This window comes from Lycium ferocissimum, chromosome 6, assembly GCF_029784015.1.
Source record: "Lycium ferocissimum isolate CSIRO_LF1 chromosome 6, AGI_CSIRO_Lferr_CH_V1, whole genome shotgun sequence".
NCBI lineage: Eukaryota > Viridiplantae > Streptophyta > Magnoliopsida > Solanales > Solanaceae > Lycium > Lycium ferocissimum.
In genome coordinates, this window is record NC_081347.1 from 59611997 (window position 1) to 59671903 (window position 59907).

The window sequence follows — 59907 nt, forward strand, 5'->3', positions numbered from 1 at the left end:
GAGTCTTGACCGGGCACAAAAGTCTGTAGAACAGTAAACATGAGCTAAGAAGGAGGAGCAGCGTCTTCATCATCCGAAGAACTAGAGGAAGCATCAAAGGAGGAAGGGGTCCAGTCACGGAGGTAGTCCATAGCAATATCGGCGGCCTCCACATCTATCTCTGTATCCGTCAGAGCAGAATCAATGTCTCGAATGCGGCCCTCTCTAATATCCAGAAGAACATCGCGTCGGGTCTTCAGCATGGCATAGTCCCTTAAAAGATTAGAAAAGTGCTGATAGGCAGACCGGCGTTGCTGCAGTCGGATATTACGGGCTCTGAGTCATGTCTGGGAAGGGTCCAGCAAATGCACTCGCCCTTGGGTAGCCAACCTCTCTGCCTCCACCCGAGCTGCCCTCTCCTGAAGCTCCTGATGGGTAGTTATCAGGTCCCTAAGGGCTTTTTCTCGGGCAGATAAAGCCTCTTTAGCTTCTCTCCACTCGGAGTCCAGAGAAGATCTATGGGTCATCAGCTTGGACAGATTAGCCTTCAGGCGGGAGTTCTTGGATTGCAGCCTTCTTACTTCTCCGAACGAAGAAAGCGAGCTCTTGACCATCTTGAGAACAGAAGTGATGAAAGCATGACCCTACGAAGAAAATCAGGCAGAAGAATGAGACATTTTGAAGGAACTAAGTGACAAACTTTATTAAATGACATACCTGGAAGAGCAGTCTCGCTATGTAAGAAAAAGAAGCCTCTAGATCAGACTCGTCTTTCTCCCTCTGAGGAGGCAGGGTGGAGGGACCGGTGCCTGCATTGCCCGCGGCCCCTCCGAGATCAGTAACAGGCTCGGAAGGCCCTTCTTCTCCTCTATCGTTCTCTTCTCCACCTTCCCCGCCTTCTTCCAAACACCACTCCCGACATAGCTTCGTTCCAGTGCTGCAACAGTCGGCGACGAGATTGCACCCGAGAACCAATTTCGCCGGAAGAAGACGCGTCTGCATCCCTAGGAAGCCTTCATTTTCGGCTAGCAGCAGCTAGTGCAAGATTGGTTCAGGCTTCTTCTCAAGAAGGGGCCCTTCGGGACGATGATCCTCGGACAAGCAAGCCTGCAAAAAATACACATGAGGAGCGGTCCCGAATATCGGTATAAGCAGAGAATGATAACGGGAAGGGAAAGTCTTTGTAAAAAACTCACCGTGACTTTTTCCCCTCCGGCCGATCGGCAGTAGATATACTACTTCAGGTCCTCCCAATCCCAATAGAGGAGCGCAGGAGGTTCATCACCCAACTGAAGAGACCGGGCATGTGGTCTAGCTCCACGAAGACGGCTATAAATAAAACAAAACATAAGTAGAGGAGGGGAGTCTTCGAAGGAAAAGAAAGAAAATTTCAAAATACCCACGGGCATGGTTCCATAACTCTGGGAATGGTTCCGGAGAATCGTTGTGCAGAAGATCTGTAGGTATCATGACAAACATATCATGCCACCACGGTCATAGCCGTCCTCGGCATTAGTGATGAAGCCCCTAATGCCTCGGGCAGATAGATGCACCATTCCTCCCTCCCCCAGAATACGCTAGAGGAATACAGTTGGATCATATGATCAAAGGTAAAAGGCAGATTGGCTCTCACAAGCAAGTACTGCATGCACTACAAGATCCTCTAGACTTGAGGGGCTGATTGCCCCTATGCAGAGTTAGTAGCGGTGGCAGAATTCTTCAATTACGTAGTGGATTGGGAGAGTGAAGCCAATAGTGAAAGGGCACATGTTGATAGTGGCAAAATGGTAGGAGATGTTAGCGTTCCGAGGAACGAGGCATATCTCTATTCTGGACCCTCAACTGCAGTCCAGACGTATCTAATCGGGCAAGAACTGGTAACCAAGGAGCGAATCGTCATGACGGATTCCAGTCGGTAGCTAACACGAAAATCCCCTGAGCAATTGAGAAGTGGGGCGATAATCTCAGCAGTGGTGGAACCCAAGTCGATCTCTTGGGCGTCGGTAGAAAGAAAGCTGTGGTTTTCACGGTCAGGAGAATCATTCTGGGTCCCTATGGGTAGCCCCGCTGCCTGAGTGGCAGCCAAGTGTTGTGATAAGGAAGATAAAGTAGACATGTTAAAGAAAGGACTTTTTCAAAAAAATGTCGGAAGTTAAAAGATATTGTCCTTGAAACCCAAAGTGGTAGTTTAATAAGGGAAAAGGGGATCAATTCCCTCGATTAATGAAACGGCGTGCCTTCACGTAACTTCAGATACCTACCGCTGAAGCGACGCCGCCGAATGAGCGAAGGGGCGCATTAAATACAACCCTGACAAGATGTCCAATCGCGTGGGGGAGTCATAATGTTTCGTTAATTTCTCGCGTGAAATTCGGTCAGGCCGAGCTCTTCCCCTTCCCGGTCTCATATTCATGAAAGGACCGGAAGGGGGGGGGGGACTATCTGTGTTGGGTAAAATCCGTGTCTGGGCTAGTTTTCGCAACCAGGAGCTCAGAGAGGCCGGGAGGGCCTCCACAGCTAGCACCCACTTCCACCTACTCGAGTCATATCAACAAATCTCGATCAGAGTACTGTGACAGAGAAGCATGTGGGGGTACAGTCGGGTCACATAAGTTGACTGTTAGGGTTGAAAAGTCTTGTTTTGATGTAACACCTCGTACTTTCATACTAAACCATATCGGTAACATCCCGTAAGTTCGAGTTAGGTCCTAATGGGTAATATTGGTATTATAATGACATATTAGTTATATGAATCCCTTCGGGATGATTTCGGGCGATAGATAGTTGTTTTGAAGTCAAACCAAAAAGTGAAATCCTTAAGGCCTTCTAAATCTGTCTAAATCTGAGACAATCTTCATTCATTGCCGGTTTTCGAGAATGTGCATTAGTAATTTGAGAAAACTTACTTCTTAAAAGTTGTAGATAATTGAAATACCTTTCCAACGGTATATTGCGGAGATCAAACAAACATCCATACAAAGAGTTATGGCCATTTTACTTAAGGGTGGCAGAGCTGAATCTTCACTGGAAATTTCACCCAATGTACGCCCAAGGAGTATTGGACGTACTTTCAAGTACGGGCCGTACGTCCTAGGACGTACATTGCCCGTTTTTGGCAGAAAACTCATTTAGAAGGGGTATGGTCTTATTTTGTTCCCATTTTTCATTCTCCCAAACCCTAAGGACGAAATTTTTCTCTCCCAAACTCAAGATACTCTAAGGTAAGCCATTCTAAGTCATTCCAAGTTAATTCTAACATGTACTCATGATTACTAATCAAGAATTCATCATTCCTAACCTAGGGTTTTCAAGAAAACCCACATAAAGATCAAGATTCTAGCTTTTGGAGTTCTTCTTCAAAATTCAAGTTTTGGAGTGATTAAGGTATGTACAACTTCTATCCACATGTGGGAATCTCTACGTTCTTCTCCACGCTCCGTTTCTTGATATCCATGAAATTCAAATCCTAGGGCATTAAACCCAACATATTGGTAGCCCGTATTTATGTATTTATGAACATAAATTTTGTATCTATATTCGTTATTGTATTCCTAATCTTCCATTACGGTTATTAGGAACCCTAGCTTAATCCATGAATCATGGATTCTTCCTCGTGTGTTCTCATTATGTTTATATGAAGCTTTATGATTTTATGTAGCAAGTTACAAGCATATTTTCAAGTTAATTATATAAGTATTTATGATTATTATTATTATTATTATTATTATTATTCATGAATCAAGAACATGTTTGCAAGACTATGACAAGTATCTCATGAAACCATGATCTCACAAGCTATCATGATAATTCACATGTTTTGGGATTTGCTTAGTTAACCGAGAAGGCTCAGTAAAGCCTGAAACTACGTAGCCACCGTAGGATAAAGGTTGTCAGCAAGGAGGCAACACCTTTATTATGCAATTTGGATCCTTACATGCTTATTATTATTTAAATCTCTATCTCACGCAAGGTGTGAGTGTTCTACAATGGTAGGACGCAAGTACCGCATCATGTTGTTGATTATACTATAGCATTCCCCACGTTACAAGCAGCTATATATACATGTATTTCCATTGATTCGTTTTCAAACTTTACTCATGCTCATGTTCAAAGTTATATTCGGTTTCGTTCATGTCCTATACCTATATTGTGCCATGTTCTTCATTTCGGCAGGTTTTACATACTAGTACTATTCACTATATACTAACGTCCCTTTTTGCTGGGGCCCGCACTTGCGGATAGCGATTTTCGTGAGCATACACCGCGCGATGGGGATTACCTCGATTATCGCCTTATTGGTAAGCCCCACTTCTCTCGGGGTTCAACATGGAGTCGCACTAGTATTCGCTTTATGGTAATCCGGGGCTGTGTCCCGTAGTTAGTATTCGGACATGCTTTAGAGGTTTCATGAACATGATGTTAGTACACGGAGTCAATTGTGCTTTTATGTTTGCAGACTATTACGTTTTCATGATATGTCATGCTATGAGATTACTTCAAGACTTTATTCCGCAATTATGTTTTCATGATTCATTTAAATTGCATCATATAGATTATGTTATTTTGATGCCCATGTTGACAAGCAAGCCATGAGGTTCGCTCGGACACATGCAAGCAAGGCCCGAGTGTCGTGTTGAGCCTAGGCCATGGTTCGGGGCATGACATTTGATTTCTATATAAATAGCTTATCATGTAAGCTAAGAGGGATCCATCTGATCTCTTGTAACCCATCTTTTATTTTTTTTCTTCTAAAGCAATACACATCCGGGCATGCCGATTTTCTTTGAATATATATCTATATTGCTTGATTTTATCATTTCTTAAGCTCGACTCTTTCAATCTAACTCTAGTAATCACAAATATTAACCCCAAAAGGAGAGTTTCCGAGATTGGATACGACCTACCTGTCTTTAAACCCTTAAAATACAAATCTCTAACTGATTATCCGTTTCACCGAAAAACACTAATAATCTAACATTATCCGTTTTAAATGTCAAGCCAAACTCGAGCATTTTTTCTTTTTTGCGCGGATTGCCCTTCTTTTGGGGTGGTCTTTAATTTTTGTCCCTCAAATTCGTGGTCTTTAATTTTTTACCTTCGCTTAAAAAAATGACTGAAAATATGTTTGGGTTCAAACCCTTGCTCAATAAAAAAAAAATCGCAAAGCAAGACTTTGCAAAAAATCTACGTTATGCGGCAGACTTTTCCTGCGATGAATGGCAATCGTGCAATTGCCCAAACTCGAGACAAAAATTTCTGAAGTTTAGGACCGCAAAATCAAGCTTCAAAGAAAAAAATAATTGAAATTCCAGACAAAAATATCTAAAATTTGCTTGCACAAACAATATACCAAACTTCAGGCTCGTAGATGTTTGACCTTTGTAACTTCACATGCAAAAAAATTCAACTTTAATTAAGATTGGTTTTAAAGCGATTAAACTTACGAAAATTTATAGAATTTGTCCGTATGTGCCTTTGCCCCTATAATTGGCGTGAAGGGCCAATCACAGTTTTCAAAATAGGTGAAAAAGTATCTTTGAAAATTCTCTTTTCAATTTCTGCCAAAAAAGAACAATTAAAAGAAATTTCAGAAAAAAATTCGCCCAAATGGCATTAGGAAAAAATCAAGTTCTTGCAAAAGCTGAAAAACCATTCCAGGTATGTTTTACTTTTTAAAATACTAAAAAGAAACTTGTCTCTAATGGTGTTTAATGACTTTAGTCAAAAACTTTTAAAAAAAATATTTGAAAAGATTCTTCCAAAGAACTTTTCAACACTTTTCTTTAAGAAAAAAACAATGCATGTAAGTCTATAACGATCCGTTTCAATGTACAGATTCTTTATCCTTTGACGTTTAAAGTGGCTGTGAATTGTGATGATGTATTATCAGCTTCCACTGCGTAAACAAGAAAGTTGGATAACGTTTCCCAATAATGAATGGCCTTACGTAGATGATTCTATTAGCCAACCTTGACCAAACAATATCCGGTAATGCTTTGATACTAATTGACTTGATTTTAGTTACCATGTCAATATATAAACCAGCAAACTTTTCCGTCATTTGACAACATATTTATTTCAGGTGAAAAATTATTAAAGTTTCAAGTTCATTGGTTTATAGAACTTGTATCCGACTCCTCTTCATTACATTTTTTTTCTTCTTTTCTTCCGGTACATATTTAAATGAATGCCTCCTCTCCAGTACTCTCTGGAGAATAAGGCGTGTAATTTGTGTATAAATTTTGGGCCACGCGAACACATTTTGACTCGATTTAATCTCGATATATTATGTGTATAATTTTAAAAATATATCTAATATTGTGTAAGTGAACACATATATTATAATAGAAGGAATGCCATAATAATATGTGTCAAAGGTTATCTTTGTATTCTAAAGGTCACGGGTTCAATTCCTTTGATTTGTGACAAGTGTCTCTTAAGAAGTTTTAATGGCTTAGATTTTCCTCTAATAATTCAGTCACATACAGATCTACAACACATTATATTTTCTTCTTCCTCGAGTTCCGAACCTCCATTTGTTTCTCCTTGTGCTCTTTAAATTTCTCTCTTTAACTCCCTCTAAAATTAGTACTATACATTGGTGTTCTTCTGCTGCCATGGCTTCTCAATGTTAAGGCCTAGTATGACTGTATGTACACCTCAAAGTGTATAGAAGACTTTATTGAGTCCAATTGAAGTTTTAAGAACTACCCCCAGAAGTAAAAGTTAAGATTGATCTATTGCCTTAATTTTTTATTTTTTTGTTTGAAGAATCAAAATATCATTCATGAGTCAGACCCACTTTCAAATTTCACCTCTTTATAGACTACTACTGCAAAAATTAAAATACACTGTGCAATCATTAGATAATGACCAAAGTTGATTTAAAAGAATAGATCTTAACTGAAATTAAAATGTGAGAAGGACCAATGGCCTGCGTTGGGTAATGTTCTTCACTGATCGTGTGACTATTGGGATTTTTACTCTCTCCTAAGGGTGTGTTTTTAGATTACTGAGTGGGAAACATCTGATTGAGTAGTTAATCTCTTGTGGTCGTTTAGTATTGGTTGCAATTTTGTCAATGTTCTCGTTGGAGGAATAGAGGTAGGTAGGTTTGATTCTTTGTGGGCGTGTGTTTACAATCAGGAGAAAAGGCCACAAATAGTCCCTTATCTATAGAAGTAGGTCTAAAATGGTCCCTTAATTATACATTTATCGGTTTTAATCCTTTAACTATCCAAAAACTTATCAAATTTGGTCTCCATCTATTTTTTTATACAAACAACGTACTTTTCATAAATTTTTTGAGATTAATCGTTAAACCATTCCTCAAACATATATTTCTCTCTCCTGCTTCTTTTTCCTCATAGTTCATTCTTTAACTTCAATTTTTTTCCTCAAGTTCTCTCTCGCGTTTCGTAACCGACGGACTGCGTCGGTTAAAACCGACTAAAAACTGACCCAATCCGTCGGTTTTGTTTTAAAAAAAAATATTAAAAAAAATCGAAGGTCTCACGTCGGTTTTTTTTTTTTTTTTGAAAATTAAAGAATGAAATGTAGGAACTTGGAATCGAACCCGGGTATGTTCCTTGGCATTAAAGGGCTTTATCACTAGACCACTGATATTTTTTGTTCATATAATTACATTGATTTAATTTATCTTATTTTTCACTCTAAAAACGGACAGAGTCCGTCTCCGTCGGTTTTTTAAAAAAAAAAAATAAAAATAAAAATAAAAGACCGACGGACTCCACTGGTTTATTTTAGAAAATAATATGAAAAATAATTATATTTTTTCGCGCATTTTTATGCAAAAAATAACCGTATAATGTGGAGAATTTTCTTAAAAAAAAGATTTAAAAAAATTATTAAAAAAATCGACGGAATCCGTCCGTCTGTCCATCGATTTTTTCCATCGGTTTTTTCCGTCAGTTATTACCAGTTTTTTAGTAGTGTTTAAGAAAAATGGTTACAGAAATTTTTGTCTTCAGTTTGTCTTTTCGAATTTTAGAGACTCGAGAGCGAGACTTCAAGTAATGCTCTTTTAAAAAAAAAAAAAAAAAAAAAACAAGAGGAACTTGAGGAAAAAGAAGCAGGGAGAGAGAAATATAGGTCTGAGGAATGGTTTAACGATTAATCTCACGAAGGTTTATGAGTTTGTACGCTATTTGTATAACAAAAATAGATGGAGACTAAATTTGATAAGTTTTTGAATAGTTAAAGGATTAAAATCGGTAAATGTATAGTTAAGGGACCATTTTAGATCTACTCCCATAAATAAGGGACTATTTATGGCCTTTTCTCTTACAATCAGTATAGAGAGAAGAAAGCTGAGCCATTAAATTTTTTATGTGACACGTGTCACAAATCGAAAGGGAAACGGGAGGAACCGATAAAGAGTGCACTGGAAGGGAGCCGGTTCCTAATTTTAAAGGCCTAGATTATTTATACTTAAGTAGTATATAAACCATAATTAAGTGGATAAGTTTTGACATGCACTCACTAGCTTTGGAAACCAAAGATATTTCCCAATATTCCCCCAAAATCAGAGAGTAGTTATAGTTAACGTACTTGCTAAATTAACATAATCTGGGCCTTCAAAAATTAGGTAGGACAAATGGCATTCATACAACTGTGTACCGAAAAAAACAAAGAGAGTGCAATACATCAGTCCTTTAAATTTGCTAATAAATTTTATTTAGACACTCAAATAATAATTTGTTCCAATTGAGCACTTAAATGCATGATAAATTATTCGTATTAAATACTTCTGACTCAAATTTTTCTTAAAAAAAATTTACACGTGTTCTCAAACATCTATTATGTAATAGATTACTTTCCTTTTCGAAACTCTTTTCTTAATCTTCATAACATGATAATCCTTAAAAGCTGCAGGGACACTATCATGGAAAAACATTGCATTCAAAATTTCCAATTCCTGTTGAGCATTTTCATATTACTTAGGTTGATGACAATTTGAAACTAACTCAAAAATCAGCAGGGACAGAGACCCCACCAGTCCCCAAGCCCTTTAACAAATCTTTGAAGAGTAGATGATCTTTTAACTATAGCATATAGTATAATCTATGAGACTGATTTTAATATTTGGGCAGTGTGACTTATACTGACATCTCCAGAGATAGTAGTGAACTCACATAGAAACAAACAGAATGTCCTACTGATAGAAACAACTGGACATACATCACATGTTTATCAAACCTATTGGCCCGACTGATCAGAATTCGCGCTATGTAAAGCCTTGGTTTCCACTTTTCAAAACCTATTGGCCCAACTGATCCGAATTCGCTCTATGTAAGGCCTTGGTTTCCAAACATGTTGGTCCGACTGATTTGGATTCACGCTATGTAAGTCCTCAGGAAGCGCTCCCTATCAAAAAATATTCATTCACGGGGCTCGAATCCTAGACTTCTACCCAACTAAAAAGACATTAGAAATGCAGATTTCATTTGCATATCAGAACAGGCAGGCAGGCAGACAGACAAATATTGCAGCAACATTTACTTGCCGCTTAATTTTAAAATAGTTTAAGATCAAGCTGACATAAAAACAGAGTAAACGGCAAATTAGTTCATGTCAAAAAGTTCATTACAATTTCATACGATTCAAAAGGGAGCTTGCACTTTCAGAAAACATTTTGTCTTGGATAATCAGATAGAAGAAAGTAAAGAACTACTTTCCTGCGGTATACAAACAATTGAATTTACAGAGAACATGAAGGAGATGGTAAGTAATTCACTTGGAAACATTAAAATTGCAGCTCACAGTGTGCAAAATTGAACCCACCATATATTAAAACTTATTCCAATGAACATAAACAGAGAAAGAGTGCGAACAAATCCAGTCATTTAAACAGAATTAGCATCACCAGAGCAACTAAAATTTCTCCTTTTTTACATCCTTTCTGTTACCTGAGGAAAATCAATTGTTTCATCAAATTTCAAACTACACTAGTCGATCAGTCACAAAATGTGTCATCTTTCTTGTCAGGAAAACACGCTTCCAGCTTCCCATCTGCAGAAATTAAACAAACATCAACATCAAAATTAGCTCCCAAACTTATATACAAATCCGAATCCTTATGGTACGCGGGATAAGGTGGGATATCCAGTATTGAATTTGCGATTAAATTTATACTGTGTTTGGTTTGACCGTATAAATCTATATCGTCAACCAAACATGGTATTAATTTAATCCCAAACTCAATCCTTGATATCTCTCCTTATCCCATCAAACTTGGGATTATTTTATCCCACCTCCCATGTGGGATAAATTAGTCCAAGGATATAATCCCGGAATAATTTAGTCCGCAAACCAAACGACGCTTGATAGCTTCCAAATTTCAGCGACGAATGTGATTTTACCTTTACAATCTACTGATCGTCGGGCACTTTGTATAAGTCAGGTGTAATTTCCGTCAACCACAACCCAGGAAATAGCGTCTGCAAAATAGATCAATCAAACAGTAATTTCACTTATCAAAATGATCATCATCGTCATCAACAACAACAACAACTACTTCTATGTGCAAAATCTTTATCTTTTATATCACTTCCATCTATGTAATTAGTCCAATTATCATAAATCAAGAACCTTTAGAAAGAAGAAAGAAACTTACATCCAAATTTTTTTGAACCAATTTAGCTCGTTTCTTTGGTCTACGAGGTGGTCTATGTCCCACCATCGCCATGAAATCCTCCTCCATTTCTTTTCGCGAAAGCGGAACCGAAAACTTCACCCTTTCTCTCTTCTCGCCGGCAGATGAATCTCCGGCGACTTTTCCGGCGACTGAAGAATCTCCGGCGGATTCTCCGGCCACGATGACGTATCCGTTAGGCTCTTTACAAGCAGCTCTACGTGTCCTCAAATTCCACGGCCTAGATAAATCAACGGCACCGGTCAAAGTTGTTTCATTTTTTGCTTCTTTAAAGATTGTGTTTTTCATCTTATCAGCTTCTGTTAAGAGATCAAACATTAGCTTTTCTCTTACAGCTCCGATTTCTTCACCGGAATCTTGATTTTCCGGCGACCTTAATTTTGATCCACGCCGTCCGATTGACTCACGATGAATGGCTGAGATTTCATCATTGGATTCAACTTTAGCACACCTTAAATGTCTCTGGTTACCCCACTTTAACCCATAAGGCAAGGTGAAATTATGTAAAGGTTTCGATCTTTCTGGTCCCATTGCCATTAAAACCGAGCAATATATGTCTAAAACTATTCAAATGACATACACCCCCACAAGCCCAAATTGCTCTATCTAGCAACACAGACAGAAAATGTATTGAATCAAGACTCAAAGTTGCTACTTTTTTCTTATTTCTTTCACTTCAGAGAAAGAGAAGAAGAAGAAGAAGAAAGGAAGAGGCTTTAGGATTGTTAATATTTCTTTCAAGCTATGATTTTTCTTTATGTTTTGTGTTGGCTTAGTTTACGTGTTGTGTACTTGTGTGTATATGATGAGGAGAGAGTAGGTGCTAAACTGCGCGGTGTATTGAGGGTTTTCGTTCATGCCACTAAGCCTGTTAACCGGTTCCAACCGGAACCGGTTATGGAACCGGTTAGAACCGCCTAGGTTCGTTAAAAAACCGGAATCGCTTAACGGTTCGGTTTAACTGTTCCGGTTTACCGGTTTTAAACTTTAAAACCGGAACCGGTCCGGTTTGGAGTGTTTAAAATATGTTTTTTTTTTATTTTTTATATTATATATATATATTATAGTATTTATTTGTATATTGTAGGTATATTTACATATGTTATACAACTTTATAATTAAAGTTTAAATATTTATCGACTATCAATTAATAAAGAAAGTCAAGAATACGTAATAGTATTTTTCGTATACATATATATATATAACTTACATATACTTATATATATGTATAACTTAATATATATAGTATATATACTTATATACTACATATACTTATATATATGTATAACTTAATATATATATATATATATATGTATAACTTAATATATATACTAAATATATGTATAACTTAATATATATACATATATACTATATATACTAAATATGTGGATAACTTAATATATATACTATATATATGTATATATATGTACTATATACTATATATACTTATATATAGGTATAACTTAATATATATACTATATATACATATATACTATATATACTATATATACTTAATATATATACTAAATATATGTATAACTTAATATATATACTATATATATATTAAGTTATACATATATATGTATAACTTACATATACTTATATATATGTATAACTTAATATATATACTATATATATGTATAACTTAATATATATATAAATATATGTATAACTTAATATATATACATATATACTATATATACTATATATACTTAATATATATACTAAATATGTATAACTATATATACTTAATATATATACTAAATATATATATAACTTAATATATATACTATATATACATATATATATATATACTTAATATATATACTAAATATATGTATAACTTAATATATATACTATATATACTTACTATAAGTATATACTATATATACTTATATATGTTTAAGTATACTATATAACTTAATATACTTATAAGTATATTCTTAGTATATTTTAGGTATATTCCTAACTTAATAAAAGTAAAAATATGAACACAAGTAAATAGAAGTAAGCTCAATGAGCCATATTTTTATTCATTCTTGGATAACATTTATTTGCAAGTTGTATTTTTTTTAACTTGCAAATAATACATGAGTTGTACAAAAATAGTAGAATAATAAAATCACCAATTTTGAACCATTTCGTTAATTTCCCCCACATCATATTCGGTCATGGAAATATCTTCAAAGTCTTCCATTTGGTCCGGTCCACTAGCTATCAAATCTTCAATTTCTTCCTCTTCGCCTTCCTCCGCTTCGAGTTTTGGTTGCGTCGCTCCGATCTAATCCAATCTCGAATGCACACTAGTACTTGCAAGCTAAAGCCGGATAATGAATGTCTATGGTCTCCAATTTGTCGTCTTCCTTGGCTAAATGCGCTCTCCGAAGCCACGGTTGATACTTGAACCGTAAGGATATCTCGAGCCATTCTTGAAAGTACCGGATAGCTTGCCTTGTACTTCTTCCACCATGCTAAGACGTCCACCTCATCCGGTTGGTTGATATCTACATTTGGGTGCATCAAATAAAAGTTATATTCATCAAAGTTTGCAGTAGAAGAAGAAGTTGGTGTGAATGTAAAACTTTTAAACCCGACAAGCCCTTTTTGCTACTTTGAGAAGTAGTAGGGCGTGGAGCAACGGGTGCCGCACGTTCTTCCAAACTAGAATAATGAGTAAAAACTTTTCTAAACTCATCATCAATAGCGAGTTCGGCTTGACTAAAGATGGTTGAGTTCCCGCTTCAATTTCTAAAAATGTATAAATTTGACTAACCAAATTTTTAGTATAAGACATTTTTAAACAAGGATTTAAAAGGGAACCCAATATAAATAAAGTTGGGATGGGAAAAAAATACTTCTTAAATTTGATTATCATTTCAAAAATAGCCACTTGATAATCGGGTTTATGTTTATACTCTTGTAAAACTCTAGCTATTTCCGCTAAGTAGGCTAAAATTCCGGTTACCGTGGGATAAAATTGTCTAGAAAAAGCAAGAGTTGCATTATTAAAATTTTCTAAGAGTTCAATACATTCTTTAACATCTTCCCAATGCATAAAATTTAACCAATCCTGACTATCGGTATTATATTTGTTGTGAACTTGTTGTATGGGAATCCTATACTCATATGCTTGTTGTAGCATAATGTAAGTGTAGTTCCACCTAGTCTCAATTTCTATTTGAATTTTCCTAGGTCTAAGGTTATTTTCCACACAAGCATTCTTAAAATCTCTAATTCTTCCCCTATTAGCATTACAAAAAAGAAACGCAACAGCATTTCTAACTTTTTGAATAGAATCATCAAAATGCTCAAGACCATCTTTAACAATTAAATTTAAAATGTGACAACTACATCTTACATGAAAAATATTTTTAGAGGAGGGTTTATTTCTTTTTTTAAAAGACCAATCGCCTTTGTATTATTAGAAGCATTATCTAAAGCAATACAAAGTGTTTTTCTATAAATGTTAAAAAATCTCATAATAGTAGACATTGAATCGGCTAAAAATTTTCCATCGTGACGACCTTTTCCTTCGTCATATAAAAAAGCTATAATTCTTTTTTGCATAACCCATTGTCATCAACCCAATGACATGTAATAGCAAAAAAATCTAAATGGTTAATACTAAGACCCAAATCGGCGGTAAGACAAACATTACAATTTAAAGAATTAAATACGTGGCGCAAATAAAATCTATATTTTTTAAACAAATCTATAACATCGGCTCTACAAGTACTTCTAGGAATACCCTCAAATAACGGATTATAACAACGTTGAATGTAAGTAACAAACCCCATACCCGATGGAAAGGAAAATGGTAAACAATCATAAGCTACCATTTTAGCTATTTCTACGCGTTCTTTTTTCTTGTCATACTTAAAATTTCTACCGGTTCGTGGGTCTATCGTCATTTGAATCCCCCCGACATTTGAACCCGTTTGCTCTCCCCAAACATCCATATGTTTGGTTCTCATATGAGAATTTAGTGTACCCGTTCCACCATCCTTACCAGTTCCTTGCTTAAAACTAAATACTTGTCCACATACGTTACATGTAGCCGATTGGCTTTCCCTATTCTTAGTCATAAATTTCCAAATTTTAGCTGTTGGCTTACGAGTTCTAGGCGGTTTGTCTTGTGTATGTGATTGTGCGCAGACATGTATCTCCTATGGGATTTTCGGGGGTTGTGTTTCATCATCATCATTTAAGTCTTCATTAAAAGTGTCGGTAAAATGTTGTTGCATTGCCTCATGACCTAAAAGTGGATTATTTCCACCAACATCAATACCTACATTAGGTGTTTCTTCCACAAATGTTTCCTCATTAAGCGCACCCCTAACAATACGACTACTACTACCGCACCACGTCTTAATCTCTTTGACATTATTAAATAGAATTAATTTAAATCACAATCAAATAAATCACAAGAAAATAAATTACAACAAATTAAATTACGTAAATTAAATTGCGTAAATTAAATTGCTAGAATTAAATTGCAAAAAATAAAGATAGAGTTGGAACGAAGGTACCAAATTGCCGGATTAATTTCTAACAAAGTCAAGGCGGCTAGAATTGCAAATCCACCAAAGCTACTTCGGATTGTTGCAAAATCACCAACTCCACCAACAATATTATAATTGCAAAATTAATAATTAAAAGTTGAAACTATAATAAGACTTTGTGGCTAGTTATTGCAAAATAATTATAATTGAGAGATTGAGATTTGAGAGAAAGATGAAGAAGAGTGAATTGGTGTGAATTAAAATGAAAATGAAGAAGGGTTTATATAGGGGTGGGGGATGGGTTAAAGTGTTAAAAAAAAATTTGGGAAATAAAAATTAACAAAATGGCCGTTTGGCAACGGCCATTTTTGCAAATGGACCGTTGCCAACGGTCCATTAACGGACAGCAGTGCAGCCCAACCAACGGCTCTTTTTTTTTTTTTTTTTTTTTAATTTTCACCGGTTAAACCGGTTTAACCGGTCCGGTTCCGGTTTTACCGGTTTAACCGGTTCCGGTTCCTAAAATATTGGAACCGGACCGGTAAACAATTATCCGGTTAACCGGAACCGGTAACGGTTCTACCGGTTCCCGGTTCGATTCGGTTTAACGGTCCGATTAGGTTAAAACCGGTTAGCCCGAACCGGTTAACAGGCTTACATGCCACATGGTCAAAACACAATTTCATTTAAGGGATAATAATTATTACTTACGAAATTTAAAAATATATAAATTTTAAGAATTGTTGTGGTTTTTGACTAGCAAAGTTATTATTATGAATAAAATATTTGAAATTAAATCATTTTTATATATAAAAAATACAATCTTTCTTAATAAAATTAAAAGAAAAAGGTGACAAGTAAATTTAACAGAAAAACTAAGTGTTAACATATTTTATAGATAGGGAAATTTGTTTCTGAAAATTTGATGGTTAAATTTGTCCTTGATTTAGCTGCATGAGATAAAAATATGTACTTGTAATTCGGCACAACCAATATAAAGTTTAATTTGATATAGAAAACTTTAAATTGCTAATATCATTTGACGTTAGAATGCTTGATTTGTAATATAAGCAATTCATGCAATGTTTGCTTTTTGATATTAAACCCTACATCACCGATATTGGCATAACTTTTGATGCAAGCTAATGTTGTTTTATATTGATTATAAATTAAGAATGACAAAAATTGCCCACTAATAAATAAAAAGATATGAAATATATAAAGATGCTCTTAAACATACTCTATAATTTTAACATACTCTATAATTTTTTTAAATCATCCACTATTTGAAATTTACTGACCCAACTAATTTAGATACACATCGCGTGAGGTTCATTTAACGGAAAGTTTCTTTAGTAGGAATAGGAATTTGAATCGGAGATCCCTCATTCAGAGCGAGAAAATTTCATCCGTCCCACCACACATCCTTAACAATGGTAAATATTTTTTAACAATCCTATAATGACTTTCCGTATAAAATTTATAAATCATTACAAAATGGTCCTTACATATTATTCTATCCCATAACAATTCGCTACTATTATTTTTTTGTTTGTTTCTCACCCAGTGTCCGGTATCCGTATTGGAGCCTGATTATATTCGAATTCGCATCGCATAGGGCCCCATTTGGGGGGAAGCGCTCCCTACCAAGGATTTATCCATACTTAGGGCTCGAACCCGAGATCTTTGATTAAGGGAGGAGCAGCCCCATCCGCTGCACTACATCCTTTGGTCGAAATTCGTTGCTATTATAATCGTTGCATTAATAGTCTATGACTCTTATCATTCTAGGTCGTTTGCTAGCTGGTTTGAATATGAGTTATGCAGGTATTAAATCCTGCATAAGTAATATCACATTTGATAACTGGTTAGGATATTTGGATGGTAATTTAGAAAGCTGCATGATTAATATATGCATAAGTTATGAGGGAATCTATGCATAACTTTATGCAGGAGAAATGGGTTTTTAGCCCTTTACAAACTTTTTTTTAGTTTTATGACCCTCTTACAAGAAATCTTCACTTTTTACACATAAGAGATCTGAAAAAGTCATTTTCTTCTATTCAAATTGTAAGAGGACAAGAGATCTATTTCCTCAGATAGAAGATGAAATAACAAATACATGAATAATTAAACTCTGCATAGCTAATACATGCATAAACAAATACTACATAAATTTTTTCATAACTAAAACATGCATTACTAATACTAGCATAACTCTAACCAGCTATCAAATGACCCCCCGAGTGTGACATGGAGGCCGGAGGGATTCTTTTTTAGTTTGGTTTTCATTTTTTTTTTATTTTTTATAGAAGTTTGATTTCTATCATTTTATGAAAACCAAATGCTAACTTTCTACATTCAATATAGTACTAGATTTATCTAAAAATGTTAGATAACATGTAAAACTCAGGGCGTGTAAAAGTTGAGTCCGGAACCAAAATGCCCCCAAAAAAATCATTTTGAACCAAAATACCCCAACAAAAAAAAAAGTTACAAAAGATTTCTATAGCGCAGTAAAATACTGCGCTAAAGCACTTAACCGTAACTTACCGCAGTGCTTTAGCGCAAAGATTTTTTACCGCGCTATAGAAATCTTTCTCTTCCATAGCGCGAAAGAAAATACTGCGCTATACGACTCCACATTAAACCCATCGGGTTCCACCACTGGTCCCTCCAGTGGTAAAAAAAAAAAAATTGAAAACGCCATTGGAGGCGAAACCGAGGTGGTCCCCACATCCAAAAACGTCATTTTCTGTTAAATTTCGTCCGGAAAGTTTAGATTCTCGGTATATTCAAGTCAAAGAGCGAGATTCTAAGTTCGAATTTTGGGAAAAAGCGGCGTGCAACTCGATTAAAATAACTCTACAAAAAATCTTCGATTAAGGTTTTCTACTATGAACTTTTGTTATTATTTTGTTATATACATTATATTCTAAGCATTCTTAACATTTAATCCTTGCTATTTTCCAAAAAAAAAAAAATCAATATTTTTTTTTTTTGTTCTTGTTCGGACTGGGCAATGGCTTTTGCCACTGTTCTGAATTTTTTTTTTTTTGTTTAATTCAGTATTTGTTAAATGTTTATGAATTGTTAATTTGGTAAATGTTTATGAATTGTTAATTTGTTATATGTCTACGAGTTGTTAATTTGTTAATTATTTATGAATTGTTAATGAATTATTATTTTGTTAATTGATTATTTGTTAAATATTGATTATGAATTTATTAGTTGTTAAATATTGTTTATGAATTGAAAGAAGTTGATTGGTAATGAATTATTATGTTGTTAACACTTTGTTTGGATGATTGTTATGTATTGTTTTGACATTTATCGTATTGTGTTGTATTGTATAGGACCAAATCAGTGGTTACATAAAATAGATCCTTTCGTCGTTACATAAAAATAAAATTAAAGTAACAATCAAAGCAAACATTGTATTTAAACTAACAACATAATATAATACAATAGGTAACAACCATCCGGCATGTTGTAAATGATTATGAATTGTTAATCTATATAATTTTAAAAGCGTGAATATATATGTTAAATAAAAAAATATTATCTTAAAAAGAATAGTTAGAGTTCTTCTTTTCATAAATACATAAGCTAATAAAAAAATTGTAAAGTTTGTAGGAAAATATGTGGCCGACGAATATACTCTTTTAGTTTAATTTTATCGTAGTTGTGTTGGCTATTTGGTCAACTAAAAATATATCACATATTCAAAATAGAGTTCTAAACAAATATTACTGCTGAATTTCGATTTCCAAACTAATTAACTTAACAAGTCTTTGCCATCACATAATTCAGAAGTAATTAACTTAAAAGTCTTTGCCATCACATATGTGTCCTTACTATCACATATTAAATTTCCGCATATCCCATGTTAATTATTCACACGATATAATACTACATAATTCACATATTCCCTACAAATTATTAATTAGTTAATATAATTTATCTTTCATTTCAAGAATAATGACTAATTTAGTTTGTACAGACCAAACTCTTTTATGGATCCGAATGTTCCCCCCGGGCCCGATGTTCCCCCGGGGCCCGATGCTCACCCGGCTCGCATTCGTTCACCGGGCCCGCCGATAGATCGCATTGTCTTTGCAAGACAATCATAGGTCAGACTTATTATGGGCCGTACAATAAGGATATCTACTAGGCTCTGTCCCCGTAGGCTGCAGAGAGCGTGGACTCTTTTACGCGAGCACCCCCCACACCCTCGCGTCTTGGAGATATTGTTTCGGGGCGGCATCTACCGTTGTGTGTCGTTGGTCGGGTACGACATGATTGGGCGCTCATCACGGCCATGGTTGAGCGGTGGAGGCCGAGACATATACCTTCCATCTTCGCACCGGTGAGGCCACGATTACACTTCAGGATGTGGAGGTCCTCTTTGGATTGCGGGTAGATGGAGAGCCACTATACACTCGGTACGAGCCTCCTCCTGGTCAGACGTGGGCGACAGAGTTGACTAGGCTCACCCACTTCGTGCCTGATGCCGAGGGCCAGATTTCAGGACAGAGTCGGGTTCAGATTAGTGCACTCTGCACTTATTTGGAGGGTCTGGATCCGGTTGAGGATGGCACCCCACAGGACGATGTTGATCGTCATGCCCGTTTGTACCTGCTTATTATATTCGGGGGCATCTTGTTCTCGAACTCATCGGGTGCCTTTGTCAGCTTATGTTATTTGGTTTTCTTGGAGCATCTGGACCGCCTGGGAGACTATAGCTGGGGCGGTCTTTGTTTTGGCGTATCTTTGCAGATGCCTGTGCCGAGCGTCTATTGGTGTTATCAGAGATGTGTGTGAATTTTTTGCTCTTCTCCAGGTAATATTTTGAGTGTGCCTTCCTTTAATGTAAACAAACCTCTTGAAATAACGACTTAAAAATCGTATTTCTAATATCGCTTACAGTAATGGGCATGGGAGAGGATTCTGCCTTTTCAACCCATACCTAGGCATCACCTCGAGATTGACATGCCTTATGCGAGGAGGTGGACAGCGGATTTTGATCGGGATGTGGATACGCACCACAGTATTCTTCCATTCCGGGACCAGCTTGATCACATAACGGACGATGCGATAAAACTATTTAAATTTACATTAGTAATTTAATTAAACGTCTTTTCGACCTGGTGATCACTGATTTGTATTTATACGTTATGCAGCTATTTATATGGACGCCGTATCTTTGCTATATTAGATGGTTTGCCGGCCTTCTGTAGGGCAGGTCAAGGGGTTTGGAGGTCGCGGTGTCCATTGATACACCTGAACATCGTAGAGGAGCACATGCCCGAGCGTGTCTTACGACAGTTTGGGCATACACAGAGTATACCCCCCGACGTCCGTCATAAGCTCCGACACTACCAGCGGGACGATCGGGCTGCCGTTGAGGATGATTTTCTGGCTTTCATGGATGTCCAGCTCCACCGTTGGGAGAACAGGTTGGGCACTTTAGCGGTGGTCGGCCATTTGACTCCCATTGAGCATTACATGCACTGGTAGATCACACGCCGATTGATTGGCAACCCAGCTTTGCGTCCCCCTAGGGATGTAGGAAACTCAGCACTCGCAGGGCAGTACGAGGCATTGGTAAGTTTATCCCATTTAGATTTATTTAATTGCATTAATTGTTACGTTTTAAAAAATAACTTTTTTTTTTCTGTTGAACACAAATGCAGCTGGTGGCCGTACAGCGTTTACGCATCTTGGGGTTAGAGCATATGCCTTACCCTGGGCTTACGGGGCTTGCGGCGGAGATGGTACGGATATCGGAGGATGGTATCCGATAGGCATGTCACGACCCGCCTAGTGGGCCATGACGGGCACCTGGAGCTGACTACTGAGCACCACTCATCATACTACTATTGTCTTAACCTGTACACATAAAAACTCCATAAAACATGTACACATATATATACATAAGCCCTCGCGGCAGCAGAAGAATAATATACAGAATATACAATAAGGGTCACATAACATCCACTACCCACACATGAGTATCTACGAGCCTCTAACTGAAACTCTGAAATCATAAAGACGGGACAGGACCCCACCATATGCAGGTATGAACACAAAAGGTTATATCAGAAACTGCACCTCCGGAGTATGGAAATGCTCTTGTGCAAGCTGGCCTGGCTCCTAGAAAGCTGGGTCGTCTCCCTGTCTACCTGTGGGCATGAACACAGCGTCCAAGAAGAAAAGGGACGTCAGTACGAGCAATGTATTGAGTATGTAAGGCATGCATCATAAAATAACAAGGGAACAGGAAGATAAAATAAAGATAAGAAGATAACTGGTGACTGCTTGCCTCTTAAGGCGGAGTCATGCATGCAAGCTCATAAAAATATCACCATATCATGTATTGCTACGGAACGTGCAGCCCGATCCATATATCAATATATTGCCGCGGAACGAACGACCCGATCCATTACCCATATATCCCGCGTCCGGGATAATATCATAAGATACCAGCTGATCAGGTGGCTATGCGTCTATAGCGCCTCACCTTTCCCCATGTCCCCTATATACATATACATATCATATACACATATAATATACGTAGCATGCATGAGAGCCCAAATAAAAGTGCGCTTTATCGGAGTGACGTAAGGTCGTGAACCTCCGATTACATTATGGCGTCATCCTCACCGTTAAATCTCACTTGAAGGAACTAGTATTTCGAGGTGAGACAACAAGGAAGAATAGTATCAATGAAACCATAAGCATAGAAATATACGCATCATGAAGTCATCATTGTCATCTTTATCGTTATGGAACGTATCTCGTAAGAAGTTCTCAAAGTTCTTCAAAATTCATCTTTAGGAATGTAAGAAGGTCATGGAAGTATAGGGAAGAAATTATGAAACAAGAGTCATGCCTTTGAAGGAAAGGGGATAGCCTCACATAGCTTTGTATCTCCTTAATGATGTCGACTAAGAGCTCTCCTTCCGGCTTACAATTCTCCATACAAAGGGGTTCGTACGAAGGTTAGATTGTTGAGGGTATACTTAAGCCTGAACTAAAGCGAATAAGGCTAACGAAAATTGGGCAGCATTTCGTTTGTTTCAACAACTTTCCCTCAAATAATAAAACAGCTCCTAAATATCATAACAACGCCCATAATATCATAACACATAAATTCCTTTGGCTAGATATTATTCAATTTCCAAATTCAACCCCAAGATCCTCCATAACCACAACTATAATACAACATCATGCTTATCATTCACATAATACTTCCTCAACATCATTAGTACCATTCATGACAAGATTATACTCATATTATACCATGAATCATAACTCAACTACCTTTCAAACCAACATACCATTATTTGCATACTTAAGCTCATGTTCCATACTTGTTTCTAATTCAAGTTCTTCAACTACTCAACACCATCATTAACATGAAATAATCGTAAAACTCACCTTTGATTATGTAGATATGATCTTTGGGTGGGAATACTCCACTTGAGAAGAACTCCACTTCAATACCAAAGAGATTCTCAACTTCTATCAACCCTTAGGAAGCATTCACACCCTTGATTCTACCAACTTTTGATGTTTGATCCATGATTTCTCTCTTGAATATGTGTTAGTGTGATATGGAGAAAGTTCTAGAGGTTTAAAGGGTATTGGAGAGATGAGAAGTGAGAAAAAAAAAGAGGGATCATACATATATAAAAATAAAATTCGGACCCGACCCGAAATATACGATCCACTATACGGACCGTATAATTTATACGGTCCGTATATTGGACCGTATGTTTCTTCCAGAAACTTACCCCTTTCTGGAGGGGTTCTACGGACAGACATACGGCCGTACAAATTATACGGTCCGTATGTATGGCCGTATAATCCATACTTTTCCGGATTTGCTCTCATCGCTTCGTTTGATCTCGAATCCTTATGGAACCTTCTTGGTACTTGTGTAACACATCTTTAACGATCTAACGGACATTATAAATCGTCCCAAGACCTTACTAAATATTCGTTAGTTCGGAACCCATGAAATCCTCCCCAAGCATAACTTATACTCCATTTCCTTTGACGAACCTAGTTTCACCAAGTCCTATGACTCAAAAATCTTATCGTATATACATTAAGGCTGCCAATCACCCTCTTGTAGTCGTGAAGGTCTCGTGTCCGACTTAACTGACGTTAGTCTATTCACGACGCAACGACATGAAATTACCGAGGTGTAACAAGGCAGGCGAGATTAGGCGCAGGGAGGAGCCTGTTTCGGAGGCTGAGTATCTGGCAACGCCAGGAGGAGGACCGGGTGCTCCCAGAGGAGGTCGTCTTCGCGCAGGACGCCGTCGCCGCGCAGGGCGCCGTGCGCGTAGAGGCCGCGGTGCTGCTGCTAGAGGATCTGGTGGTGGAGGACACCATCTGGTAGATGAGGCGGATGAGGCCAATCCCATTCCAGAGGGCGTTCACGGTCTAGTCCATCCGCAGCCGTTCCAGGCCGGTGGCAGCTCACCTGGGGACTCACCTACGTTTACGCCGGCGCTCTTACTTGCTGAGATACCCGGGTCGTCATCACAGCCGAGCCAGAATGCATACATGGAGGAGCGTGATAACGTTGATTGGGCGGCGTTACGCGCTTCATTAGCTGATGAGCGGCCTGTGAGGAATTTAGAGGGAGCCAGGATTCTTGACTTCGATGAGTTTTTGATCCCGGTTAGTATTTAAAATATTTATTTATTCATTTAAATTATTTATTTGAAATATATATATGTTACTCATTATTTAGTAATATTTTATATTTTATGATTCGGTACCAGCGGGTCCACCAGAGCCACCCACTCAAGCATTTTCTCATGGGTCTGCCGAGCGACGGTGTCTTCCCATATGACTACCGAGCCACGGGTAAGCTTTTTATTAAAAAAAAAAATTATTCAATATAAGGTCAATATTTATATATATATATATATATATATATATATATATATATATATATATATATATATATATATATATATATATTTGATTATTTAAAGTACTTATTTTAAATATGTATGTTACTTATTATTTTGTTTTTTTGATATTTTAGGATTCGACGCCAGGTGGGTCACGGAGCTACCCATTCAGAGAATTCTCATCGGCTGCCGAGCAAGAGAGAGGTGTCTTCTCGTGAGACTACCGAGGCGCATGTAAGTTTTTTACTTAAAACTAATTTTATTCAATATAAGGTAAATATTTATTTAATTTTTATAACCTTTACTTGGACTTCGAACAGCATCTCGTCCAGGAGACTACCTCATATTCACCACCACACCCATCTCAGGAGCCTACAGACCCATCTCAGGAGCCTATTCAGGCGCCCGTTGATACACATGTTTGATTAAATAAATAACGTTAATGTATTTAATATAAATAAGAAATGGTACTAATTATTATATATTTTCGGGTTTATCCTTCGGCGCTCGAGGTGGCGACCCCGACGAGGAAGAGGTCGAGTTTCCGGACCTAACTCGGCTGAGGTTACGGCGTGCGGAGGGACTAGATCCCAGAAGAAGCACGTTCTAGTTAAGGGCGCAAGGGCTAGGGGAAGAGGAGATGATCATGACTTGGAGCGCCCGGTTATTAAGTAGAAAAAGGGCGATGGAGACGATGGTGAGGGCGAGGGCAGTGGGGATAGTATGAGCCTTAGGCCTAAGGATAGTCTCCAGCATACTACATGTGGGACCCATCCTCGATAGTGTATATACATTAGTGTTGTACAATTTATCGTAAATATTATATATTTTTTGCATATTTATACATATTATCTTAGTCTTTATTATTGTTTATAGTTTCACATCCTAAATTAATAATAAAAAAAACGTGACACATTCGAAATAAAGTTAAGCATTAATTTAAAAATTAGACGAAACCCTAAAAGATAAATAAAGTAAAGCTAATGACTACAAGTCTTCAAACAAAAAAAGACTTCGAGCACTTTTCAACCACTAAAACGACAATCCAAAGTATTGCGTATTCTTGATGTATTGAGCCTATTTTATTAATTGTACAAATATAAGTAGGGTTCTATATAAAATATTGAAAATCCGGAGCCTCAAAGCATGATTAATATACGGCTAAATTACGTAAAAAGGAGTGAAAATGTAATAAGAGGCTGATGTTGGAAAATGGCGGATTGCTATAGCGCAGTAAAATAATGTGCTATAGATGAGAGACAAGTGTCTATAGCGCAGTATTTTACTGCGCTAAAGCACTCAACGGGCCCGTTACAGTTAAGTGCTATAGCGCAGTAAAATACTGCGCTAAAGCACTTAACGGGGCCGTTACGGTTAAGTGCTTTAGCGCAGTAAAGGTACTTTTGTAACATTTTTTTTTGTTGGGGTATTTTGGTTCAAAATGATTTTTTTGGGGGCATTTTGGTTCCGGACTCTGTAAAAGTTCGTGTCTAGATTATAAATTACACTTAACTTTAAATAGATAAAACTAGACGGTAATTGTTGGGCATTTGGTTCTCGATTAATGAAGTTATTGAACTCTGCACCTTGGGAGGAAATAAGATATCTTGCCTTCTTACAATTTTAATAGAAGAAAATGTCCTTTTCAGATCTCTCATGTGTTTTTTTTTTTCCAGGTCTCTTATATGTAAAAAATGAAGATCTCTTGTAAAAAGATTATAAAACTAAAAAAAGAACTGTATAGGACTAAAAAAACTATTTCTCCCGACTATTCTATTTAGATAAACTTTTGGTAACTCGGAGAACTTAGTACCCAAAAACAAACTCGGAGAACTTTTTGCCTTTTTTGTTCCTATTTTTGTGAACTTAAAAAATGGATTTAATTTGTTGATCTAGTCTTATTTTTGATCCCTGTTTAACTAAAACTATTAGAATTAATTTGGATAATATTCAATTGGCATTGGGCTAAACTGCAATTAAAATTATCCTCCTTTCACCCATTCATTTTGAGTTTATGCCCCTTTTGTGCTGCTAATCTAGTTAAGTTTTCTAAATAGATGGTACTGATATATCTGTCCACGTGGATAGTAGACCCAACTCATAAATAATCTGATCCATTAACGAGGAAGACTATTATCTATAGAATTCATGTAATATGCTCTAACAGTATTAATATTAAGTGAAATTTAACCGATTATAGTAAGTTATTTTTTATTTTTTGATTACCATATTACGCTTGTTTTAAAGAGTTATTCGTGCAAGTCAACTTTAATGAACTTCAGTTAATAGATGGTACTGATTTATTGGTCCATGTGGATATTAGATACAACTCATAAACAATTTGATTCATTATTCAAGAACCAACTCACAAAATAACCCGATCCATTATCTAGGAAAAGTTTTATCTTATAGGATTCTTGTAATATACACTATAACGGTACAAAAATCTAGTGAACTTAATCGATTTTAGGAAGTTATATTTTATTTTTTTATTATCATATTAGACTTTCGGGAAGAGCCGCCCTACCTTTTAAGGTGGGGTCACAGACACTCTACTCCTTCCCTGCTCTGGGGCTACACATGTGGATTCTACTGAGCTTGTTGTTGTTGTTGTTGTATAATCATATTAGACTTGATATAAAGAGTTAGTGTTATAAGTTAAATTAATTTAAAATTTATATGAAGTGCACCAAACTTAAACTCTTGTATATATACACTACTAGATCTTATAATAGAGCAATGAATAATATTGACATCTTCAAAGTACATCTTTCTTATTTTGAAAGCTATTTAATTTTAGGCTCATTTTATTCTTAATGACATCATCAGGAGCGGATTTAGGGCCTGGCTAGGGTGTTCATTCAATTACCCTCGACAAAAAAAAAAAAAAAAAAAACCGTATATATAAAATATTTTCTTATTTTTTATATACATATGTGGATTTTGAATACCCTGGACATAAGAGAAGAGGTGGGTTATTCAAAATTCACCTTGAGGTTCCAAATTTAAATTCCAGGCATTATATTTTTATTTTTTGAACCCCCCAGTGAAAATTCTGAATTTGTCATGCATTACTTGTTGGGATTCATTTGATATAAAGTTCAATATATATATATATATAAGATAAGAATAGGCAAAATAAGAAAACATGTTTTTTAACTTAGATGTCTTACTTTCCCTTTTATTTTATTAAAAAAAAAAGAATGTACTTTTATATATTCGGTAAGTAATTCTCAAATTCTAACATGCTTGTTTACTATCACAAGGGCATTTTGGTACATATAACTCATCTAATTTAAGATAACAAAATTCAAAAATCCATCTTATTTTCTCGAACTCCTAAACTAGTCAAACTTAAAAAAAAAAATAAAAAAAATGCAAGAACAGTTGCAGGTTTCAGCTGCAATCCAGTGAGAAATCCAGGCAAACGGAAAGAACAGTTTGCACTTTCAGAAAGACAATGAGAAAATTTTGTCTTTGTTATCAAGACAAGAAGAAAGCAAGCAATCCACTGTCCATGACTATGAGAAATACAAACAATTTGAATTTACAGAGAACACGAACATGGCAGTGACAAATGCACTTGGAAACATTAAAATTCTAGCTAAAAGTATTCTAATGAACAGAAACAGATAAGATTATAAACAAATCGAATCTTTAAAACAAAATTTCCATCGCCAGAGCAGCTAAAATTTCTGCTTTTTTTACACCCTTTTTGTTACAGAGGGAATTCAATGATTTCATCAAATTCCCAAGTTGTGTGGTGGTGCAGTATACCATTACACTAGTTGATCCATCACAAATAAAGTTACCATGGTTCGTCACAGAAATACTTTTCATCTGCAGAAAATCCTATTGGGTTTTCCAATATCAATATTTTTCAACAATGATGAATAAAGTCATCTGATATTTTCTTCAATCTACTGATCTTCAGAAACTTTATATAAGTCAGGTGTAATTTCCGTCAACCATAACCCCGGAAATAGCGTCTGCAAAATAGACCAATCAAACATTAAATTCAAATTACACTCTATCTCAATTATCATCAGCGGCAACAGATTGAAAAAAAAAGAAAATACGTCTCAATTTCGAATTAGTTCAAATTGGTTGGGATCGACAATATGAATCTCTATATCCATTTGGATCCACACTTCTAGAGATTGTCATAATTCATAAATCAAAGAGAAAATTAGTAACTTACGTCCAGATTTTTTTGAACCAATTTAGCTCTTTTCTTTGGTCTACGAGGTGGTCTATGTCCAACCATCGCCATAAAATCTTCCTCAATCTCTCTTCGCGAAAGCGGAACCGAAAACTTCACCCTCTCTCTCTTCTCCCCGGCAGATGAATCTCCGGCAACTTTTCCGGCGACTGAAGAATCTCCGGCGACGATGACGTGTTCGTTAGGCTCTTTACAAGCAGCTTTACGAGTCCTCAAATTCCATGGCCTAGATAAGTCAACGTCACCGGTCAAAGTTGTTTCATTTTTTGCTTCTTTAAAGATTGTGTTTTTCATCTTATCAGCTTCTGTTAAGAGATCAAACATTAGCTTTTCTCTTACAGCTCCGATTCCCTCACCGGAATTTTGATTTTCCGGCGGCCTTAATTTTGATCCACGCCGTCCGATTGACTCACGATGAATGGCTGAGATTTGTCCATTGGATTCAACTCTAGCACACCTTAAATGTCTCTGGTTACCCCACTTTAGCCCATATGGTAAGGTGAAATTATGTAAAGGTTTCGATCTTTCTGGTCCCATTGCCATTAAAACCGAGCAATATATGTCTAAAACTATTCAAATGACATACACCCCCACAAGCCCAAATTGCTCTATCAAGCAACACTGACAGAAAATGTATTGAATCAAGACTCAAAGTTGCTTCTTTTTTTTCCTTATTTCTTTCACTTCAGAGAGGAAGAAGAAGAAGAAAGGAAGAGGGTTTCATAGGATTGTTAATATTTCTTTCAAGCTATGATTTTTGTTTATGTTTGTGTTGGCTTAGTTTACGTGTTGTGTGTGTATATATATGATGAGGATGCCAGAGAGAGAGAGAGAGAAGGGGCGGTATTAACGTTCGGGGTTTCAGAGGAGAGTAGGTGCTAAACTGCGCAGTGGATTTGAGGATTTTCATTCATGCCACATCTTCAAAACACAATTTAATTTTATTGGATAATATTTTGTTTACTCACCAGATTTTAGAAAAAGTATATAAATTTGTGATTTAAATATATTGCAGATTTTTTGTGCTTTAAAATTTATTATTCTATCTGTCCCAATGTATACATGAGACTTTTTTCTTTTTAGTCTATCTCAGAAAAAATGTCACTTTTCTATAATTAGAAACATTTAACTCTAAAATTTCCTTTTACCCTCAATAAAATAATTTACAGCCAAACAATGTCTAAGATTCGTTTTCAACCACAAATTTCATAAGTACTCATTTCTTTCTTAAACTTTATGTCAAGTCAAACAGTGTCATATGAACTGAGACGGATGAAGTATAATTATATTTTTTTTATATATTATTAATAAATAGGTTAAAAGATTGTTAAAATAAAATAAGGGAGGTAAGTGGTGTTGACACCCAATTTTGACCCTCCTTTTTTGTTTAATTAATTTCACTATGCTTCTCAGTCGTGAAAATTCCCAATAAATGAGTTTGGAATATTTTCACTAATTACTACACTATTTTTTTTTAGATATTATTTCTCTAAAATTAAGAAAGGTTTCTATCGTTTCTTAAAAATTACCAAACATCATATTTTTTTTTGATATATAATTAAAAAAAAATTACTAAACATCATTCTTTGCAATTAAATCACTCAAAAATAGTGTTGGTATTCCGATATCAATATTGGCGTTGGCATTTTCCTTTAATCCTATTTATTACTATGTTTATCATCTTCTTACTATATTTTTAAAACTAAATACGTATATTAAATTAATTCTATTGTAATTTATATAGGTATACATTTTGTGGGAATTAATTAGGACTAAGGAGCATATTTTAATTAATTGATTGAAGTAAGAAGGGATGAGAAAATAATTCATTTACCTAAAATTTGGGCCAAATCCTATTCCTATTCTACAAAATCAGCAGCCCAATATCCCCCTACCCGACCCAAACCTAAAACTAAAAGCCCCTCACTAACCTCTTTTCAGTAACTAAGACCAAATGAAAACCCCCTTTCTTCCTCACACTTCTTCAACCAAACCAAACAGCCCTAACCAAACGACCCCTTCTCCCCATCACTTCCGTCACGTCACTTCACCGCCACCGCACCCGTCGAACCACCGGAAAAACTCCTGTGCCGACATCACCCATCTCCTATCGCCTATCACCTTTTCCCTTTTTGAAGACGTTTCCAAAAGCTGTAAAGGGAGAGATTCTTAAATCTTTCGGTCTGGGAGATAATCGTCCTTCAATTCGATGAACAATGGCAAGAACCACCATACTCTACACCCCCAACGGCTCTTTCCCTTCCCAATCAGTCTGAAAAGGTGAGATTTTTCACCCCTTTCACCATCTCATCTGTTGAAGACATCAATTTTTCCCCCTCTTTAATTCGAAATTCAAAGGCAAAAGCTTCTTAAAGAAGCTGTTGAAACACCCCAACCTTCAGCTATAAATACTGGGCTTTGAGGGCTGTTTTAGAGAGGTTGAATAACCAGAAAAAATCCCTTTTATTTTTCACAACCTTTCCCCTCATAAAATTCCTTTTGTTAATAACTTGGATTCTGTGAAAAATCTTATTTTTTTACTAAGTTTTTGATTGTCGAAATCCGTTCTTTTAGTTCTCGGCTGAGGAAGGACCACTTCGAGCGGATTTGGAGATTCGACAACTACAATAGCCTCAGTTCGCTGTCACGAAGAAGGTAATCCCACTCGTCTTTATTTTAGTAGAAATGGAAATGTAGTCGTTCAAGCATTTCTCGTCGTTTGTTTGGGTTTAATGGACTGAAATATGTTCGGTCAATGGTTGTGGCTGTTTGTTCGATTTTGTGGACCTAAACCTATTTATTGCCCTATTTGTTCTAAATCCCAGCCTAAAAAATAGTTAAGGAAAATTGCCTATGCTTGAAGATTGTTAACTATTTAGTCGACTATGTGTATTGATATTCATTTCATCCTAAGAAATACTGTGAGATCACGTTTCTATTAGAGAGTCAACGTATAGTCATATAAATGGTAGAATATGGATTTTGGAAGGTTGTTTGCCATAGCAATATAAAAAAAAAAAAAAAAAAGCATGTGATGGTTTTGAATATAGTATAAAGATGAATCCGATGGAGTATTGTTCATGTTCATGCTATGAAGGGTATGGTTAGTTACTGTTAAGTCATTTGTAAAGGATCCATCACATCAATAATAAGAACTGTTTGAGCATAGTTAACAGTAGTCACTGGTAACTTATCAGGAGGACTGCATTTTTAATTTTTAATCATTTTTAATTTTGAATCATTGTTTCAACTATGCTTCATATAAAATATGGTTGAAATTCCTAACTAAATCAATTTACTTATTCATTTATTTGCTTATGGAAATGAGATATCAATATATGGGACTGTTCCCCAATGTGTTCCTAACAGCATGAGCTTATAAAGTGTGCTAGAAAAATTGTTAAGAACATGTTCAAATTAAGATTATTCGTACTTTTCTTAAACAATGTCTGTAGTCAGGTCCCTGACTGAATCTACCTCTTAGAAGGATAATAAGTGCCCTATTATTGGTAAAAATTGGACTTAAAAAAAAAAAAAAAAAAACGTGGCCTATTGTATTTTGTAAATATCAGAAGTTGAGAAATAAGGTTTTTGTAGTTGTTTCCTGAGTATGTTGTACATGATATAAGGTTCTTGTTGTTATATCTCGCATTTTGCACGTTGGAGTATTTTTAAGTTGGTTGCGAAGAGTTGTGGACAAGGCTATTTTTCGACTTTGTTGTAATGCACAAAGTCGCTTATGATTTTATGGGATGGAAATGTTAAGGAAAATTTGGGGTTAAAAGTGAAATTATGGAAGTTTTATTTCATGAAAAAAATGGCCATGTGGCCTTGCATGTGACATGTGGGCCATAGGCCACATGTATTAAGCATATAAGTGGCATAAGATGACTTATTAAGTCATCTTTATTATTTTCATCTCTTGGGAATAATCTAGAAAAAAAAAATTGAGAAAAATGGGTGGAAAATAAAGGGCACATGACCGGCCATGTGCCCCTTTTGTATATATAAATATGACCAAGTCTTGCAAAAAAGGACCAATTCATCATTTGTCATCTAGAAATTTCAAGAGAAATGAAGAGAAAAAAAAGAAGGAGGATAACCGGCAAGAGGAAAGGAACCAACCCCTAAAGTTGATCAGGAAAAATTTATTTCTTCTAGCTTTTATACTAATTGGAAGGTCCTCGTCGACATGCAAGGGTCGTTAGAGCAAGAAGAACATCCGTTAATGCGATTGGGAAGCCTAGCTGAGTGAAGGAATTCAATGGAAGAGGTAAGATTTAATCCTTCTTTACATGTTTATAGATGTTTGTACATGTTGTGCAATGTGGAAATGAATGGAGTTCATGAAAATAAGGTATGGGAGTTGTGGCCGTGTATATGTATTGTGTTGAATAAGAACGATGAATTAAATTACTTGGTGTTTGGTTGATATGGTTATGGACGTTTTGAGCATGTTGTGATGTGTTGAAATGAATAAAATTCATGAAGTTGTGTGTGATGGTGGGCTGGCCGAATGGTGGGTACGCCTTGTGTGGAGGAGAAGGACTAATTTTATTTAGTATAATTTGATTGTTGTATTATGAACTCTATGATGGAAAATGAAGTTTTAATGATCCAAGATTAAAGTTGTAATCGTATGAGCCGTTTGGAAGTTAATGTGACTACAATATGCTTTCTTGAATTCGTGGAAATAATGTTGTAAACATGCGGATTGTTGACATAGTTTATGAATTTAGGAGAAAGAAAGGTGTTGGTAACGTTCTTGTGGAATTGGAATAGTTTTGGGTGGAGTAGTACATTGTTTGAAGTATTGTGAATATTGTGCGGATTACTTGAAATATTCTTGAATCTTGATGAAATGATCTCGGATTAGTATTCGAATATGTGAATGTCGATGTTGACTTGAACGTATGTAGTTTATTGGAATATAAATGGAATGTCGTCGAATTATATAGAAAGGAGTTATTAATGTTAGAATGTATTTGGAATTGATTATCGATGTTGTTATCATGTTGGTTGGTATTGTTGATAATGATTTGGCCGAGTTGAATTCTCGGGAATGTCCAATTTATAGGGGAAGTCTTTCCGAAATTTTTGTGGATAAAGTATTAATTTGGAATTGAATTCTTAAGTGTTATGGCTAATGGTTGATACCTAATGGCATGATTGTAGATCGTGAGAAGTCGAGACGTAAGTTCGGATTAGCTAGGAAGCGGCTAAGGTATGTAAAGCTCACCTTTCTTTCTTTTGGCATGTCCTAGTTGAAAGTAAGTTATGACACGTTTCTCAAGGTAACTCTATTCTTGCAATCCGAGCATATTTATGATTCTTATTTGTTTCTCGATATTCATATTCTTAATGTAGCCAAGATATGGTTTTTATGTCATTAGTAAGATTTGGATTTCAAAAATTGCATATAAGTTGTGTTTCTAAAAGAGTGATGTTTTTAAATGACTCCGTAACTACAAACGTCCGTATCTTTCATAGAAAGGCTCGGATTGCTTCGATATGTTCGTATGTGATTCCATAATATGTAAGGTCCGTAACTTTCCGAGGCGGGCCCGAATTAAATCGATATATGACTATGATCTCTACGATATTTTGATATATATGCTCATGATATATGATATGTTTCCGAGTAATGTCCGAAAGTTATTTGCTATAATATTTGTCCGGATTTTCAAGATGCCTTGATATGCTTACGTTATATGATTTGTATATATATTCGGAATATGATTAATTGATTTCGGTAGGCGGTGGTGGGAACAGTAAACCCAATGGTGGGGCAAACCCGGTGGCGAGGTAAACTCACCGGTTTGGTTTAGGCGAATCCCACATTGGTATAGGCGAATCCCACATTGGTTTAGGCGAATCCCACGTCGGTTAATGTCGGCTTACTTTATTGAGTCTGCGAAATGGTTTATGTGCGTGGTTTCTCACTACTCGCTCGTGCGGCGCGTAGCCACTCTTTCACCGCGTCCGGGCCGGGGCACGTATTCGTGCACGTTTCTGCATTGTTCACCGCGTTCCTCCCGGAGGGTCGGGGCACGTATATTTACCGCGTCCGCTTGCTAGCGGGGCGGGGCACGTTATTTGATATGATGATATGGGGGAGGTGGCCGGGATGGCATATGATGATTCCCTTTTACCGCGTCCTTCCGTGGGGGGGGCGGGAGCACGTTACATGTACGTACATATGATATGATTTTACTACCGCGTCCCTTACTAGAGGGCCGGGGCACGTTATATGTATATGTATATGTGTATACGATGATTTCATTCACCGCGTCCCTCACGAGGGGGCCGGGGCACGTTATATGCATATATGATGATTTTATGGAAAGGACATACATGATATATGTTTTTAAAGGCGAGTCTTATGGTTTTTCTGTACTCTTTATTTCGGTATAATCCCGCTTGTTATATTTCATGCTTTACATATTCAGTACATATTTAAATCGACCCCCTTTCTTCGGGGCGCGTTTTATGCGCGCTTGTGTACACCTGTGTGAGTCAAGATGTTAGTAGAAGATGTTCCGGCGGGATTGGCGAGCTCCATTTCCTCGGAGGCCGCCGAGATGTATTATCATGTTATGGTTCTACGTTCTGTGTTAGAGACTTTGCAGACAGTGTCGTGGGTATAAGATGTCGATTATGTAAGCGGCTATGTAAGCCGACGAGTTATTACGCATTGTATTATAAGCTCTGTATGTTTTTATATGTTACAGATTGTCATTGATTCGAGAAAGGCAAAAAGCGTATTAATTTTCTTCGAAAAATTTTCATTATGTATTTATGTTACGATTTGAGAGCCAACATGATTATGAGTGTTATGTGAGTCAGCGGGTTCGCTCGGCCCTAAATAAGGGTCGGGTGCCCATCACACCCTAACAGGGATTAGGGTGTGACACTTGTCTTAACCATAAGTTGCTACATGTGGTTTAATGGTAAATCTGATGGCATTTTGAGTATCCTGTTTATGTACTAAGAAAGGCATTTTGTGGATTTACACTCTATGATGGCTTGTATGGTATACTTGAGCTTTAGGTACAAAACTTTGCTTCCTTTAAGATCTATAATGATCAAGTTTATTGATTTTATAACAAGAAAACATAACTGAAATTATAAGGTAGAATAGGCTGTCCTATTTATCTTAGGTCTGTCATGTTATTCCAGGAAATGGCCTATACAAATTTAGAAGTGACTTTATTTTGTTGCTCTTAAAGAAGGATCTGGATACAAATGTATGTTTAAATCTCATGGTTGTGTGATTTTATTTCTCTGCCTCTTTGGAACCTGTTTTATAGCATGTTGAATAATTATATAAGAACATCTTGTCGATTCTATTGTTAGGACGGTACACGTGCGTTAGTTGTACTCGACGGCTCGTAACTTAACTAACATTAGTGAAGACGGATAGCAGTACTAATTTATGGGCATGTTTATTAGATTTCATGTTAAGAAATAATCCAAGAATCACCCCTTATGTTAAAGTCTTCTTTCTTTTGAATGAATGTTAGAATCCAGACATTAGTGAAAAGTTCCTTGTTCTTTTCTGTTCTGCACTTACTCTATATTTTTTTTTTACTCAGAGTTAGAAAGCCTCAGAGTACGAACAGCATCAAATCTGAGTGTCATGAAATCATAATTGAATTTAATTTAAAATATATTTATCTAGAATATTGACGATTACTTGTATATATTTTATTACTAGAAGTGATTGCATGATTAAAAGCCCCCACGAGGGCTAATCTCCTAATAAAATAATTGTTTGACAGTGATCAGTCATAGCTATGCACTTTCAATGTCAAATTGTAAAATATATGACTACCTACAAAGGACTTGAATAGTCTTTTTCGTTTTCTTTGATTTCATTTCCATTTATAAAGAAATAGGAAAGTTTACTACTACTCATGGACTCTTATCTTTTTGGAGGAACTACCAATATCTATAAATTTATTAGCATTACTATATATCATATATTTCCTATTAGTTTGCGTGCTTACAATATTTTTAGGCAATTTAGTCATTAATTAATCCCACTAATAATTTTGGGGAATATTGAGTGAAATTACTATAGAATAGACTCTATTAGCATAAAAATCAGAATTTGCTTGAAGATTGTTGTATCCTGTATCACAGGTGACATCTCCTAATGCCTCATGTCCGTATAAAATCAACTCAAATCTACCTCTTGTTTTCCATGGTTGTTTGATCCCTGCATTTTCACTTTGTCACGTCTTTGGAATTAAGTAAAATGGGCAAGTGCACAAACTGAACCTTCTTAGATAGAAACTATGCTGTGTGAATTCATGACCAAGTGGCATTTCTTCTATATTCTGGGTAAGTTTATTTCTAGGCATTGTTGGGACTGGAGCATGTTTAGTGCTATAAGAGTTATAGTCCAGTGTATATTTCTTGTTTCCCTTGTGTGTCCCTAAGACGTTGCTAGCAGGAACTAGTAGAGCATATTGGGTTTGCTAATGTTTATAAAATCCGGGTTATGTTTTGGTACGTTCGCCCCTCTTCTAAGTCTTGAAATAAACCGAGATTCTGGTGAATGATAACTTTGTGCAATCTTTGAGTTCAAACAGATTTATCATGTTTTCTTAGTATTTATGTTCTTTTTCCCTGATGCAAACTATGGGTATTTTAAGTTATTGAATATACTCGGTTTATTTCAAATTTTTAATAACTGTGAATAGCATAAATCATTCTTCTCATAAATTAACTGAACATCCTGTTAAGATTTCTGGAAAATCTGTTAGTCTTAGTGTATAATTGTGCCTGTCTTGCTATTTAAGCCGAGCTTTTATATATTTGTCATAACCTGCTAATCCTTTCCTTTCTATTTTTTTTTTTTTTTTACATGAAATATCGGAGCACCCTGGGAGTTTATCAACAAACTCCACGAGCTGTCCAATTGGACTAAGTTACAAGCTGCGTCTGCCCCCATTTTATTCCTCCTAGAGTCACTATTTCTTATGTCTTCCGATGGAGTCCCCTAGTTCGGTGTTGGGATTCTTGAAAGAGATGTCCAGCCACTTCTCTCTTCTTGTTGGCCTCGCATTTACTTACAACCGTATTCGTTGTATTACTTGAACTAACACTTGCCATTTTGAGTTTTCGGTGTTGATATGCTCTTGTTTGTGAACCAATTTTGCATAGAACTTTCAGGTGGGAATAGCAAAACTTTGTCATTACTTCCCTTCTCCCTTTAATTCGTTCCAGGAGATTTCAGTAGGGTGAAAGACTCGAAAACACGTATTTTTCGTGAAGGATAAAAGTGCATGCCTTTAAGAGTCCATTTGGGAATATCAAAGGATAGAAATGAGTTTTTTTTTAACCTCTAACTGCTGGTGTTTTATAGTTTCAAAAATGCTTATTTTCATGGGAAAAGTAGTGGTGAATTTGAGTTTGGTCTTCTACAAGAACGGATCAAAGGTTTTTTTTTTTTTTTTTAAAACAAAATGACATTTTCGGCATTTATTTTAACTGACATGAATAGGCCTTATTATTTAAGTAGAATACAAGAACTCTTGTTAGGGCCCGAGTACGGTGGCTCAAGATATTTTACGAGAGCTAAAGGTACATACTCTATTTTTACATACATATATATACTATCTTATTTCTTGTTAAATCATCCAATCATCTTTACGCTATGTCTGTACTTATATATATCACGGTACTTATACATATTATTATATTTTTCATGGCTACTTCCAAAAGTATACCTCTTTATACCATTTTACATATGACAAACATAATCCATATATATGTTATTTTCTCATAAAAATATATATATTTTCATACTATACATTACATATACGGTCCTTATATACAATAACTATATTTGTAACTAATCTTCAAAAAATATATATGTGTACTCCTTTTATAAACAATATACATCCCTAGTACATATAATTTTACAACTCATATTAATTACTTTCCTTTACAATGAATATACCCGCATACTATTTTATTTTTTTATTTTATTTATTTTATTTTTTTAAACACGTATTATACATATACTACCTTATTTCCATTAATTCCCTTGGCCCTCTTTATATTATATGCATCTATATAGTACTATCACGTCATCAATAACTATTTTTAGTTACCCGTGATACATATATCACACATATGCATTATTTTCTTATATATATATATATATATATATATATATATATATATATATATATATATATATATATATATCTTCTTATTCTATATTATACATACTCTTCTTATATAAAATAAACATCATACATATTTGTTCTCACGCATACATTAGCATTAATTACTCTTTTATAAATATGCATTTACTCACATAGTTATAATTACTTTAAAACCACTCGTTTACACAAATAGTTTTGAGAGAAGTAGTTTCTTTCGCAATTCTTTAAATAGGTAATATTAAATAAGAAATAGATAAATAATCCCCTCTAGTGTTAATTAAACTAAGTTTAAAGTTTGTCTTCAGATAGGCTCTGAGGGATGCTTAACACCTTCTCCTCGGGGTAAATAAAACCCTTACCTAGAATCTCACAGGTTTCAAAGACTAAAAAATGGAGTTTACATTTTCACAAATGGTTTCCTAATATTTCCTAAAATTAGGTGGCGACTCTAAAAATTTACAAAACCAGAGGAAATATAATCATAAGTTGTGAACTAGTTTTAATCCGTTAAAAATAGGGCATAACAAATGGAATATCGTAAATCATAAGGGATGTAAGTATTATGGAGCTAAACCTCAGGAGAGGTCTCTGAAATTTTCCTTATTTTATATTTTATTATGAAATAAGAATGAGAAAATTATGTATTAATAATACCTAGATATGAATATATAAAAGATAAAAGGGGGAAACATTCTTTGTGGGATTACACTAGGTATATTGTTGTTATTGGGGGAAGCATTATTTAACAAAAAATTATTTATTTTTAGTTTCTCGAGATCTCGATTTATAATAGAGGTTTCATTCATCAAATCTACATCCTTGTTAGTGGTGGTAATATCTTATTCACCACCTTACATTAACTTCAGCTATACAATTACATCATTACATAATGGTCCTTACCTATTATTTTAACTCACTATGATGAATGGAATGAATCCCACATCGATGAACGACGAAAATTTTGGACTTCTTATATGGCTTGGACAATCCTCCCCCCTTTGAGCGACTTTTTAGGTGTGAGTTAATTAGACTCAAGGCCTAATTTGAAATGGTATCAGAGTCAGGTCCGTTCCGTGGGGGTCCCAAGGGTACTAATAGATCCGTTCCGTATGGGCCCCAAGGGTACCAAACAGTTGTGGGCTGGAATTATTTCGTCTATAAATGTGCACGCTCCAGACCGAACAACAAAACCTTGAATAAAAAATGTCTGAATTTGAGTGTGAGACGGGGGTTGGGGGTGATGAGTGAAATGAATCACACAACGATGAAGGATGGGAATCCATCGCTGGAATTAGCTTTTGAGACGTGAGTTAGACCCAAGGCTAAATTTGACAACAATTCATTATTATTAGGCTTAATGCATATGCGGCCCCTAAACTTGGCCCTTTTTTTCATTTTGGCACCTCAACTAAGTGTTCTTCCTATTGAACCCGAATGAGCTCAGAAACAGTGTGTCCATCAAACACAATCTGACTTACATAACATATATGGTGAGTTTTAATTTTTTTTTTTTAGCCTTGCGCGTAAATGTCAATAGCATCCTACCTGAAAAATTCAACAAATTTGAACACCCCACCCAGTTTGATTAGACACATCAAATAGGAAGAATTGTGCTACTGTGTTATACAAGTGAAGAGCCACCACTTACACCAATCAAATCAACAAAACCGGAAAATAAGAAATCTAAAATAAGAAACCAAAACTAGAAACCAAACTGAAAACTATAAAATCAAAACCAAAACTTAATATCTGATGTGTATAAGTAAAATGGGTGGGGTGTCTTAATTGGTTGAATTTTCCACGTAGGATTCGATTGACATTCACGCGCAAGGCTAAAAAAATTTGAAACTCACCATATATGTTATGTAAGTCGAATTGTGTTTGATAGACACACGTGAGATCAAATTCAGGAGTTTAATGGGGAACAACACTTAGCCTATATATAGTCATTGCATTAGTGGTCTATGGCTCTATCATGTCATCAGTGTGTGACATGGAGGATTCTTTTTAAGTTTGATTTTATCATTTTACGCAGCATAAACTAATTAAAAGTCAGATATAGTAATTGTCTAAGTTTGAGAGCACATGAATAATTTAAAGTTTTTATCATTTACCCTATCCATTCCTATGAAAACCAAATGCTACCTTTCAACATTCAATATACTAGAGGTATCTAAACAATGTTAGATTGTAAATTAAAATTACTTTACAATAGATATAACTAGAGTTTAATTTTTGGCATTTGCGTCTTTAATAATGAAGTTACAGTCTGTAGGTTTGAATTTAAAATTAGTAAATAAAATGAACTCTATGATTCATGAGCTATTACATGACATTTTCTTATTAGACTACTCTAATTAGTCATTGCAGCATGTTTGTTAATTACTGTGACTTATATTACTTTTTATGTAATTTCTAAATATGTAAAAAAAAAAAAATTTAAAAAAACTTAAAAATTGTATGTCTGAATTCTAGGTCAAATAAAGGTGTTGACTCTCGAAATTCAAACTATATCATATAGAGCGGGACAGAAGGAGTAAAAAGTTTAAGTGCATACTACTGGTTTGAAATTTTTGATTTTATAATTTGATGATTAAAACTTGTCTTTGATAAGCTGCATAAGATAAAAATATGTACATGAAATTTCGTATAACTAATACAGAATTTAATTTGAAACATAAAACTTTAAATTACTAATATCATGTTACGTAATTAATAAAAATTTTGATTTTTAATATAAAACTGCAGTTCACCGGTGTTTGATTTTTGATATTAAATTCTACATTAGCCTTTGATGAAAGCTATGTTATTTTATATTGACTGAATTAAGCATTGGTGTATCAATAATACCTAGATATGAAAAGATAAAGATGCCCTTATAATAGATAATACTCCTTCCATCTCAAAAAATTGTCTTAGTTTGATTCTAGACGGAGTTTAAAAAATAAAGGAAGACTTCTGAAATGTGTGGTCCAAAACAAACCTTACATATTTGTGTGGTTGTAAATCATCTCATAGAGTTAAATAGTTTCTAAATAAAAATATGTCAATCTTTTTGGAACAAACTAATAAAGAAAGTAAGATAATCTTTTTGGGACGGAGGGAGCATTTGTTAAGATGCCTTAGAATAGATAATATTTTCTCTTCATCTTTTTTTGTTTAATTATTTAATATCTAAAATTTAATGACCCGATTAAAATATTAAAATTAATTTAGGTAATATTTGATTGTATGTATTTATGTGTAAAATAAACGGAAAAGGATTAAAAAAATGTCCCTAACGTATTGAAAATGATTTAAATTTGCCCTCCTTTCACCTACTGATCTCTAATTGCCCTTAACATTAATTTTTCGGTTACAGATGTTCCTCCTTCCACTTATTGGATGTCGATTGCCCTTAACGGTTAAAAATACTCCTCTTTTTAACAAAATTATATGAAATGGCATATGTGAGGCTTTAATAAAATAGATGATGTTGTTTTATTAATCCACGTAAGTCTTAGACCCAACTTATAAATAACCTGACCAATCATTCAGGAAAAGTATTGCCTATAGGATTTGGTTAATATGTTCACATGTTTGAATTTGAAGGTAAAGAGCTCGCTTATACTGATTCAGATGCATAAAATTCAGTAAATTTAATCGTTATAGTAAGTTATGTTTTATTCTTTTATTACCATATTACACTTGTAAAATTTATTATGGAGGTCTAACTTAATCTAAAATTTGTATATTGCAAGTGTAACAGATTAAACTCTGGTCTATATGAACCAACCTCAAGTTACGTACACTACTAGATCTTACAATAGAGCAATCAGTAATATTGACAGCTTCAAAAGATAGTATTCTTTTTATCCTATTTTGCATGACACATTTTGTAAAAAAGGCATCCTTGTTATGAAATTATGGATGTCCATTCCTTTTTCTTCCACCATGTTAATGGTTCTTCCTTTTTCTTCCACCATGTCAATGGCTCTCCCATTATCTTCCACCATGTTAATGGCTCTCCCATTATCTTCCACCATTTCATATATTAAATGCATATGTATCACTATAAATAGAGGCATAAGTTTTCATATGGAATGCACTTGTAATACATCTTGGAAGAACAATAAAATCTCTCCTCTTTGTCACTCTATTTCTATGGTTTTCATCCTTTAATATTGTGACTTTTTTACCTTCATTTTATAACACGTTATCAAGACGAGACTCGCCATTTTTTCAAATATTTTGAAAAGATCCGGAGAGTGGATGTACTCTAATTATCCTCATTCCGAACCATTGGTCTTCACTAAGTAGTATCAATTTGTTGTGTTCATGAAGTTTATAGGTACCTTTTATTATACATAGTAGCCATAGGAATGTATGCCTTTAATTACGTTTCCCTTTCAATATTAGCAAATTAAGTAAGAAACATGAGTTCAATGATTTGGCACGGGATCTAAGCAAAGTGTTGAGAATCCTCAAAGATTTAGCACTTTCATTATTTTTGATCGACTCTAATTATTTGGACCGAGCTAATGAAAGTCTACGTATGACAACCGCCTTTGAATTGGCACCTATGAGTTTTACATAAAAGGTTGGTATCTTCTTTTATAAATCGTTAAGTTTTTTTTTTTTTAATTGTCTTTTGCTTATTGATGTTACGATTTTGTTGGTCTCGATCCGAGAAATCTAAATGGTTCGATTTGATCCGGGGAACGTGATTAATTCTCGACTATTTGTGCCTCAAATGTGTTCTCGAAGAACAATATTGTTAAGAGGGATTATGATGTTAATTATATCCCTTAATGGCTAAATGAGAGCTTGCAAGAAATACATGGTCATCGAAGTGACAATATTTTCTATGCCTAATCGTGTCTAAACTTATTTATGTCTATAACCACCTAAAGTGGTAATAGTTTTAATGGGTTTATTGTTGGGACTAAATATGTATGCCTAAATTTGTTCTCGAAGTAGCAATATCTTAAAAGAGGTTATAAGCTATCACGATTTGATATGCTTAAGACACGTTCGTATAATTATGTTTTATTCCCGAAGAATGAAAACTTTTGATAAATGTTGCAAATATAGATCCATTTTTCAAGTGAATGTGTGATAGTTTGTAGTAAGGCTTTTAATTCTACTCCCGAAGTAGTAGAATTATGAAATTTAATCCCGAGTTAATAAATAATCAAAATTTACTTCTCAAGTAGTAAAACTTTGAAATTTACTCCAAGTAGCAAGACTTTAAAATTTACTCTCGAAGTAGTAAACCTTTAAACTTTACTCCCGAAGTAGTAAAACTTTAAACTTCACTCCCGCGTAAAGAACTGGTAAAATATCTGAGAAATATTCTCAGCAATGTCTTCTTGTGCTTAAGCAAAATAACGAGTTATTAATGAACGTTGTATTGCAAGCACATTTGAATAATCAGGATTCATTTCTCGAAGTGAATGAAGAAATACAACAACTTATCTCCTGGAGAGATAAAATACAAGGAATATACATTTTATTTGTGTGGTATGAAATTAAGGCATTGCAACACGTACCCGTCGTATGTAGAAACATCTTGAATAATTTTATTAAAGTATCATTTTAAAGAAAAAAATGTAGTAAAGTGCTTTCTACTATAACCACATTGATAAATTATGGTTAGTTGTTATTGATTTCCTCGAAGGAAATAACAATTAATGTATTTTCCCCTGAAGGAATTAATAACTATATGGTTGCCTCTCTGATACAAAATGATCAGATGTTAATGATGAATCTCCTCGAAGGAGATGTTTAAAATATTGAAGTTTAGAATTCAATATTTATTTAGTGAAACGCGTAGTGTCGAAATTTGCTTTCATGGTATCGAAGTATTTAAGAAATATTTGGTAATAGAAATTAATGATTAAAGGCTCCGTAAGAGCTAATTATTTATTTGCAAGTATCATGACACTAGCGTTGTCCAAATAATATCGATCATGATAAATAAATTGAAGTATCTTGAAGATGTTATATATGATAATACCATTCATCGTAGATCGTAATTGGTACGATCGGAACACTGTAGTAGACCTGAAGTTTACTAACAATAAAAATGGTTATCATATTGAGACTACAAATGATCGGAATATTAAATATCTTCAAGTTACTACGGGTAAGAAATACACATGTGAAATTTTACCGAGCATGATGAGATCACATACCACGATAAGCTAGAAATTTATTGATATATAATTTCATGCAATAGTAAAACTTAAGTTTATTAAAGAAATAGCACTCGTCATAGTAAACTTGAAGTTTACGAGTACAGATAATTTTATCAGTTGACAAGACCATTTTGATCGTCCTGATTTAAATCTGATGTGCTAATTGAGTATTAAAAACATATTGAAGAACTAGAAGATTCTTCAAGAATTTGTTTGTGTTGCTTGTTCTCATGATAAGTTGATTACATCAGCTTATAATGTTGGGACTGAATCCCCTAACTTCTGGAAAATATAAAAGGTGAATGTGGGCCCCTTCACCCGTAATGTGATGTCTTAAATAGATGCATCTATGAGACGGTCACATGTATGTTTATTGTCAATCGGCAGCTTGACATTTACGAAGTTGCTCGCTCAAAATGATTGAGTTGGAAGCACAATTTTCGAATATGTAATCAAGACAATCATCTTGATAATGCCGGTTTATATCTAAGTTGGTTTGGCACTAGATGCCTCCATAATACGCCTAAACCATCGTTTATGAGAACGAGTTTGATGTTGGTCCGAGATATGATATATTGCATACAACAACACTTGTATGCTTTAGATCAATAAATTTTGATAAAATCTCTCCCTCATATTTGGTTCGTGGTCGAACTAGATATTTACATCTTTTATCATTTGATGTGCGGTACATGATTAATGGATATACCATGATGCACATGATGGATTTTCCCAAAGAAAATGGGACATATGTCACTAAAATAAGGGGAGAGAATAAGCAACCTAAGAGATATGTTGTGAATTATCATCGCGATGATCCCTGATAATTCAAGTCAAATGTTGAAGCATTTTCGACCCAACTATTTCATATTTCATCCGCAAAATGCTTCTAATGTCCTCGAAGGATAGAGTCTATAAAGATGCACTAGAGCATGGTAGATCTAATCTGCTCCAAATATAATAATCCTTGAAAAAGGGAGGAGCAAATGATCATAAAGAGGCAATGTGCTCTCAAGAGCTATGACATAACACTTCATAAACCTTATGAGAGGTTCTGTGTAATTGAAAATATTGAAGTGATGAGATCTCGCAGAGATTGTCGTTTAATCGCGAACCGATACAAAATGATATCTTGTCGACGATATCTTTGATACAATATGGCGCGCAATATTGTATAAGATTGTGAGGATCTAAATTCTACGTCTTTAAAGCATGCTAACATAGAAATTATTATCAAGTGAAATGATGCATCTTGGTAAACGTAAAGCTTATTGGACTTGTTGTCCAAACATCGAAGATGTCACATTTTAAATAGAAATAGATGTTGTCAAACTTGTATGGCCACTTGATGAAATCTATATGAAAATTCTGAAGGATTAAAATGCCTGGTTATTAACTCAAAGTCTCGGAAATGTATTCAATCGATTACAAAGATCATTATATGGTTTAAAAAAAACAATCGGGCGCGTGGTATAATCGCTTAGCGAGTATGCTTGATAAATGAAGGATATACAAATGATGCCATTTGTCCATGTGTTTTTATTAAGAAAACAAAATCGGGGTTCATTATACTTGTTGGTTATGTTGATGACATAAATCTCATTGAACCTCCAGAAGAGCTCCAAAAGGAGATTGAATATTTGAAGGGAAGAATTTGAGATGAAGAGATCTAGGAAAGACAAAACTACGTCTTGGTCCGCAAATTGAACATTTCACAAAAGGGATCTTTATCCATCAATCGCCTATATAGAGAAAGTTTTAAAAAGATTTTACATGGACAATGCGCATCCTTTAAGTACTCCAATGATTGTTCGCTCACCAAGGGAGTAAAGATCCGTTCCGACCTCAAAAAGAAAACGAAAAGCTTCTTGGTCAAGTACACATATTAGTGCAAATGGTGCACTTATGTATCTTGCTAACGCTACAAGACCCGACATAGCATTCTCTTTGTTAATTTGCTAGCAAGATATAGCTCTTCTCCTACACGAAGACATTGGAACGGAGCTAAGCATATATTGCGATATCCGGGGGAACTAGCGATACGGGTCTGCTTTTATACTAACAAAGGTAACAATCTTGTTGGTTATGCATATGTGTTATTTATCCGATCCACATAAAGTTTCGATCTCAAATAGGCTACCGTTTACACGCGAGGAAATCTTTGCTATATCATGGCGATCCACAAAGTCCCATTATTGCTACTTCTTCGAATCATGCCGAGATAATAGCTATTCATGAAGCAAGTAAGAGAACTATGGTGTGGTCGAGATCGTTGATACATTTCATCGTGAGAAAGATGGTTTGAAATGTGATACAAAATTACCCACGGTATTATATGAAGATAATGTCGCATGCATAGCTCAATTAAAGGAGGATTTATAAAAGGAGATAGAACGAAGCATATTTCACCAAAGTTATTTTTCACACATGATCTCGTAAGAAAGGTGATATCGATGTGCAACAAATTCGTTCAAGTGACAATCCCGCGATTTGTTCACCAAATCTTTGCCAACTTCAACTCTTGAGAAGATGATATTTAAGATTGGAATGCGAAGACTCCGACATCCGAATCTTAGTCTTCGTGGGAGTAAATACGCGTTGTACTCTTTTTCCCTTAATCAAGTTTTGTCCCATTGGGTTTTCGGTAAGGTTTTTAATGAGGCAACTCTCAAAGCGTATTACTAGATATGTACTCTTTTTCCTTCATTGAGGCATGTATTTTTCCCAATAAGGTTTTTAACGATGAAGGCATCATCTATGGACATCGAGGGGAGTGTTTAAATATGGATGTCCATTCCTTTTTCTTCCACCACATGTTAATGGTTCTTCCTTTTTCTTCCACCATGTTAATGGCTCTCCATTATCTTCCACCATGTTAATGGCTCTCCCATTATCTTCCACCATTTCATATATTAAATGCATATGTATCACTATAAATAGAGGCATAAGTTTTCATATGGAAACGCACTTGTAATACATCGGAAGAACAATAAAATCTCTCCTCTTTTGTCACTCTATTTCTATGGTTTTCATCCTTTAATATTGTGACTCTTTTAGCTTCATTTTTAGCTTCATTTTATGTTATAAAATGAAGCTAAAAGAGTCACAATATTAAAGGATGAAAACCATAGAAACAGAGTGACAAAGAGAGAGAGATTTTATTGTTCTTCCAAGATGTGTTACAAGTGTATTCCATATGAAAACTTATGCCTCTATTTATAGTGATACATATACATTTAATATATGAATGGTGGAAGGAGGAACCATTAAAGGTGGAAGATAATGGATGAGCCATTAACATGGTGGAAGAAAAGGAAGAACCATTAACACGGTGGAAGCATTAATTTGTGATACGGACATCCATAATATATTTCATAACACTCCCCTCGGGATGTCCATAGATGATGCATCGTTAAAAACCGGATGTTCATGTCTTAATAGATGGCCTCGAAAAAACCTTACTAAGAAAAAAAAGCCGTGGGAAAAAGCCTAATGAAGGAAAAGAGTACACATATCTAGTAATACGCTGAGAGTTGCCTCATTAAAAACCTTACCAAGAAAAACCCAACGGGACAAAACTTGATTAAGGAAAAAAAGAGTACAACGCGTATTTCACTCCCCCTGACGAAGACTAAGATTCAGATGTCGGAGTCTTCGCATTCCAATCTTAAATATCATCTTCTCAAGAGTTGAAGTTGGCAAAGATTTGGTGAACAAATCTGCAGGATTGTCACTTGAACGAATTTGTTGCACATCAATATCACCTTTCTTCTGGAGATCATGTGTGAAAAATAACTTGGTGAAATGTGCTTCGTTCTATCTCCTTTTATAAATCCTCCTTTAATTGAGCTATGCATGCACAGCATTATCTTCATATAATACTGTGGGTATTTTTGTATCACATTTCAAGCCACATCTTTCTCTGATGGAATGTATCACTGATCTCAACCACACACATTCTCTACTTGCTTCATGAATAGCTATTATCTCAGCATATGATTCTGAGAAGTAGCAACAATGGATCGCTTTGTGGATCGCCATGATATAGCAAGATTCTCCGCATGTAAACAGATAGCCTATTTGAGATCGAGCTTTATGTGGATCGATAAATAACCCGCATATGCATAACCAACAAGATCTGTACTACCTTTGTTAGTATAAAATGCACCCATATCGCTAGTTCCCTTCGTATATCGCAATATATGCTTAACTCCGTTCCAATGTCTTCGTGTAGGAGAAGAGCTATATCTTGCTAGCAAATTAACAGAGAACGCTATGTCGTGTCTTGTAGCGTTAGCAAGATACATAAGTGCACCAATTGCACTAATATATGGTACTTCAGTGACCAAGAAGCTCTTCATTTTCTTTTCGAGGTCGGAACGGATCTTTACTCACTTCAAGTGAGCGAACAATCATCGGAGTACTTAAAGGATGCGCATTGTCCATGTAAAACCGTTTTAAAACTTTCTCTATATAGGCATTGATGGATAAAGATCCCTTTTGTGAAATGTTCAATTTGCAGACCAAGACAGTAGTTTTGTCTTTCCGAGATCTTTCATCTCAAATTCTTCCTTCAAATATTCAATCGCCTTTTCGAGCTCTTCGGAGTTCCAATGAGATTTATGTCATCAACATAAACAAGAAGTATAATGAACTCGATTTTGTTTTCTTAATAAAAACACATGGACAAATGGCATCATTTATATATCCTTCATTTATCAAGTACTCACTTAAGCGATTATACCACACGCGCCCCGATTGTTTTAAACCATATAACGATCTTTGTAATCCGATTGAATACATCTCTCGAGACTTTCGAGCTAATAGCTTCGTGCATTTTAAATCCTTCAGAATTTTCATATAAATTTCATTATCAAGTGATTCATATAGGCCGTGACAACATCTATTTCTATTTAGAATAATGTGACATCTTCCGGTGTCCGGACAACAGTCCAATAAGCTTTACGTTTACCAAGATGCATCATTTCACTTGATAATAATTTCTATGTTAGCATGCTTTAAGAAACGTAGAATTTAGATCCTCACAATTTTATACAATATTGCGCGCCATATTGTATCAAAGATATCGTCGACAAGATATCATTTTGTATCGGTTCGCAATTCGACATAACTCATCGAGATCTCATCACTTCATATTTTCAAAAATCCGAACCTCTCATAAGGTTTATGAAGTGTTATGTCGTAGCTCTTCAAGAGCACATCCTCTTTATTATGATCATTTGCTCCTCTTTTTTTTCAAATATTATTATATTTGGAACCGATTCGTCTACCATGCTTCGTGCACGCCGTAGACTTGTCCTTCCGGACATTAGGAGCATTTTGCGATGAAATATGAAATAGTTGGTCCAAGCAAATGCTTCCAAAGATTTGACTTGAATTATCCGAGGATCATACCGATGATAATTCACAACATATCTCTTAGTCGCTTATTCTCTCCCCCTTATTTTAGTGACATATGTCCCCATTTTCTGGGAAAATCCATCCGCGTGCATCATGGTATATCCATTAATCATGTACCGCACATCAAATGCTAAAAGATGGTAAATATCTAGTTCCCGACCCTCGAACCAAATACGAGGGAGAATTTATCAAAATTTATTGATCTAAAGCATACAAGTTGTTGTGTATGCAATATATCATATCTCGCACCAACATCTCAAACTCGTTCTCATAAGCAATGGTTTAGTCAGATTATGGAGGCATCTAGTGCCAAACCAAACTTAGATATAAACCAAGATTATCAAGATGATTGTCTTGATTACATATTCTCGAAAATTGTGCTTCCAACTCAATCATTTTGAGCGAGCAACTTCGTAAATGTCAAATCGCCGCTGACAATAAACATACATGTGACCGTCTCATAGATGCATCTATTTAAGACATCACATTACAGGTGAAGGGGCCCACATTCACCTTATATATTTTTCAGAATTTTGGGGATTCAGTCCCAACATTAGCTAGTTTAATCAACTTATTATGAGAACAAGCAACACAAACAAATTCTCAAGAATCTTCTAGTTCTTCAATATGTTTTTAATACTCAATTAGCACATCGATTTAAATCGTGACGATCAAAATGGTCTTGTCAATCGATAAAATTATCCGTACTCGTAAACTTCAAGTTTACTATGACGAGTGCTATTTCTTTTAATAAACTTCTCGGTTTACTATTGCATGAAATTATATATCAATAAATTTCTAGTTTATCGTGGTATGTGATCTCATCATGCTCGGGTAAAATTTCACGTGTATTTCTTACCCGTAGTAACTTGAAGATATTTAATATTTCGATCATTTGTAGTCTCAATATGATAACCATTTTTATTGTTAGTAAACTTCGTGTCTACTACGTTGTTCCGATCGTACCAATTACGATCTACGATGAACGGTATTATCATATATAACATCTTCAAGATACTTCAATTTATTTATCATGATCGTATATTATTTGGACACCGCTAGTGTCATGATACTTGTAAATAAATAATTAGCTCTTCCGGAGCCTTTGATCATTAATTTCTATTACCAAATATTTCTTAAATACTTTCGATACCATGAAAGCAAATTTCGACACACTCGGTGTCACGAAATAAATATTGAATTCTAAACTTCAATATTTTAAACATCTCCTTCAGGGAGATTCATCATTAACATCTGATCATTTTGTATCAAAGAGGCAACCACATAGTTATTAATTCCTTCAGGGGAAAATACATTAATTGTTATTTCCTTCGAGAAATCAATAACAACTAACCATAATGTATCAATGTGGTTATAGAGAAAGCACTTTACTCGCTTCCTTTTTGCCTTAGAATGATACTTTAATAAAATTATTTAAGATGTTTCTACATACGACAGTACGTGTTGCTATGTCTTAATTTCATACCACAAAATAAAATGTATATTCCTTGTATTTTATCTCTCCAGGAGAGATAAGTTGTTGTATTAGTTCATTCACTTCGAGGAATGAAACCGATTATTTAAATGTGCTTGAAATACGACGTTCATTAATAACTCGTTATTTTGCTCAAACACAAGAAGACATTGCACGTGAGAATATTTCTCGTATATTTTGATAATTCTTTTCGCTTCGTGAGTAAAGTTTAAAGTTTTACTACTTCGGGAGTAAAGTTTAAAGGTTTACTACTTCGAGAGTAAAGCATAAATATTCAGAGTAAATTTCAAAGTTTTACTCAATTATTCTACCATTATTTATTAATGATAATTTCACAATTCTACTCACGGGAGTAGAATTAAAAGCCTTACTACAAACTATCACATTCACTTCGTAAAATGGATCTATATTTATAACATTTATCAAAAGTTTTCATTCTTCGTGAATAAAACATAATTATTTGAACGTGCAGGCCTTAAACATATCAAATCGTGATAGCTTATAACCTCTTTTAAGATATTGCTACTTCAGAACAAATTTAGGCATATACATATTTAGTCCCAACAATAAACCCATTAAAACTATTACCACTTCGGTGGTTATAGACATAAATAAGTTTAGACACAACGAGGCATAGAAAATATTAGTCACTTCGATGATATGTATTTAAAAGCTCTCATTTAGCCATTAAGGGATATGAGATTAACATCATAATCCCTCTAATAACAATATTGTTCTTCGAGAACACATTTGAGGCACAAATAGTCGAGAATTAATCACGTTCCCGGATCAAACGAACCATTTAGATTTCTCTTTATCACGACCCAACAAAATCGTAACATCAATAAGCAAAAGACAATTAAAAAAAACTTAACGATTTATAACTTGAAGATACCAACCTTTTTTATGTAAAACTCATGGTGCCAATTCAAACATGATTTGTCACCGGAGACTTTCATTAGCTCAGCTTTTAACCAAATAATTAACCAGTCGATCAAAAATAATGAAAGTGCTAAATCTTTGAGGATTCCGGAACACTTTGTTTAGATCCAAGATAATCCATATATGAACTCATGTTTCTTACTTAATTTGCTAATCCAAATACCAAAGGCATACCGCTCCTATGGCTACTATGTATAATAAAAGGTACCTATAAACATAAACACAACAAATTGATACTACATTACCGTGAAGACCAATCAACATTCGTAATGAGGATAATTAGAGTTTTCCACTTGAAGATCTTTTCAAAATATTTGAAAAAAATATTGAAGAGTATTCTTCGGATAACGTGTTATAAAATGAAGCTAAAAGAGTCACAATATTAAAGGATGAAAACCATAGAAATAGAGTGACAAAGAGGAGAGATTTTATTGTTCTTCCATAAAATGAAGCTAAAAGAGTCACAATATTAATGGATGAAAACCATAGAAATAGAATGACAAAAGAGGAGAGATTTTTACTATTCTTCCAAAATGTGTTACAAGTGTATTTCATATGAAAACTTATGCCTCTATTTATAGTGATACATATGCATTCAATATATGAGACCTTTTATTTTGAGAATTATTAAATTTTAGCATGTTTATTTTCTTAATGACATGATTTGTTGGGACCCATTTAATATAAAAACTGATTATTTATAAAGAAAGGGAAAATGTAAAAAAAAACATGCAGATCTCTTTTCACCACTTGTCGTAAAGGATAATTTTGATACTTTCGATTTACATATCAAAATTTTACTGTAGTTTTTTTTTTTTTTCAATTTCGTACCTACACAAGCATTTGTACATAAAATGGGACAGAGGTAGTAATAGCAAAATCATGAATGATTTCATCGGAAAACAATGGAAGGTGGTAATTGGACTTGAACAATGAACATGCTTCATCAGAGTTATCAAAATAAAATACTCATTTTGTTTCAATTTAAATATCTTATTTTTCTTTTTGTTTTATTTTAAAAAGATTTTTTTTTTCTAAATTTAATAACTCTCTAATTTCAACGTAGCCTGTTTAAGATCATAACATTTAGTTGAGCAGGTTAATTATATCCCAAATGGAGGTTCTCCGATTCACAACCACTTGCAAGCTTTTTCTGTCAAGCCCGCCTCAGTACGATTTACCTCTCTTGTGTGGTTTGCTCTATTACCTTATGCGTAACCAAAGGACAGAGGTGTATGTAGCATTGTAGTTATGGGTTCAATTGAACCCCTAACTTTCAATGCGGAGCATAAATTTATGTGTAAAAATTATTAAAATTGCAATAAATAGTAGATATGAACTCATAACTTTAAAAATATAATAGGTTCAATACTAACAATCTTAAAATAGAACCCATAGAATTTAAATCCTAGATCCGCCTCTGTCAAAGGGTAGCCATTGCGGGCTTCCTTGTCAAAAAGGATTACAAAATTCAAAAAATATATTGATACACAATAAACATCCTTAATTATGAACGCAAGATTAAAAAATCTCCTGTTTTTCTTTAAACTTTGTGTCTAGTCAACTTAAATAGAAAAAGAGGGAATAATTGTTTTTCCTTAGTAGTACTACGTAAAAAGCATTAGGAAAGAAGACAGGCTCATCTGCTTAAAAGGCAGGCATGTGTGCAGGTATCAGCTGTATTCCAGACGAGAAATATAGGCAAATGGAAAACACAGTTTGCACTTTCAGAAAGACAATGCCCAAATAGAGAAAATTTTGTCTTTGATATCAAGACAAGAAGAAAGTAACCAACACACGGTCCATGGAGAAATAGAAACCATTGGAGTTACAGACAACAGGAACTAGGCATTGACAAATGCACTTAGAAACATTAAAAATTTAGCTAACGTTAATTTTGATCCAACGACATCAGTACAGTGTTAAACTTATCCCAATGATCAATAATAGATAAGATCATGAACAAATCGAATCAGTTAAACAAAAATTGCATCACCCAGAGCAGCTAAAATTTCTGCGTTGTTTACACCCTTTCTGTTACAGAGGAAATTCAATGATTTCATCAAATTTCCAAATTCAGGTGGTGCAGTCTACCATTAGTCCATTACCCTAGTTGATCGGTCGCAAATATACCATAGTTTATCACAAAAAATGTACTTCCCATCTGCAGAAAGTAAATCATCTGATGTTTTCTTCAATCTACTGATCATCAGGGACTTTGTATAAGTCAGGTGTAATTTCCGTCAACCATAACCCCGGAAATAACGTCTGCAAAATAGACCAATCAAACATTAAATTCAAAATTACACCATCAGAATTATCATCAGCAACCGAGAAAAAAAAAATATTAAAAAAAGTCCGTCTCAATTCCAAACTAGTTTTGATCGACAATTTGAATCTCTATTGATCGACAATTTGAATCTCTATTATCTTTTTATTTTTTATAATCATGCTATTTGGGCCAGTTCACGGATACCTGTCGCCACCGGCATCAGGTAACAAGTAATTCTGTCCGAGGCTAGAATAGATGGAATCTCGATATCTATTAAGCTCCAGTTCGATCCATTCATTTAGAGATTAAAGTAAATCAAAGAAAAACTAAACTTACATCCAAATTCTTTTGAACCAATTTAGCTCGTTTCTTGGGTCTACGAGGTGGTCTATGTCCAACCATCGCCATGAAATCCTCCTCAATCTCTCTCCTCGAAAGGGGAACCGAATACTTCACCCTTTCTCTCTTCTCGCCACTACAAGAAGCCGCTCCACCAGCAAAATCACTTCGAAATCTTGAAGACTTATTATTGTTATTATTATTCTCCATCCTTATTGGCACCAAACCATTGCTTCTATTAACATCAATTTTCGACCCGTTAGGCTCATTACAAGCCGCACGTCGAGTTCTCAAGTTCCAAGCTTTTTCCGATGCATTTTCCGGCGCCGGAGATTCTAAACCTTCTTTCAAAATCGTGTTTTTCATTTTATCAGTTTCTGTTTGTAGATCAAACATTAGTTTCTCTCTCACAGCTTCGATTCCCTCACCGTTTATTGATCTGAATTTTTGCTCCGGTTGTCTCCTCCGTTGGATCAATTCTGATCTCCGATGAACGGACGACATTTCTCCGACATCCGTATCAACCTTAACGCACCTTAAATACTTCTGGTTACCCCACTTTAACCCACATGGTAAGGTGAAATTATGTAAAGGTTTCGATCTTTCTGGTCCCATCGCCATGAAAACACCTCCTTATTTGAGACCAAATATCAGTCTAATACTATCAAAATCGATACACCCTCAAGCTAATAGCAACACAGAATGAAGAAAATCTATAGCCAAGACTCAAAAATTCCTTCTTTATTTCACTCTGCTCAATGCAACAACAAATTTTGAAGACGTCAGAGAGGGAGAAAGAAAGCAATGGGTTTCATATTCTTGTAATTTCTTTTTTCAAGATTTGCATCTTTTTTTTTCTTTGTGTTTTGTGTTTAGGTGAGTTTACGTGAATTGGCCGGGAACGTAAAGTGTGTATTATATATGTAAGGGGGAAGAGAGAGATAGAGAGAGAAGAGGCGATATTAACGTTGGGGGTGTGAAAATTGTAGGTGCTAAAGTGCGCGGTGGAGTGACGTCTTCATTTTATATTTCCAGGGTTTTCCATACTACGACGTCGTTGTTTCTCTCTCCCTTTTTCCCCCTTCAAATTGCAATATTTGTTTTAGGCAAATTGCAATCCACTAGGCTATACGCGCATTTTTTTATTTTTTTATTTTTCTGAAAGGGTCTAAAATACCCTTGAATTGTTAGATTTGGTACAAAAATATCCTCCATCCACCTTTCTGTTCCAAAATACCCCAACGTTAACCTATTGAGTCTACTTTGCCCTTAATTTTAATAGACCCATTTTAAAACCCAATTAACCACTTTATTTATTATGTGGCATCCTCTCATTGGTTATCCATATAATTAACGTAAACTAATTAATTTTGGGCAATTTACGTGATTGTCTCACAGAATTTTTTAAGTTTTGTCGCTTTAATACCCGGGGTTGTGAATTCGAATCTTAGCTCAGTCAAAAATTTAAAAAAAATTCTCAAGGCAAAGTTTTACAAATTGTGCCTTGCGATTCTAACCCACAATCTCAAAGTATTAAGCGAAGGGACAAAACTTAAAGACCACTGATTTGAAGGACAAACTTAAAGATCATTTGACCCATTTGACCTCTTTTAGCAACTGAAATAAAAATTGCCAAACCTCATTTGACTTATATATTCCATTCCATCAATTAGAAGAGAGAAGAGGGGCGCATATTTTTAGGGCTGCAAGCAGACCACGAAAACGTTCAATGCTTCCAGCTTTTTGAGGATTAATTTATTTTGATCGTGAACACAGACAAGGAATATTTATATTTTTTAAATAAAATTTACATATTTAAAAATTACATAAAAGTACAAGAAGTCACAATAATTGACAATTCAAAATATTTAAAACACGTATAAGAAAATCACGGCTAAAAAAAAAACTTGTTGGAATTAATTTCAAAATTCGAAAGGTGTCACATAAATTGAGATATACTCCGTCCGTCCGTCAGTAGCATAATTTTTGTTTATCATAAAATTATCCAAAGCACAATCTCTGTTCATTGACACTTGCAATATAGTGAGGGGCAACACAAGCCATATATGAAAATCAATTCCAGAGAATAACCACTAAAATTATAAAGATACAAAGTATCATGCAGCTTAAACATGAACAAAACAAGCTTAGATAGCCAGTGGGTTTTGGAATTTTTTATTTTAGTTGCTAAAAGAGGTCAAATGGGTTAAATAGTTGGATCCTAGAAAGATGGATGTAAACATCCGTTAAGTTTCTTTAACTTTCTGTTAGGTTTTACTTTATTGGAAACCAATACATAGTTTGATGACTTTATTGTCCAAGAAAAATCATAAGTTACTTTAGTGGAACTTTGCTATAACTTCAATGACCATTTGAGAAATTGACTCGATAATATTTTGTTACTCACCAGATTTTAGAAAAAGTATATAAATTTGAAAAATTTGTGATTTAAATACATTGTAGATCTTTTGTGCTTTAAAATTTATTTTTTTATCTGTACCAATGTATATATGACACTCTTTTCTTTTTAGTCTATCTCAGAAAAAATGTCTTCTTTCTATAATTAGAAACATTTAAGTCTAAAATTTCCTTTTACCCTTAATAAAATAATTTACAGCCGAACAATGTCTAAGATTCATTTTAAACCACAAATTTCATAAGTATTCATTTCTTTCTTAAACTTTATGTCAAGTCAAACGGTGTCATATGAACTGAGACGGATGAAGCATTATAATACAACAAAATATCTGAATTTGTTTTTTAATTATATAATTTTTTTATATATATTATTAATAAATAGGTTAAAAGATTGTTAAAATAAAATAGGGGAGGTAAGTGGAATATCATAAATCATAAGAAACGTAAGTATTATGGAGTTAAACCTCAGGAGAGGTCTCTAAAATTTTCCTTATTTTATGAAATAAGAATGAGAAAATTATGTATTAATAATACCTAGATATGAATATATAAAAGATAAAAGGGGGAAACATTCTTTGTGGGATTACACTAGATATATTGTTGTTATTGGGGGAAGCATTCTTTAACAAAAATTTATTTATTTTCAGAGTTTAAACTCGAGATCTCTGATTTATAATGGAGAGGTTTCATTCATCAAATCTACCTCCTTGTTAGTGGTGGTAATATCTTATTCACCACCTTACATTAACTTCAGCTATATAATTACATCATTACATAATGGTCCTTACCTATTATTTTAACTCACTATGATGAATGGAATGAATCCCACATCGGGGAACGACGAAAATTCTGGACTTCTTATATGGCTTGGACAATCCTCCCCCTTTTGAGCGACTTTTTAGGTGTGAGTTAATTAGACTCAAGGCCTAATTTGAAATGGTATCAGAGTCAGGCCCGTTCCGTAGGGGCCCCAAGGGTACCAACAGGTCCGTTCCATATGGGCCCCAAGGGTACCAAACAGTTGTGGGGTGGAATTATTTGATCTATAAATGTGCACGCTCCAGATCGGACAACAAAACCTTGAATAAAAAAATGTCCGAATTTGAGTGTGAGACGGGGGTGGGGGTGATGAGTGAAATGAATCACACAATGATGAAGGATGGGAATCCAACGCTAAAATTAGCTTTTGAGATCTGAGTTAGACCCAAGGCTAAATTTGACAACAATTCATTATTATTAGGCTTAATGCATATGCGGCCCTTAAACTTGGCCCTTTTTTCCATTTTGGCACCTCAACTAAGTGTTGTTCCTATTGAACCCCTGAACCGGGCCTCAAGTGTGTCCATCAAACACAATCTGACTTACATAACATATATGGTGAGTTTTAATTTTTTTTAGCCTTGCACGTTAATGTCAATAGCATCCTACCTAAAAAATTCAACCAATTTAAACACCCCACCCATTTTGATTAGACACATCAAATAGGAAGAATTGTGCTACTGTGTTATACAAGTGAATAACCACCACTTAAACCAATCAAATCAACAAAATCGGAAAATAAGAAATCAAAATTGGAAACTAAAACTAAAATAAGAAACCAAAACTAGAAACCAAACTGAAAACTATAAAATCAAAACCAAAACTTAATATCTGATGTATATAATTAAAATGAGTGGGGTGTCTTAATTGGTTGAATTTTTCACGTAGGATTCGATTGATATTCACGCGCAAGGCTAAAAAAATTTGAAACTCACCATATATGTTATGTAAGTCGGATTGTGTTTGATAGACATACGTGAGATCAAATTCATAAGTTCAATGAGAATTGTGCCTTGCGATTCAAACCCACAATCTCGGTATTAAGCGAAGGGACAAAACTTAAAGACCACCGATTTGAAGGACAAAATTAAAGATCAACCTACAGAAAATGGCCGGAGATGGAGTTGTTCGTTGAAGCAGGTAAGAGGGATTGGTCTCCGGCTTTACTCGGCTGAAATGAAATGGGTTGGACGGTATTTGTTTGGTTTAATTGGGATTTAAGTAGGGGCGGGTCGGGATTTTGTAAGTGTTAAATGGATTGAGAATTAATTAGTTGAAGTTAATTATATGGATAACCAATAAGAGGATGCCACGTGTTGACACCCACTTTTGTCTCGCCTTTCTTCCAAAATATTTATTTGCGCTTCTAGTATCTTGACAACTTAAGAACATTCGTTTATATTTTATTGCAATTATTAGCCTTCTATTAATATTGTCGTTTTCCATTATCCAACACAGTCATCGCCTATTATCGTTATCAGTGCTGTTATTATTATTATCATCATCATCATCATCATCATTATTTTC

General features: G+C 34.9%; 3 protein-coding genes and 1 long non-coding RNA gene across 5 annotated transcripts; 1 reads left to right on the forward strand and 3 right to left on the reverse strand.

Moving 5' to 3' along the window:
• Positions 1-9247: 9247 nt before the first annotated feature.
• LOC132059915 (uncharacterized) lies at positions 9248-11446 on the reverse strand. Of its 2 annotated transcripts, XR_009415773.1 has the most exons (4): positions 10616-11446; positions 10362-10439; positions 9909-10011; positions 9248-9366 (listed from the first exon to the last, which is right to left on the reverse strand). XR_009415773.1 is itself a non-coding variant. In XM_059452759.1 (3 exons), exons 1-2 carry the CDS (start codon positions 11189-11191, stop codon positions 10371-10373), a joined length of 645 nt encoding a protein of 214 aa, XP_059308742.1. In that variant the 5' UTR covers positions 11192-11446; the 3' UTR covers positions 9767-10011; positions 10362-10370. The 2 variants fall into 2 exon arrangements, 1 of the variants encoding a protein (XP_059308742.1); XM_059452759.1 differs by lacking the exon at positions 9248-9366 and having other exon boundaries at positions 9767-10011.
• Positions 11447-27711: 16265 nt separating this feature from the next.
• LOC132060852 (uncharacterized) lies at positions 27712-29241 on the reverse strand. Its single transcript, XM_059453761.1, has 2 exons — positions 28294-29241; positions 27712-28081 (listed from the first exon to the last, which is right to left on the reverse strand). Exons 1-2 carry the CDS (start codon positions 28855-28857, stop codon positions 28013-28015), a joined length of 633 nt encoding a protein of 210 aa, XP_059309744.1. The 5' UTR covers positions 28858-29241; the 3' UTR covers positions 27712-28012.
• A 1093-nt stretch (positions 29242-30334) lies between these two features.
• LOC132060853 (uncharacterized) lies at positions 30335-37475 on the forward strand. Its single transcript, XR_009416042.1, has 2 exons — positions 30335-30969; positions 37201-37475. It is a non-coding gene; the product is annotated as an uncharacterized LOC132060853 (long non-coding RNA).
• Positions 37476-54343: 16868 nt separating this feature from the next.
• LOC132060854 (uncharacterized) lies at positions 54344-55973 on the reverse strand. Its single transcript, XM_059453762.1, has 2 exons — positions 55141-55973; positions 54344-54800 (listed from the first exon to the last, which is right to left on the reverse strand). The coding sequence occupies exons 1-2, from the start codon at positions 55762-55764 to the stop codon at positions 54732-54734; spliced, it is 693 nt and encodes a 230-aa protein (XP_059309745.1). The 5' UTR covers positions 55765-55973; the 3' UTR covers positions 54344-54731.
• Between the last annotated feature and the right edge of the window lie 3934 nt (positions 55974-59907).

Coding starts and splice junctions, on each gene's coding strand:
- LOC132059915 (XM_059452759.1), bottom strand. CDS start 11,191: ATGGCAATGGGACCAGAAAGATCGAAACCTTTACATAATTTCACCTTG. Junction 10,440..10,615: donor TGGTTCAAAAAAATTTGGAT/GTAAGTTTCTTT, acceptor TCTATTTTGCAG/ACGCTATTTCCTGGGTTGTG.
- LOC132060852 (XM_059453761.1), bottom strand. CDS start 28,857: ATGGCAATGGGACCAGAAAGATCGAAACCTTTACATAATTTCACCTTA. Junction 28,082..28,293: donor TGGTTCAAAAAAATCTGGAC/GTAAGTTACTAA, acceptor TCTATTTTGCAG/ACGCTATTTCCGGGGTTATG.
- LOC132060854 (XM_059453762.1), bottom strand. CDS start 55,764: ATGGCGATGGGACCAGAAAGATCGAAACCTTTACATAATTTCACCTTA. Junction 54,801..55,140: donor TGGTTCAAAAGAATTTGGAT/GTAAGTTTAGTT, acceptor TCTATTTTGCAG/ACGTTATTTCCGGGGTTATG.